Source organism: Nuphar pumila, chromosome 14, assembly GCF_984573655.1.
Source record: "Nuphar pumila chromosome 14, dmNupPumi1.hap1.1, whole genome shotgun sequence".
In the NCBI taxonomy this organism is placed as follows: Eukaryota; Viridiplantae; Streptophyta; class Magnoliopsida; order Nymphaeales; family Nymphaeaceae; genus Nuphar; species Nuphar pumila.
The window spans coordinates 87,647,894-87,719,982 of record NC_143262.1 but is presented as its reverse complement, the minus strand read 5'-3'; the positions used below and the strand labels follow the sequence as shown (position 1 = coordinate 87,719,982).

General features: G+C 40.6%; 4 protein-coding genes across 4 annotated transcripts in view; all 4 read right to left on the bottom strand.

Moving 5' to 3' along the window:
* The window catches only part of LOC149817274 (putative UDP-glucuronate:xylan alpha-glucuronosyltransferase 3), a 6,236-nt gene extending 4,517 nt beyond the window's left edge, over positions 1 to 1,719 (bottom strand). The window contains exons 1-2 of the mRNA XM_089987615.1: positions 1,412 to 1,719; positions 949 to 1,050 (exon numbers count right to left, since the gene is read on the bottom strand). Coding sequence (XP_089843741.1) covers positions 949 to 1,013 — 65 coding nt within the window. The 5' untranslated portion in view covers positions 1,014 to 1,050; positions 1,412 to 1,719. The remainder of the gene's footprint in view (positions 1 to 948; positions 1,051 to 1,411) is intronic.
* Positions 1,720 to 32,638: 30,919 nt separating this feature from the next.
* Positions 32,639 to 39,800, bottom strand: TRM11 (tRNA modification 11 protein). Its single transcript, XM_089986776.1, has 6 exons — positions 39,542 to 39,800; positions 36,759 to 36,970; positions 34,904 to 35,221; positions 34,686 to 34,760; positions 34,167 to 34,241; positions 32,639 to 33,318 (listed from the first exon to the last, which is right to left on the bottom strand). Exons 1-6 carry the CDS (start codon positions 39,744 to 39,746, stop codon positions 32,767 to 32,769), a joined length of 1,437 nt encoding a protein of 478 aa, XP_089842902.1. The 5' UTR covers positions 39,747 to 39,800; the 3' UTR covers positions 32,639 to 32,766.
* A 2,163-nt stretch (positions 39,801 to 41,963) lies between these two features.
* On the bottom strand, positions 41,964 to 46,604 carry LOC149817272 (uncharacterized protein C57A10.07-like). The gene is made up of 3 exons (XM_089986777.1): positions 45,356 to 46,604; positions 42,766 to 42,890; positions 41,964 to 42,336 (listed from the first exon to the last, which is right to left on the bottom strand). Exons 1-3 carry the CDS (start codon positions 45,942 to 45,944, stop codon positions 42,019 to 42,021), a joined length of 1,032 nt encoding a protein of 343 aa, XP_089842903.1. The 5' UTR covers positions 45,945 to 46,604; the 3' UTR covers positions 41,964 to 42,018.
* Positions 46,605 to 58,565: 11,961 nt separating this feature from the next.
* On the bottom strand, positions 58,566 to 62,415 carry LOC149817271 (alcohol dehydrogenase 1-like). The gene is made up of 10 exons (XM_089987637.1): positions 62,057 to 62,415; positions 61,445 to 61,581; positions 61,221 to 61,267; positions 60,434 to 60,759; positions 60,223 to 60,305; positions 60,032 to 60,107; positions 59,884 to 59,945; positions 59,594 to 59,689; positions 59,073 to 59,234; positions 58,566 to 58,960 (listed from the first exon to the last, which is right to left on the bottom strand). Exons 1-10 carry the CDS (start codon positions 62,088 to 62,090, stop codon positions 58,844 to 58,846), a joined length of 1,140 nt encoding a protein of 379 aa, XP_089843763.1. The 5' UTR covers positions 62,091 to 62,415; the 3' UTR covers positions 58,566 to 58,843.
* Between the last annotated feature and the right edge of the window lie 9,674 nt (positions 62,416 to 72,089).

Here is a 72,089-nt window from a genome sequence, read left to right as displayed (position 1 = left end):
TTAAGACACCCCAGTGTCCAACACTTCTTCCTGTGTTTGACACTGACACCCATGTCAATGTCCAAGTAACATAGCCCCACCCCACTATTTTTTTTTCTCAATTAGGAAATCTGGGGAATAACACCCGTGAGATTCGAACCCAAGACCCCTAAGTTATGAGAGTGCGACTTAACTGTCCAGCTATCTTATTCAACCCCCAGAATATTAAAATTCCTTTGTTAATACTGAAACTGGCAATGATGCGGCATCATCTACATGTGTGGCAACTGGTGTCTGTCAAAGCCATATAGCCAGAATCAGACCTATTGATTAGCACAAGATTTTGGTTGGGTGTTGCTTGCAGCACAGAACAGCCTCTATCACCACCTCCAAATTATTCTCAATTGATACTTTTCTCATACCTCATTTCCTTCAAAATATTGTCATTCTATGCCCTTAAGCCCTGAGTCAAGTTGCAATCAAGAAATTTACATGCTCACCCAACACTAACACCATTATGATCCCACATAATGCCCTCCAAACAGCCAACCAGGCTGAGAAGTCCCATTCATATTGAGCTGAACTCATCTTCTGCTCAGTCCTTTTCCCACTGATGTCAGACGCCCCACAAGCATTAGTGTTTTACATCAGACCCGGTGAGCTCTTCAGCCATGGATTTGTTTTGGGTATTTCAACTTCTAGTTCAATATACAAACATATTCCAACTAGAATTCCCTTCATGACGAATACTAATCAACACCTAAATGGAAATATATCCAACTAATGCGATCATGTAAACAGACAATGATTAATAAAGTCCATCTTGATTTAATACCGAAATCACCCAAAAACCCAACTTTATACATGCACCATGGTAATTGATAAATCATTATATCCAAAGATCTTTAAACATAACAATCTGATGAAATTGATGTGGATCAAGACAGCAGTGAGAGAGAGAGAGCTCACAGTGGTCCTGATTGTCGATGTCTGTGCTCGTTAGAGTTGAGCAGTGCACCAAAGGGCCCTCTCATTCTGATGCAGTTTCAGCAGGTGAAGGCATCAACCGATCTGATTTTCATTATAACAGTGAGTACTCAAGGAACAAAGTCCAGCAGAACAAAGGCACTACATAAAAAGATTCATGAAACAACAAAAACAACAGAACCCAAATGTAAAACCCCCTTCGGCAAAGTCGCCGGAGGGGATAAGTTTAAAAAAAAAAAAAAAAAATTGTAACTGCGGTTTCCCCGCGTAACGGAGGGGGGAGGATAAGCCTCACCCCCCGAAATCCGCGGGAGGGTGAGGGTTATCCTCACCCTGCGTGAGGGTTATAAAAACCCTCACGCAGCCTCCCTCCACCGCACCAAACGAGCGGCAGAGGGAGAGAGACAGAGAGTGAAGGGGGAACGAGAGAAAGAGGAAGACTTACCTGAGGTGGCGGCGGCGGCGACAGCAGCAAGGTAGGCCTCCACCTTCCCCGTCTTCTTCTTCGTTTTTCTGTTGGGAGCTCAGAGGGCCGGCAGCCATGGCTGCCGGCAAGTTGCAGTTAAAGAAAAAAAAAATTTCAGAGACAGAGAGAAAAAGGGGGTGGTCGGCCGGCCCCTGTGGCGGCCGACTCCGACGGCCGGCCCCGGCGACCGACCGACACGGATGGCCGGTCCCGAAGACCGGCCCAGGCGTGTGGGTGCAGAGGGAGGGTCGGCAGGGGCCGACCCCCCTGCGCCTGAGATCGGAAGGGGTTCAGCCCCTTCCGCTGTTTTAATTTGGGGGACCGGTTCGGTCCAGGGCGGACCGAACCGGGTCGGTCTGGGTGCGACCCAGACCGAGCCCACCGGTCTGGGTTGCGCCCAGACCGAGTCCCTTTTAAAAAAAAAAATGTTTGGGGTGAACCGGTTCGGGTCGAACCGGTTCAAACCCAAACCGGTTTGGGGTGAATCGGTTCGGGTCGAACCAGTTCAGACCCGAACCAGTTGGGTGAGCCGGTTCAGGTCGAACCGGTTCAGACCCAAACCGGTTTGATGGACCGGTTCGGGTCGAACCGGTTTAGACCCGAACCAGTTGGGTGAACCGGTTCGGGTCGAACCGGTTCAGACCCAAACCGATTGGGTGGACCGGTTCAGACCCAATCCAGTTTGGGTGAACCGGTTCAGACCCAAATTTGTTGGGTGGACCGGTTCGGGTCGAACCGATTCAGACCCAAATCAGACTTTCTGGATCCAACTAGCAGTTTTGGATCCAGTTATGAGGAGGATCGGAATCCAAACAGACAGGGTTTGGATCCAAATCAGGATTGGATCAGAAAATAGTCTCGATATGGCCCAAAAATCCGAAATGTGCCAAGAGATCCATTTGGATCCGTGAGATCCATTTCAGTAAAATAGACATATCTTCGCACTCCGAACTCGGAATTGAGCGAGGTTTGGTGCGTTGGATTCGGATTAAAGAGAGGAATCCATTGGTCTATGAACTTCAGTCAAAATAGTAATACAGAAACTGTGGTTTATTTAATAAGATTCGGGAAGGGTATTTTGGTAATTTTAGTAAGAGGTTTTGTGATTAATTCAAATATATTGCTTTAATTACCAGATCCTACTGTTAGAGCATCTTGAGACTCACTCTTGGTGAAAGTACAGATCCGCACTTGAGGTAAGGGATGTTATAAGTAATTTTAGATGTGAATAAACCCTTTACACGTTGCTTGTTATCGTAGTGCTATAGAGGTTATGTGATTAGCATGATAGCTTTGAGTTAGACTATGACATGCATAAATTCCATACTTGACAATTATGAGTTATTTTAAACAAATGTTTATTTTGAGATGCATGTTAGTGTTAATATGTCATGCATGATAGAAAGAGATTGTGTTTATGATTGCATGTTAATTGAGCATTTATATCATGCATTGTGATGAGATTGAGTTAGATTAGAGTCTCATTTAATTCATTCATATGGTGTGAATGGATATTTAGAGTTCAGCATGCAGTACCCCTTAAATCCCGGAAGTGGCGACCTGTGGCAAGGGCTACCTGGTTCGCGGCCAGAGTGCAGCCACCATGGAGAGTGGGCCGCCGGTGATTTAATGATGTAGAGACACTACATCATTGCGTGCTAAGTGAGAGCTGTGTGAGTCCTAACGTCATCATTAGATTGAGAATGAGATTGTTGTGATTAGTCATGACATCACTCGTGAGGGAACGAGTGAACTTTGAATTTGAGAATATTGTTCAATGTGTGAACTTGGCTATGACTTAGGATTTCACTCACACTGGTTTGAGACTCTAGAGGACCATGGATGGTTAATAACCATCATGTTTAGGATGTAGCATGAACCATGCCGAGATTGAGAGCTTGATCCCCCGGCTAGCTACCGGTGGGGTCCCCGTGGTGGTTCACTGCAGTGCCTGGTGGTCTGGGGACCACTGGGAGTGTATGGTTCATTGTCTGGCCAACATGTAGAATTGGGGTGTTCTACAGGGTTGCTACGCCCATAGATGGCTATTACCGGTATAGCCAGCCTAGTGATAGTTGTGTGAAAGAGAGTAATTGAGAATGATAATGGGGGAAATTAAAATATACAAACATGTGTGGTGTATCGAGAATTAAAATAAGACTAGGGGCTTAGCGCCCACTACAGTTGTAAATTATTGTTTATTTACTTATAATTATTCTTTACTGGGTTGTAGACTCACCCCCATTTTTGTTTAATTACAACTGTAGGTTCCAGGCATTAAATCATTCACTGGTGAGCAACTCTTTCGTCTTCAGCAGAGCATTGGTATCTTTTACTTTCCTTGTCATTGAATAAAATGTAATTGCTTTATTTTATTATGAATGATGAACAATTGTAAGGAAAAGTTGATTTATGAGAATGAAATAAAAAGTTTTTTTCAGCCATGTTTTCTCTGTGTAAGCTTTGCACTCTTCCCTCTGGGAAGTAATACCAACCGAACTCGGACTCCTGAGGTCCCAGATCGGGGTGTTACAAAGTGGTATCAAAGCCAGGTTTACACAGAAAAACTGTTCATCATTCATAATAAGACTCAATGACAAGATGTAAGTCTCTGCTCAAATTAGGCACGTTAATGATTAGATTGTTGCGTGATTAGGAATAGCTAGCGAATGAGGAAACCACGAAGACCCAAGGGCTCAAGACCATGCTGAGCCTTCCGTCAGAGAGAGAAAAGTGTTCATCACTGCAATGGTGATGACTACCGAAGTCATGGCAAGCATGTCTCAAATTGTTATAGATCTTACACCACGACGTCACCAATTTACATCATATTTAGGAGAAGAGATATGTATGGACATGACTACATCGACACTACTTTCGGGCAATAGTCATAGCCCTATGGGCGTGGGACTCACCAATCCCACCGTCAGAGATCTCGGTCAGTATGTGGTCAGATGATGAGAGATTAGATGATGGCTTGATGAGAAGTTACAAGGAGATCATCCCTTAGCGCAAACTTTGCGTTTCAGGGAGGGTTTTGTATGGCTAGTGCAAGGACACAACATATGTTTCGAGCCATTTAGGTGACTGTCATGAGTGCAACCAATTGAGGAATTGTAAATCTGATCGAGGAGTTTATTGCTGAAGAAAATAGAAGATGAATAATTCAGACCATAGACACAATATGACTTGAATACTTCTCCTCCGACCCACCTTCAATCAATGCAAAAGAGTTCAAGAAGAGAACCAAGCTTCAGATAGATCGAAGAGGAACATGATGATGAATTTAGGGATACTTAGCTTTATTTAGTCTAGTTCGATTATCTATTACTTTGCTTTGTGTTCTTCTTGTTTGCTTAGTAATATTTTATTTATGTGTACTTGGATGAGCAATGAAATAAGACATTTTAAGCAACTGAGTGGCGTAATCGTTAATATGTGATAGAATTTTTATACGAGTATAAATGAATCAAATAAGAAGCCTATTACGCGATTAATTTAATATAGCTACACATAGTTTTACCATTTCAACTTTTAGAAAGTGGTTGCCAGTGATACCTTCTCGATTGAGTGTTTCTTACTTAATAGAGACACCTATAGGAGCAACCACCATTGTGGATACTGTGTATCTAAATATTGCAAGTTGCCTGTGAACTTGTTGCAACTCGACTTCAAGATATAAACGTTGTTCTGGGCATAGATTGGTTGTCAAACCATCATGCCATAATCGATTGTAGAAGAAAGTGTGTTGATTTCAAATACCTCAGACTCCAACTTTCATATACTAGGGTGTTAGAAAGTTACATAAGCCAATTATCATATCGTGCTTAAAGGCCAATATATATTGAAAAGGGATGCATGGGATTCTTGGCATACATGAAAACCGAAGAGAAAGAAGATCTCTCAATATCAGATGTAGACATAGTCTGTGAATATGATGATGTCTTTCCAGAAGATCTTCCAGGTCTCCCTCCTGATCGGGAGACTGAGTTCCAAATCGATCTAGTTCCGGGAATAACACCCATTTCGAAGGCTCCCTATCGGATGGGCCCTGCAGAACTCAAGGAGCAAATACAGGAGTTATTGGAGAAAGGATTTATTCGACCTTCAGTATCTCCTTGGAGTGCTCCAATTTTATTTGTGAAGAAGGACGGATCACTGCGTATGTGTATAGACTATCGTCAATTGAATGCAGTAACCATAAAGAATAAGTACCCTTGCCGAGAATTGACGATTTGTTCGATCAACTGCAAGGAGCGGCATGCTTCTCAAAGTTGGATTTGAGATCAGGTTATCATCAATTGAGGATTAAGAAAGAAGATGTGGCCAAGACAGCATTCAGATCAAGATATGGCCATTATGAATTTATGGTCATGCCTTTTGGTCTGACCAACGCACCAGCTGCCTTCATGGACATGATGAATAGAGTGTTTAGACCTTAATTGGATAAGTTCGTCGTGGTATTTGTCGATGACATCCTCATATACTCTACCTTAAAGGAGCAACATGAAGAGCATCTGAGGATAGTTCTACAGACACTTAGAGAACATAAGCTCTATGCCAAATTCTCTAAGTGTGCTTTTTGGTTAGAACAAGTGTCGTTTCTTGGACACATTGTTTCTAAAGACGGGATTATGGTAGACCCTGCAAAGATTGAAGCAATCACCAATTGGTCAAGACCCAAGAATCCTACTGAGATTCGCAGCTTTTTGGGTTTAGCTAGGTACTATCGGAGATTCGTTGAAGGATTCTCGTTGTTGGCGGCTCCTATGACGAAACTCACAAAGAAAGATGTAAAGTTCGAGTGGAATGAGAAATGCGAGCAAAGTTTTCAAGAGATAAAGAAGCGTTTGACCACTGCTCCAGTGTTTGGTCTTACCTTCTAGATCTGGAGGTTTCACTATTTATAGTGATGTCTCTCACAAAGGTTTGGGTTGTGTTTTGATGCAACACGGAAAAGTGATAGCTTATGCATCTCGTCAGCTCAAAACGCATGAAGTCAACTACCCGACGCATGATCTGGAGTTAGCAGCAGTAGTTTTTGCCCTTAAGATATGGAGGCACTACCTCTATGGCGAGCAATTTGAGGTCTTTACCGACCATCAAAGCCTTAAGTATTTATTTTCTCAGAAAGATTTGAATTTGAGACAAAGGAGATGGTTGGAATTTCTGAAAGACTACGATTTCGAGTTAAAGTATCATCCGGGTAAGGCGAATGTTGTCGCTGATGCTCTTAGCAGAAAGGCAGGAGCTCTAGCTAGACTTGCAGACTGGGAGTTATTTTCTTCGGTGGCTCATCAGAAGGCAGAAGCTCAATGTTTACCAAGTCGATTACTATTCGTGCAAACCACATTAAAGTCAGAATTGTGGGATCAGATTAAGGAAAAACAACTCTTAGACCCAGAATTTATGCAAGTAAGAAAGAAGATTTCAGAAAGTGAGGAGTCAGAATTCAAAATTGATGATCAAGGACTTCTTAGATTTCGTCAGAGAGTGTGCATTCCTAAGGATGATCAACTTAGAAATATGTTGATGGAAGAGGCACATCATTCTAGATATGCCATCCATCCTGGTAGCACTAAAATGTATCGAGATCTGAAAGATACGTTTTGGTGGAGTGGTATGAAGAGAGACATTGTTGAGTTTGTTAGCAAATGTTTGGTATGTCAGCAGGTGAAGATTGAGCACCAAAGACCAGGTGGTCTTTTACAACCACTCCCCATACCCGAATGGAAGTGGGCGGATATATCAATGGACTTCGTCTCGGGGCTTCCTAAGACGAAGAATGGGATGGATTCTGTGTGGGTGATTGTCGACAGGCTAACTAAGTCAGCTCACTTTTTAGTTTGTAAGACAACTCACTTGTGTGACCAATTGGCTCAATTGTTTATTAGAAAAATTGTGAGACTTCATGGAGTACCCGATTCAATTGTCTCAGATAGAGACTCGAAGTTCACATCACGATTTTGGCAAAGTTTTTAAGAAGCTATGGGGACACAATTGAAAATGAGTACAGCTTTTCACCCTCAGTCAAATGGTCAGTCAGAGCGAACCATCCAGACCCTTGAGGACATGCTCTGGGCATGTAGTTTGGAGTATAGCGACTCATGGAATGATATTTTGCCATTAATGGAGTTTGCCTACAACAACAGCTTTCAAGCAAGTATAGGCATGGCTCCATTTGAGGCATTGTATGGCCGACGATGTCGAACTCCCTTGTGTTGGGATGAAGTCGGAGAAAGAAGTTTGTTAGGGCCAGAGATGGTTCAACGAATGACAGATCAAGTGAGATTCATTCGAGAGCGTCTCCTCACAGCACAAAGTCGTCAGAAGAGTTATGCGGATAAAAGACGTCGTGAGTTAGAATTTGAGCAAGGTGATCACGTGTTTTTAAAGATATCTCCGTTTAAGAGAGTAATGCGTTTTGGTCGAAGAGGAAAATTGAACCCCAGATATATTGGACCTTTTGAGATACTTGCGAAGGTTGGTCAGGCAGCATACCGGTTAGCTCTACCTCCTTCCTTATCTCGAATTCACAATGTGTTCCATGTTTCCATGTTGCAGAAGTACGTGCCAGATCCCTCTCATATATTGGATATAGTTGAGACTGTATTAGATTTGCAAGATGATTTGAGTATGAGAGAAAAACCCATCGAAATCCTAGACACGAAAGTGCAAAAGCTCAGAAACAAGGAGTTATCTTTGGTTTTGGTCAAGTGGAGCCATCACAGCAATAAGGAGGCTACTTGGGAGCGTGAATCCGATATCCGCGATCATTTTCCACAATTGTTTCCAGGTAAGATTCGGGACGAATCTTCTTTTAAGGGGGGTAGAATTGTAAAACCCCCTTCGGCAAAGTCGCCGGAGGGGATAAGTTTAAAAAAAAAAAAAAAAAATTGTAACTGCGGTTTCCCCGCGTAACGGAGGGGGGAGGATAAGCCTCACCCCCCGAAATCCGCGGGAGGGTGAGGGTTATCCTCACCCTGCGTGAGGGTTATAAAAACCCTCACGCAGCCTCCCTCCACCGCACCAAACGAGCGGCAGAGGGAGAGAGACAGAGAGTGAAGGGGGAACGAGAGAAAGAGGAAGACTTACCTGAGGTGGCGGCGGCGGCGACAGCAGCAAGGTAGGCCTCCACCTTCCCCGTCTTCTTCTTCGTTTTTCTGTTGGGAGCTCAGAGGGCCGGCAGCCATGGCTGCCGGCAAGTTGCAGTTAAAGAAAAAAAAAATTTCAGAGACAGAGAGAAAAAGGGGGTGGTCGGCCGGCCCCTGTGGCGGCCGACTCCGACGGCCGGCCCCGGCGACCGACCGACACGGATGGCCGGTCCCGAAGACCGGCCCAGGCGTGTGGGTGCAGAGGGAGGGTCGGCAGGGGCCGACCCCCCTGCGCCTGAGATCGGAAGGGGTTCAGCCCCTTCCGCTGTTTTAATTTGGGGGACCGGTTCGGTCCAGGGCGGACCGAACCGGGTCGGTCTGGGTGCGACCCAGACCGAGCCCACCGGTCTGGGTTGCGCCCAGACCGAGTCCCTTTTAAAAAAAAAAAAATGTTTGGGGTGAACCGGTTCGGGTCGAACCGGTTCAAACCCAAACCGGTTTGGGGTGAATCGGTTCGGGTCGAACCAGTTCAGACCCGAACCAGTTGGGTGAGCCGGTTCAGGTCGAACCGGTTCAGACCCAAACCGGTTTGATGGACCGGTTCGGGTCGAACCGGTTTAGACCCGAACCAGTTGGGTGAACCGGTTCGGGTCGAACCGGTTCAGACCCAAACCGATTGGGTGGACCGGTTCAGACCCAATCCAGTTTGGGTGAACCGGTTCAGACCCAAATTTGTTGGGTGGACCGGTTCGGGTCGAACCGATTCAGACCCAAATCAGACTTTCTGGATCCAACTAGCAGTTTTGGATCCAGTTATGAGGAGGATCGGAATCCAAACAGACAGGGTTTGGATCCAAATCAGGATTGGATCAGAAAATAGTCTCGATATGGCCCAAAAATCCGAAATGTGCCAAGAGATCCATTTGGATCCGTGAGATCCATTTCAGTAAAATAGACATATCTTCGCACTCCGAACTCGGAATTGAGCGAGGTTTGGTGCGTTGGATTCGGATTAAAGAGAGGAATCCATTGGTCTATGAACTTCAGTCAAAATAGTAATACAGAAACTGTGGTTTATTTAATAAGATTCGGGAAGGGTATTTTGGTAATTTTAGTAAGAGGTTTTGTGATTAATTCAAATATATTGCTTTAATTACCAGATCCTACTGTTAGAGCATCTTGAGACTCACTCTTGGTGAAAGTACAGATCCGCACTTGAGGTAAGGGATGTTATAAGTAATTTTAGATGTGAATAAACCCTTTACACGTTGCTTGTTATCGTAGTGCTATAGAGGTTATGTGATTAGCATGATAGCTTTGAGTTAGACTATGACATGCATAAATTCCATACTTGACAATTATGAGTTATTTTAAACAAATGTTTATTTTGAGATGCATGTTAGTGTTAATATGTCATGCATGATAGAAAGAGATTGTGTTTATGATTGCATGTTAATTGAGCATTTATATCATGCATTGTGATGAGATTGAGTTAGATTAGAGTCTCATTTAATTCATTCATATGGTGTGAATGGATATTTAGAGTTCAGCATGCAGTACCCCTTAAATCCCGGAAGTGGCGACCTGTGGCAAGGGCTACCTGGTTCGCGGCCAGAGTGCAGCCACCATGGAGAGTGGGCCGCCGGTGATTTAATGATGTAGAGACACTACATCATTGCGTGCTAAGTGAGAGCTGTGTGAGTCCTAACGTCATCATTAGATTGAGAATGAGATTGTTGTGATTAGTCATGACATCACTCGTGAGGGAACGAGTGAACTTTGAATTTGAGAATATTGTTCAATGTGTGAACTTGGCTATGACTTAGGATTTCACTCACACTGGTTTGAGACTCTAGAGGACCATGGATGGTTAATAACCATCATGTTTAGGATGTAGCATGAACCATGCCGAGATTGAGAGCTTGATCCCCCGGCTAGCTACCGGTGGGGTCCCCGTGGTGGTTCACTGCAGTGCCTGGTGGTCTGGGGACCACTGGGAGTGTATGGTTCATTGTCTGGCCAACATGTAGAATTGGGGTGTTCTACAGGGTTGCTACGCCCATAGATGGCTATTACCGGTATAGCCAGCCTAGTGATAGTTGTGTGAAAGAGAGTAATTGAGAATGATAATGGGGGAAATTAAAATATACAAACATGTGTGGTGTATCGAGAATTAAAATAAGACTAGGGGCTTAGCGCCCACTACAGTTGTAAATTATTGTTTATTTACTTATAATTATTCTTTACTGGGTTGTAGACTCACCCCCATTTTTGTTTAATTACAACTGTAGGTTCCAGGCATTAAATCATTCACTGGTGAGCAACTCTTTCGTCTTCAGCAGAGCATTGGTATCTTTTACTTTCCTTGTCATTGAATAAAATGTAATTGCTTTATTTTATTATGAATGATGAACAATTGTAAGGAAAAGTTGATTTATGAGAATGAAATAAAAAGTTTTTTTCAGCCATGTTTTCTCTGTGTAAGCTTTGCACTCTTCCCTCTGGGAAGTAATACCAACCGAACTCGGACTCCTGAGGTCCCAGATCGGGGTGTTACAAAGTGGTATCAAAGCCAGGTTTACACAGAAAAACTGTTCATCATTCATAATAAGACTCAATGACAAGATGTAAGTCTCTGCTCAAATTAGGCACGTTAATGATTAGATTGTTGCGTGATTAGGAATAGCTAGCGAATGAGGAAACCACGAAGACCCAAGGGCTCAAGACCATGCTGAGCCTTCCGTCAGAGAGAGAAAAGTGTTCATCACTGCAATGGTGATGACTACCGAAGTCATGGCAAGCATGTCTCAAATTGTTATAGATCTTACACCACGACGTCACCAATTTACATCATATTTAGGAGAAGAGATATGTATGGACATGACTACATCGACACTACTTTCGGGCAATAGTCATAGCCCTATGGGCGTGGGACTCACCAATCCCACCGTCAGAGATCTCGGTCAGTATGTGGTCAGATGATGAGAGATTAGATGATGGCTTGATGAGAAGTTACAAGGAGATCATCCCTTAGCGCAAACTTTGCGTTTCAGGGAGGGTTTTGTATGGCTAGTGCAAGGACACAACATATGTTTCGAGCCATTTAGGTGACTGTCATGAGTGCAACCAATTGAGGAATTGTAAATCTGATCGAGGAGTTTATTGCTGAAGAAAATAGAAGATGAATAATTCAGACCATAGACACAATATGACTTGAATACTTCTCCTCCGACCCACCTTCAATCAATGCAAAAGAGTTCAAGAAGAGAACCAAGCTTCAGATAGATCGAAGAGGAACATGATGATGAATTTAGGGATACTTAGCTTTATTTAGTCTAGTTCGATTATCTATTACTTTGCTTTGTGTTCTTCTTGTTTGCTTAGTAATATTTTATTTATGTGTACTTGGATGAGCAATGAAATAAGACATTTTAAGCAACTGAGTGGCGTAATCGTTAATATGTGATAGAATTTTTATACGAGTATAAATGAATCAAATAAGAAGCCTATTACGCGATTAATTTAATATAGCTACACATAGTTTTACCATTTCAACTTTTAGAAAGTGGTTGCCAGTGATACCTTCTCGATTGAGTGTTTCTTACTTAATAGAGACACCTATAGGAGCAACCACCATTGTGGATACTGTGTATCTAAATATTGCAAGTTGCCTGTGAACTTGTTGCAACTCGACTTCAAGATATAAACGTTGTTCTGGGCATAGATTGGTTGTCAAACCATCATGCCATAATCGATTGTAGAAGAAAGTGTGTTGATTTCAAATACCTCAGACTCCAACTTTCATATACTAGGGTGTTAGAAAGTTACATAAGCCAATTATCATATCGTGCTTAAAGGCCAATATATATTGAAAAGGGATGCATGGGATTCTTGGCATACATGAAAACCGAAGAGAAAGAAGATCTCTCAATATCAGATGTAGACATAGTCTGTGAATATGATGATGTCTTTCCAGAAGATCTTCCAGGTCTCCCTCCTGATCGGGAGACTGAGTTCCAAATCGATCTAGTTCCGGGAATAACACCCATTTCGAAGGCTCCCTATCGGATGGGCCCTGCAGAACTCAAGGAACTCAAGGAGCAAATACAGGAGTTATTGGAGAAAGGATTTATTCGACCTTCAGTATCTCCTTGGAGTGCTCCAATTTTATTTGTGAAGAAGGACGGATCACTGCGTATGTGTATAGACTATCGTCAATTGAATGCAGTAACCATAAAGAATAAGTACCCTTGCCGAGAATTGACGATTTGTTCGATCAACTGCAAGGAGCGGCATGCTTCTCAAAGTTGGATTTGAGATCAGGTTATCATCAATTGAGGATTAAGAAAGAAGATGTGGCCAAGACAGCATTCAGATCAAGATATGGCCATTATGAATTTATGGTCATGCCTTTTGGTCTGACCAACGCACCAGCTGCCTTCATGGACATGATGAATAGAGTGTTTAGACCTTAATTGGATAAGTTCGTCGTGGTATTTGTCGATGACATCCTCATATACTCTACCTTAAAGGAGCAACATGAAGAGCATCTGAGGATAGTTCTACAGACACTTAGAGAACATAAGCTCTATGCCAAATTCTCTAAGTGTGCTTTTTGGTTAGAACAAGTGTCGTTTCTTGGACACATTGTTTCTAAAGACGGGATTATGGTAGACCCTGCAAAGATTGAAGCAATCACCAATTGGTCAAGACCCAAGAATCCTACTGAGATTCGCAGCTTTTTGGGTTTAGCTAGGTACTATCGGAGATTCGTTGAAGGATTCTCGTTGTTGGCGGCTCCTATGACGAAACTCACAAAGAAAGATGTAAAGTTCGAGTGGAATGAGAAATGCGAGCAAAGTTTTCAAGAGATAAAGAAGCGTTTGACCACTGCTCCAGTGTTTGGTCTTACCTTCTAGATCTGGAGGTTTCACTATTTATAGTGATGTCTCTCACAAAGGTTTGGGTTGTGTTTTGATGCAACACGGAAAAGTGATAGCTTATGCATCTCGTCAGCTCAAAACGCATGAAGTCAACTACCCGACGCATGATCTGGAGTTAGCAGCAGTAGTTTTTGCCCTTAAGATATGGAGGCACTACCTCTATGGCGAGCAATTTGAGGTCTTTACCGACCATCAAAGCCTTAAGTATTTATTTTCTCAGAAAGATTTGAATTTGAGACAAAGGAGATGGTTGGAATTTCTGAAAGACTACGATTTCGAGTTAAAGTATCATCCGGGTAAGGCGAATGTTGTCGCTGATGCTCTTAGCAGAAAGGCAGGAGCTCTAGCTAGACTTGCAGACTGGGAGTTATTTTCTTCGGTGGCTCATCAGAAGGCAGAAGCTCAATGTTTACCAAGTCGATTACTATTCGTGCAAACCACATTAAAGTCAGAATTGTGGGATCAGATTAAGGAAAAACAACTCTTAGACCCAGAATTTATGCAAGTAAGAAAGAAGATTTCAGAAAGTGAGGAGTCAGAATTCAAAATTGATGATCAAGGACTTCTTAGATTTCGTCAGAGAGTGTGCATTCCTAAGGATGATCAACTTAGAAATATGTTGATGGAAGAGGCACATCATTCTAGATATGCCATCCATCCTGGTAGCACTAAAATGTATCGAGATCTGAAAGATACGTTTTGGTGGAGTGGTATGAAGAGAGACATTGTTGAGTTTGTTAGCAAATGTTTGGTATGTCAGCAGGTGAAGATTGAGCACCAAAGACCAGGTGGTCTTTTACAACCACTCCCCATACCCGAATGGAAGTGGGCGGATATATCAATGGACTTCGTCTCGGGGCTTCCTAAGACGAAGAATGGGATGGATTCTGTGTGGGTGATTGTCGACAGGCTAACTAAGTCAGCTCACTTTTTAGTTTGTAAGACAACTCACTCGTGTGACCAATTGGCTCAATTGTTTATTAGAAAAATTGTGAGACTTCATGGAGTACCCGATTCAATTGTCTCAGATAGAGACTCGAAGTTCACATCACGATTTTGGCAAAGTTTTTAAGAAGCTATGGGGACACAATTGAAAATGAGTACAGCTTTTCACCCTCAGTCAAATGGTCAGTCAGAGCGAACCATCCAGACCCTTGAGGACATGCTCTGGGCATGTAGTTTGGAGTATAGCGACTCATGGAATGATATTTTGCCATTAATGGAGTTTGCCTACAACAACAGCTTTCAAGCAAGTATAGGCATGGCTCCATTTGAGGCATTGTATGGTCGACGATGTCGAACTCCCTTGTGTTGGGATGAAGTCGGAGAAAGAAGTTTGTTAGGGCCAGAGATGGTTCAACGAATGACAGATCAAGTGAGATTCATTCGAGAGCGTCTCCTCACAGCACAAAGTCGTCAGAAGAGTTATGCGGATAAAAGACGTCGTGAGTTAGAATTTGAGCAAGGTGATCACGTGTTTTTAAAGATATCTCCGTTTAAGAGAGTAATGCGTTTTGGTCGAAGAGGAAAATTGAACCCCAGATATATTGGACCTTTTGAGATACTTGCGAAGGTTGGTCAGGCAGCATACCGGTTAGCTCTACCTCCTTCCTTATCTCGAATTCACAATGTGTTCCATGTTTCCATGTTGCAGAAGTACGTGCCAGATCCCTCTCATATATTGGATATAGTTGAGACTGTATTAGATTTGCAAGATGATTTGAGTATGAGAGAAAAACCCATCGAAATCCTAGACACGAAAGTGCAAAAGCTCAGAAACAAGGAGTTATCTTTGGTTTTGGTCAAGTGGAGCCATCACAGCAATAAGGAGGCTACTTGGGAGCGTGAATCCGATATCCGCGATCATTTTCCACAATTGTTTCCAGGTAAGATTCGGGACGAATCTTCTTTTAAGGGGGGTAGAATTGTAAAACCCCCTTCGGCAAAGTCGCCGGAGGGGATAAGTTTAAAAAAAAAAAAAAAAAATTGTAACTGCGGTTTCCCCGCGTAACGGAGGGGGGAGGATAAGCCTCACCCCCCGAAATCCGCGGGAGGGTGAGGGTTATCCTCACCCTGCGTGAGGGTTATAAAAACCCTCACGCAGCCTCCCTCCACCGCACCAAACGAGCGGCAGAGGGAGAGAGACAGAGAGTGAAGGGGGAACGAGAGAAAGAGGAAGACTTACCTGAGGTGGCGGCGGCGGCGACAGCAGCAAGGTAGGCCTCCACCTTCCCCGTCTTCTTCTTCGTTTTTCTGTTGGGAGCTCAGAGGGCCGGCAGCCATGGCTGCCGGCAAGTTGCAGTTAAAGAAAAAAAAAATTTCAGAGACAGAGAGAAAAAGGGGGTGGTCGGCCGGCCCCTGTGGCGGCCGACTCCGACGGCCGGCCCCGGCGACCGACCGACACGGATGGCCGGTCCCGAAGACCGGCCCAGGCGTGTGGGTGCAGAGGGAGGGTCGGCAGGGGCCGACCCCCCTGCGCCTGAGATCGGAAGGGGTTCAGCCCCTTCCGCTGTTTTAATTTGGGGGACCGGTTCGGTCCAGGGCGGACCGAACCGGGTCGGTCTGGGTGCGACCCAGACCGAGCCCACCGGTCTGGGTTGCGCCCAGACCGAGTCCCTTTTAAAAAAAAAAAAATGTTTGGGGTGAACCGGTTCGGGTCGAACCGGTTCAAACCCAAACCGGTTTGGGGTGAATCGGTTCGGGTCGAACCAGTTCAGACCCGAACCAGTTGGGTGAGCCGGTTCAGGTCGAACCGGTTCAGACCCAAACCGGTTTGATGGACCGGTTCGGGTCGAACCGGTTTAGACCCGAACCAGTTGGGTGAACCGGTTCGGGTCGAACCGGTTCAGACCCAAACCGATTGGGTGGACCGGTTCAGACCCAATCCAGTTTGGGTGAACCGGTTCAGACCCAAATTTGTTGGGTGGACCGGTTCGGGTCGAACCGATTCAGACCCAAATCAGACTTTCTGGATCCAACTAGCAGTTTTGGATCCAGTTATGAGGAGGATCGGAATCCAAACAGACAGGGTTTGGATCCAAATCAGGATTGGATCAGAAAATAGTCTCGATATGGCCCAAAAATCCGAAATGTGCCAAGAGATCCATTTGGATCCGTGAGATCCATTTCAGTAAAATAGACATATCTTCGCACTCCGAACTCGGAATTGAGCGAGGTTTGGTGCGTTGGATTCGGATTAAAGAGAGGAATCCATTGGTCTATGAACTTCAGTCAAAATAGTAATACAGAAACTGTGGTTTATTTAATAAGATTCGGGAAGGGTATTTTGGTAATTTTAGTAAGAGGTTTTGTGATTAATTCAAATATATTGCTTTAATTACCAGATCCTACTGTTAGAGCATCTTGAGACTCACTCTTGGTGAAAGTACAGATCCGCACTTGAGGTAAGGGATGTTATAAGTAATTTTAGATGTGAATAAACCCTTTACACGTTGCTTGTTATCGTAGTGCTATAGAGGTTATGTGATTAGCATGATAGCTTTGAGTTAGACTATGACATGCATAAATTCCATACTTGACAATTATGAGTTACTTTAAACAAATGTTTATTTTGAGATGCATGTTAGTGTTAATATGTCATGCATGATAGAAAGAGATTGTGTTTATGATTGCATGTTAATTGAGCATTTATATCATGCATTGTGATGAGATTGAGTTAGATTAGAGTCTCATTTAATTCATTCATATGGTGTGAATGGATATTTAGAGTTCAGCATGCAGTACCCCTTAAATCCCGGAAGTGGCGACCTGTGGCAAGGGCTACCTGGTTCGCGGCCAGAGTGCAGCCACCATGGAGAGTGGGCCGCCGGTGATTTAATGATGTAGAGACACTACATCATTGCGTGCTAAGTGAGAGCTGTGTGAGTCCTAACGTCATCATTAGATTGAGAATGAGATTGTTGTGATTAGTCATGACATCACTCGTGAGGGAACGAGTGAACTTTGAATTTGAGAATATTGTTCAATGTGTGAACTTGGCTATGACTTAGGATTTCACTCACACTGGTTTGAGACTCTAGAGGACCATGGATGGTTAATAACCATCATGTTTAGGATGTAGCATGAACCATGCCGAGATTGAGAGCTTGATCCCCCGGCTAGCTACCGGTGGGGTCCCCGTGGTGGTTCACTGCAGTGCCTGGTGGTCTGGGGACCACTGGGAGTGTATGGTTCATTGTCTGGCCAACATGTAGAATTGGGGTGTTCTACAGGGTTGCTACGCCCATAGATGGCTATTACCGGTATAGCCAGCCTAGTGATAGTTGTGTGAAAGAGAGTAATTGAGAATGATAATGGGGGAAATTAAAATATACAAACATGTGTGGTGTATCGAGAATTAAAATAAGACTAGGGGCTTAGCGCCCACTACAGTTGTAAATTATTGTTTATTTACTTATAATTATTCTTTACTGGGTTGTAGACTCACCCCCATTTTTGTTTAATTACAACTGTAGGTTCCAGGCATTAAATCATTCACTGGTGAGCAACTCTTTCGTCTTCAGCAGAGCATTGGTATCTTTTACTTTCCTTGTCATTGAATAAAATGTAATTGCTTTATTTTATTATGAATGATGAACAATTGTAAGGAAAAGTTGATTTATGAGAATGAAATAAAAAGTTTTTTTCAGCCATGTTTTCTCTGTGTAAGCTTTGCACTCTTCCCTCTGGGAAGTAATACCAACCGAACTCGGACTCCTGAGGTCCCAGATCGGGGTGTTACAAAGTGGTATCAAAGCCAGGTTTACACAGAAAAACTGTTCATCATTCATAATAAGACTCAATGACAAGATGTAAGTCTCTGCTCAAATTAGGCACGTTAATGATTAGATTGTTGCGTGATTAGGAATAGCTAGCGAATGAGGAAACCACGAAGACCCAAGGGCTCAAGACCATGCTGAGCCTTCCGTCAGAGAGAGAAAAGTGTTCATCACTGCAATGGTGATGACTACCGAAGTCATGGCAAGCATGTCTCAAATTGTTATAGATCTTACACCACGACGTCACCAATTTACATCATATTTAGGAGAAGAGATATGTATGGACATGACTACATCGACACTACTTTCGGGCAATAGTCATAGCCCTATGGGCGTGGGACTCACCAATCCCACCGTCAGAGATCTCGGTCAGTATGTGGTCAGATGATGAGAGATTAGATGATGGCTTGATGAGAAGTTACAAGGAGATCATCCCTTAGCGCAAACTTTGCGTTTCAGGGAGGGTTTTGTATGGCTAGTGCAAGGACACAACATATGTTTCGAGCCATTTAGGTGACTGTCATGAGTGCAACCAATTGAGGAATTGTAAATCTGATCGAGGAGTTTATTGCTGAAGAAAATAGAAGATGAATAATTCAGACCATAGACACAATATGACTTGAATACTTCTCCTCCGACCCACCTTCAATCAATGCAAAAGAGTTCAAGAAGAGAACCAAGCTTCAGATAGATCGAAGAGGAACATGATGATGAATTTAGGGATACTTAGCTTTATTTAGTCTAGTTCGATTATCTATTACTTTGCTTTGTGTTCTTCTTGTTTGCTTAGTAATATTTTATTTATGTGTACTTGGATGAGCAATGAAATAAGACATTTTAAGCAACTGAGTGGCGTAATCGTTAATATGTGATAGAATTTTTATACGAGTATAAATGAATCAAATAAGAAGCCTATTACGCGATTAATTTAATATAGCTACACATAGTTTTACCATTTCAACTTTTAGAAAGTGGTTGCCAGTGATACCTTCTCGATTGAGTGTTTCTTACTTAATAGAGACACCTATAGGAGCAACCACCATTGTGGATACTGTGTATCTAAATATTGCAAGTTGCCTGTGAACTTGTTGCAACTCGACTTCAAGATATAAACGTTGTTCTGGGCATAGATTGGTTGTCAAACCATCATGCCATAATCGATTGTAGAAGAAAGTGTGTTGATTTCAAATACCTCAGACTCCAACTTTCATATACTAGGGTGTTAGAAAGTTACATAAGCCAATTATCATATCGTGCTTAAAGGCCAATATATATTGAAAAGGGATGCATGGGATTCTTGGCATACATGAAAACCGAAGAGAAAGAAGATCTCTCAATATCAGATGTAGACATAGTCTGTGAATATGATGATGTCTTTCCAGAAGATCTTCCAGGTCTCCCTCCTGATCGGGAGACTGAGTTCCAAATCGATCTAGTTCCGGGAATAACACCCATTTCGAAGGCTCCCTATCGGATGGGCCCTGCAGAACTCAAGGAACTCAAGGAGCAAATACAGGAGTTATTGGAGAAAGGATTTATTCGACCTTCAGTATCTCCTTGGAGTGCTCCAATTTTATTTGTGAAGAAGGACGGATCACTGCGTATGTGTATAGACTATCGTCAATTGAATGCAGTAACCATAAAGAATAAGTACCCTTGCCGAGAATTGACGATTTGTTCGATCAACTGCAAGGAGCGGCATGCTTCTCAAAGTTGGATTTGAGATCAGGTTATCATCAATTGAGGATTAAGAAAGAAGATGTGGCCAAGACAGCATTCAGATCAAGATATGGCCATTATGAATTTATGGTCATGCCTTTTGGTCTGACCAACGCACCAGCTGCCTTCATGGACATGATGAATAGAGTGTTTAGACCTTAATTGGATAAGTTCGTCGTGGTATTTGTCGATGACATCCTCATATACTCTACCTTAAAGGAGCAACATGAAGAGCATCTGAGGATAGTTCTACAGACACTTAGAGAACATAAGCTCTATGCCAAATTCTCTAAGTGTGCTTTTTGGTTAGAACAAGTGTCGTTTCTTGGACACATTGTTTCTAAAGACGGGATTATGGTAGACCCTGCAAAGATTGAAGCAATCACCAATTGGTCAAGACCCAAGAATCCTACTGAGATTCGCAGCTTTTTGGGTTTAGCTAGGTACTATCGGAGATTCGTTGAAGGATTCTCGTTGTTGGCGGCTCCTATGACGAAACTCACAAAGAAAGATGTAAAGTTCGAGTGGAATGAGAAATGCGAGCAAAGTTTTCAAGAGATAAAGAAGCGTTTGACCACTGCTCCAGTGTTTGGTCTTACCTTCTAGATCTGGAGGTTTCACTATTTATAGTGATGTCTCTCACAAAGGTTTGGGTTGTGTTTTGATGCAACACGGAAAAGTGATAGCTTATGCATCTCGTCAGCTCAAAACGCATGAAGTCAACTACCCGACGCATGATCTGGAGTTAGCAGCAGTAGTTTTTGCCCTTAAGATATGGAGGCACTACCTCTATGGCGAGCAATTTGAGGTCTTTACCGACCATCAAAGCCTTAAGTATTTATTTTCTCAGAAAGATTTGAATTTGAGACAAAGGAGATGGTTGGAATTTCTGAAAGACTACGATTTCGAGTTAAAGTATCATCCGGGTAAGGCGAATGTTGTCGCTGATGCTCTTAGCAGAAAGGCAGGAGCTCTAGCTAGACTTGCAGACTGGGAGTTATTTTCTTCGGTGGCTCATCAGAAGGCAGAAGCTCAATGTTTACCAAGTCGATTACTATTCGTGCAAACCACATTAAAGTCAGAATTGTGGGATCAGATTAAGGAAAAACAACTCTTAGACCCAGAATTTATGCAAGTAAGAAAGAAGATTTCAGAAAGTGAGGAGTCAGAATTCAAAATTGATGATCAAGGACTTCTTAGATTTCGTCAGAGAGTGTGCATTCCTAAGGATGATCAACTTAGAAATATGTTGATGGAAGAGGCACATCATTCTAGATATGCCATCCATCCTGGTAGCACTAAAATGTATCGAGATCTGAAAGATACGTTTTGGTGGAGTGGTATGAAGAGAGACATTGTTGAGTTTGTTAGCAAATGTTTGGTATGTCAGCAGGTGAAGATTGAGCACCAAAGACCAGGTGGTCTTTTACAACCACTCCCCATACCCGAATGGAAGTGGGCGGATATATCAATGGACTTCGTCTCGGGGCTTCCTAAGACGAAGAATGGGATGGATTCTGTGTGGGTGATTGTCGACAGGCTAACTAAGTCAGCTCACTTTTTAGTTTGTAAGACAACTCACTCGTGTGACCAATTGGCTCAATTGTTTATTAGAAAAATTGTGAGACTTCATGGAGTACCCGATTCAATTGTCTCAGATAGAGACTCGAAGTTCACATCACGATTTTGGCAAAGTTTTTAAGAAGCTATGGGGACACAATTGAAAATGAGTACAGCTTTTCACCCTCAGTCAAATGGTCAGTCAGAGCGAACCATCCAGACCCTTGAGGACATGCTCTGGGCATGTAGTTTGGAGTATAGCGACTCATGGAATGATATTTTGCCATTAATGGAGTTTGCCTACAACAACAGCTTTCAAGCAAGTATAGGCATGGCTCCATTTGAGGCATTGTATGGTCGACGATGTCGAACTCCCTTGTGTTGGGATGAAGTCGGAGAAAGAAGTTTGTTAGGGCCAGAGATGGTTCAACGAATGACAGATCAAGTGAGATTCATTCGAGAGCGTCTCCTCACAGCACAAAGTCGTCAGAAGAGTTATGCGGATAAAAGACGTCGTGAGTTAGAATTTGAGCAAGGTGATCACGTGTTTTTAAAGATATCTCCGTTTAAGAGAGTAATGCGTTTTGGTCGAAGAGGAAAATTGAACCCCAGATATATTGGACCTTTTGAGATACTTGCGAAGGTTGGTCAGGCAGCATACCGGTTAGCTCTACCTCCTTCCTTATCTCGAATTCACAATGTGTTCCATGTTTCCATGTTGCAGAAGTACGTGCCAGATCCCTCTCATATATTGGATATAGTTGAGACTGTATTAGATTTGCAAGATGATTTGAGTATGAGAGAAAAACCCATCGAAATCCTAGACACGAAAGTGCAAAAGCTCAGAAACAAGGAGTTATCTTTGGTTTTGGTCAAGTGGAGCCATCACAGCAATAAGGAGGCTACTTGGGAGCGTGAATCCGATATCCGCGATCATTTTCCACAATTGTTTCCAGGTAAGATTCGGGACGAATCTTCTTTTAAGGGGGGTAGAATTGTAAAACCCCCTTCGGCAAAGTCGCCGGAGGGGATAAGTTTAAAAAAAAAAAAAAAAATTTGTAACTGCGGTTTCCCCGCGTAACGGAGGGGGGAGGATAAGCCTCACCCCCCGAAATCCGCGGGAGGGTGAGGGTTATCCTCACCCTGCGTGAGGGTTATAAAAACCCTCACGCAGCCTCCCTCCACCGCACCAAACGAGCGGCAGAGGGAGAGAGACAGAGAGTGAAGGGGGAACGAGAGAAAGAGGAAGACTTACCTGAGGTGGCGGCGGCGGCGACAGCAGCAAGGTAGGCCTCCACCTTCCCCGTCTTCTTCTTCGTTTTTCTGTTGGGAGCTCAGAGGGCCGGCAGCCATGGCTGCCGGCAAGTTGCAGTTAAAGAAAAAAAAAATTTCAGAGACAGAGAGAAAAAGGGGGTGGTCGGCCGGCCCCTGTGGCGGCCGACTCCGACGGCCGGCCCCGGCGACCGACCGACACGGATGGCCGGTCCCGAAGACCGGCCCAGGCGTGTGGGTGCAGAGGGAGGGTCGGCAGGGGCCGACCCCCCTGCGCCTGAGATCGGAAGGGGTTCAGCCCCTTCCGCTGTTTTAATTTGGGGGACCGGTTCGGTCCAGGGCGGACCGAACCGGGTCGGTCTGGGTGCGACCCAGACCGAGCCCACCGGTCTGGGTTGCGCCCAGACCGAGTCCCTTTTAAAAAAAAAAAAATGTTTGGGGTGAACCGGTTCGGGTCGAACCGGTTCAAACCCAAACCGGTTTGGGGTGAATCGGTTCGGGTCGAACCAGTTCAGACCCGAACCAGTTGGGTGAGCCGGTTCAGGTCGAACCGGTTCAGACCCAAACCGGTTTGATGGACCGGTTCGGGTCGAACCGGTTTAGACCCGAACCAGTTGGGTGAACCGGTTCGGGTCGAACCGGTTCAGACCCAAACCGATTGGGTGGACCGGTTCAGACCCAATCCAGTTTGGGTGAACCGGTTCAGACCCAAATTTGTTGGGTGGACCGGTTCGGGTCGAACCGATTCAGACCCAAATCAGACTTTCTGGATCCAACTAGCAGTTTTGGATCCAGTTATGAGGAGGATCGGAATCCAAACAGACAGGGTTTGGATCCAAATCAGGATTGGATCAGAAAATAGTCTCGATATGGCCCAAAAATCCGAAATGTGCCAAGAGATCCATTTGGATCCGTGAGATCCATTTCAGTAAAATAGACATATCTTCGCACTCCGAACTCGGAATTGAGCGAGGTTTGGTGCGTTGGATTCGGATTAAAGAGAGGAATCCATTGGTCTATGAACTTCAGTCAAAATAGTAATACAGAAACTGTGGTTTATTTAATAAGATTCGGGAAGGGTATTTTGGTAATTTTAGTAAGAGGTTTTGTGATTAATTCAAATATATTGCTTTAATTACCAGATCCTACTGTTAGAGCATCTTGAGACTCACTCTTGGTGAAAGTACAGATCCGCACTTGAGGTAAGGGATGTTATAAGTAATTTTAGATGTGAATAAACCCTTTACACGTTGCTTGTTATCGTAGTGCTATAGAGGTTATGTGATTAGCATGATAGCTTTGAGTTAGACTATGACATGCATAAATTCCATACTTGACAATTATGAGTTACTTTAAACAAATGTTTATTTTGAGATGCATGTTAGTGTTAATATGTCATGCATGATAGAAAGAGATTGTGTTTATGATTGCATGTTAATTGAGCATTTATATCATGCATTGTGATGAGATTGAGTTAGATTAGAGTCTCATTTAATTCATTCATATGGTGTGAATGGATATTTAGAGTTCAGCATGCAGTACCCCTTAAATCCCGGAAGTGGCGACCTGTGGCAAGGGCTACCTGGTTCGCGGCCAGAGTGCAGCCACCATGGAGAGTGGGCCGCCGGTGATTTAATGATGTAGAGACACTACATCATTGCGTGCTAAGTGAGAGCTGTGTGAGTCCTAACGTCATCATTAGATTGAGAATGAGATTGTTGTGATTAGTCATGACATCACTCGTGAGGGAACGAGTGAACTTTGAATTTGAGAATATTGTTCAATGTGTGAACTTGGCTATGACTTAGGATTTCACTCACACTGGTTTGAGACTCTAGAGGACCATGGATGGTTAATAACCATCATGTTTAGGATGTAGCATGAACCATGCCGAGATTGAGAGCTTGATCCCCCGGCTAGCTACCGGTGGGGTCCCCGTGGTGGTTCACTGCAGTGCCTGGTGGTCTGGGGACCACTGGGAGTGTATGGTTCATTGTCTGGCCAACATGTAGAATTGGGGTGTTCTACAGGGTTGCTACGCCCATAGATGGCTATTACCGGTATAGCCAGCCTAGTGATAGTTGTGTGAAAGAGAGTAATTGAGAATGATAATGGGGGAAATTAAAATATACAAACATGTGTGGTGTATCGAGAATTAAAATAAGACTAGGGGCTTAGCGCCCACTACAGTTGTAAATTATTGTTTATTTACTTATAATTATTCTTTACTCGGTTGTAGACTCACCCCCATTTTTGTTTAATTACAACTGTAGGTTCCAGGCATTAAATCATTCACTGGTGAGCAACTCTTTCGTCTTCAGCAGAGCATTGGTATCTTTTACTTTCCTTGTCATTGAATAAAATGTAATTGCTTTATTTTATTATGAATGATGAACAATTGTAAGGAAAAGTTGATTTATGAGAATGAAATAAAAAGTTTTTTTCAGCCATGTTTTCTCTGTGTAAGCTTTGCACTCTTCCCTCTGGGAAGTAATACCAACCGAACTCGGACTCCTGAGGTCCCAGATCGGGGTGTTACACCAAAGCTCAGAAAGAACCAATCAAGCACAAATTAAACAAAATCAGACCAATCTCTAACATTAAGAAATCCACCAGCAGGAACCTTCAACCAGGAGAACCAAAACCCACTTTCAGAAAACGATCAAGCATTGGATCACGCTATTACATTAAAAACAAACCCCAAACATCTTTTTCTAAAGCACCAAAGAAACAAAACAATCGAACCATACACACATTACCCTCCCAACCACATAATCCCAAGAGAAAACAGAAAAAACCAAACTCATAGAAGAAAAAAGAGGAAAAAAACATAAAGTTGTACCTCAGAAACAACAAGATGAAGGGGAATACATGCATGGGCACACAATTCTTTAAGAAGCAAGATTACACTTCAAATCAAATCAGAGTAAGACACCCGCATCCCAAAAACTGCTAAAGAACAAGATTTTTGTGCAGAGTTTGCTAAAAACAAAAGAACTCAGATCCTAAAGAAAGATTCCAATAAATAGGCACCTCATGCAAAGATGAAATCACAGACACAAAAGGGGAAGGAGATCCGAAGAACTAATAGCATCTCTCAATAGACACAATGGCAAACTGAAGTTGGTTAGAGAGAGAGAGGTGGACCAACCTGAGGGTTTAGTAGTGGTTGAGGCGATCCATTCAAAATAAGCAGACAAACTTCTTCAGAGAAGAAATATTGGAGGAGAAAATGAGAGAGACGGAAATGAAGCAGTTGGGGGAGTTAGCATTGATTAAAAATTCTTTTTTTGGGAGACAATTAAAAATAATTTACTGCTTGTTCAAAAGTATCCTTTGGGAGCAAGAATCTAGGAAGATTTCCTATATTTTAATCACTATTAATTTACAATAATACCCTTAAGATTGGTAAAGCTTTCTAAAATAATTTTTTTGGTTGGATCATGGGATTTAATGAGTTGCCCATGCTGACCTTCCTTGTGAGCCTAGCCAAGATGGCACTGGGCTAGGGACTCAGTTCTGTCTTGAATGGTTATACACTGGCTAAGACAAGGCTTTGAAATGTGTTGGTTTATTGGGGTAAAACAAAGAAGATTAGTATTGTTATATGGGTCGGTCCAAGTCAAATTGAGTCGTAGTATGAAATTTTCTTATGAACATTAGCTCAGTCAGACTAGTTTGCTCAAGCCAAGATCTGAGCTAGTTGATTAATTCATGATTGAGTTGCAAAGTTGCGGAATGAACCTAGCTGACAAAGTAGTGACTAGTTCAATGAAGCATCGAGCCCGAGTTTATGAGCTGAAACTGAGTCTAGTGCTTTAGTCAATTAGTGCCTTGGCCTAGTCAAACGAGTCCGACACCCAGTTTGAGATGCCAACCAAGGTCTTGGCGGTAAAGAAATGGTAGTTTGGTAATTTTTAGAAAAATCATGTGCCATAGCGTATTTGGACACTCGTCGAGCGATGGTCGTTGCGATGCACAGTAATTTGATGACGAAAATACCCTCGTTTTGAATAAAATATTACGCATCTTTTTTTACTGTGCTAACCCCAAAGACAATAAGAGCTTCTACAGTTTTACTCATGCTTATGGATGTTTTCAATGTCCAAACTACCCCTTGACAAGATCGGAAAAGGCGATCCTCAGATCTGGTCGGGTTAGATACCCAACATGGATCCAACCCATTGGCAACTTTAGTCAGATAGGGATTAAAAAGTATCAAACATGCTCATTGTAGAACTGGGCCCCACGCCGTCAGTTCCCATCCAATTGTGTTTTGGATTCAAAAGTATTGATCCAAACACAAAACGAGTTCTTCATAAAAAAGTCACAACCCAAGTTTGCCATTCCTTTTTACAACTCACATGTAGGTGTCTCACCCGGTCGGGTTTGGTTTGGACCCAAATGGAACAAGACTTGAAACAAATTTTTTAGGTATGATATCAGGTCCAGACCCAGGTTTAATCAGGTCTACTATAAGAAAAAACATACCTAGACCCGATAAGAATTACATGAATCAGACTCGGACCATACTTGATAAAATAATAATTTTATCATTTTTACATTGAAAAATCGCGGGTCTTGATCAGAACTTGGGTCGGGCCTGGGTCTGGTATAAAATTTCACAAACTATACTCGGATCCATGTATTAATCAAACTTTCGGGTCAGAACTCAGGTTTTAATCAGGTTTTCTTATTTGTCACGATAGGGTTTGGTCCAGGTCATGTCTGGGTAAACGTCCATTGACACCCCTACTCACATGTAAGTATATAACACATAACTACCAGTTTATTCGGCCAAGAAAATATAAAATAATTTAAAAATTAATAAGTATTAATATAAATATATTTATTAAAGTCCAAAGTCGAACTTGATGATCTTCCAATGTATTTTATTATATCACATAACTAATATGAATATAATACTTAAGGGATTGCTTGCTTTAATGGTGCAATTATAAACAATCAATGATAATTATCACTGCCATTATTAAAAAGTAAGACTAAGGAAGGGAGTGGAGAATCTTATATAGCTAACAAGTTCAACTAACATGAAAGCTCCAACTATACAAATATAATAAATGGTGTGGTATAAAATAAAAGTGTAAAAAACCTATGATTCATTCATAAAGTTGTTATAATTAGGGGTGACAATGGGGTCGGGTTGGCGGGTCGGGTCGGCGGGTTAGCATACCTCAACACGAACCTGACCCGTTTATTAAACGACACGACATGGTTAACCCGTTTAATAAATGGGTTGGGTTGGGTAAACTGGTTGGCGGGCGGGTTGACGGGTCGAGTTTGGGTAAACGGGTTGGCGGGCGGGTTGGCGGGTCGGGTACGAGTAAACGGGTTGGCAGGCAGGTTCGGGTAAACGGGTTGACCCGCCCGCCTAACGAGTTTATTAAACGGGTCAGTCGGGCTGGCGGGTTGGCATACCCCTAACATGAACCTGACCCGTTTAATAAATGGGTTAGGCGGGTTAACCCATTTATGATACAAACCCGTTTAAGCCAAACTTGAACCGGGCTAATAAGCGGGTTGGCGGGTCGTGTCAGATTTTGCCACCCCTAGTTATAATTACCTCATGAATTATTATGGCATTGACATTACTGCATATTATTAAAAGTACCACCATATTCTAACAAATTTTTTATAAAAAGAATTTATTTTAACACATGTTTTTTTCTAGATAATCCAAGCACCCCCTCCCTTACCCAAATCTGGTTGGTAAAATCCTTGAGGTTCCTCATGCCCACCTCATGCCCACCAGAGAGTAAACCCCAATGTTGTCTGTATCGATATCGGCCCTGAATCATTTGGCCACCAATTCAGTTCGGATATTCAAGTGAATCGTTATATATCAGCCAAAAAAAAAATATTACATGTCAATCATAAAGTGACACATGTTAAAATCATTAAAATAATATAAAAATTTTAATTTTTCATATTTTTTATTTATTTAAAAATAACCCAATAATGATAACATTGGTACACCCAGCTTTCACCTTAAGACAAGGGACACCACCCATGGGTTTCGAACTTGTGCCGTCCTATGAACTTGGTGACATTCATAAATCACCCCTACCAGATAAGCAGAACCCTTGTCTAACACATTCTTATGAATGTTTAAGGAGAATCCCATGACCAGGGCAATTGGACAATGACTCATGATCTTAGGCATTTTGAACATGAGCTAGACTCTTGGCCCATATTTCTATTGGCCAAACCCCAATGTTGTATTCAGGTCCCTTGAAAAAAAGGCCAAGTCAAGAAAAAGAACAAAAAAAAAGTTATATATTTCATTTATTGTTAACACCATTAGCATGATTTACTAAACAATTGTTGACCTAGTGTGTGTTTGGGTGCCACTCAAGTTTAGACAACTCATAAAATCCATAATTTCTAAGCCCGCCTGAGTTTTCCAAGTGATAAAGTGCCTAGTAGGGATGGCAGTGGGGCGGGGGACAAGGTCTCCACCCCCGCCCAGCCTCAAGATTTTATCCTCCACCCCCGCCTCCATCCCCGGTGGGGAATGGATTTTATCCTCCATCCCCACCTTCATCCCCATTTCATGTCCTCCATCCCCGGTTCAAACGGGGATGAGGCAGGGCGGGGTGGGGATATTGCGGGGAAAAGTGGTCGGGGCGGGGATGGGGCGGGGATGGGGCGGGGCGGGGAAAAGTGCACGTCCATCCCCGCCTCCACCCCCGGACGGGGATGGATTTTAACCTTCGTCCCCGCCTCCATCCCCGTTTCATACCCTTCATCCCCGGTCCAAACGGGGCGAGGCGGGGCGGGGCGGGGCCCCCTTTCCCCCGGTCCACTGCCATCCCTAGGGCCTAAGGGAAGCTGCTAAATCCTTAACCCCAGGTTCAACTCTCACAGGGTGTTGGTTCCTTTAACCGATGGACTCCATAAGGGCTTTCAAGTTGGTTACCCCCACCCTCACAAGGAGGACAGGCTCATTAAGTGCCCCAGTTCTCGGTGAGGTCCTCCTAAAAAATAATTAAAATTTTCCTAAACTTGCAAGGAAATCAATATAAGATTTAGTGAGGTAAATGGGATAAAAAATTTAAATCATCAGAAATTCAAGAACTCATCCAAATCCTCATGGTTCAAGGAGTTGTAAATACCTCTTTATTAAAGCAGTTGAATTTTAAAATTTTTAGTATTTGGAGTTGGCTGATTCCTAACTGACATTCACACTTTCCTCTCCCAAACACAGTCCAAATCTGTTTGGATCCTGCCACGTCATGTAACTTTCTTCAATACCCTCCTAGCTTCTCTGATAATCTTCTCCCAAACAGAAACTCATAAGAAAGAGGAATCTTTTTCCCAAGAGCAGTGAAACAAACATCTCTATGAGAAATATGTAGTGAGCCCAAATAATAAATACAAAAAAAAAAATAGTTTTTTTTTTTGTCAAAATGAGTTCATACCTCCCTCCCCAAGGAAAATCATTTTCCCTTATTAATGTCCCTTTCAAGAGGACGAAATCACTTTCCTTAATTTAAAGTGTAACAAACACCCTTAAATGAACTTAAACTCTTATAGAACTCATATAACTTAAGCACAACAAACATCACAGTTGGATTTTGCACATTAAAACAACACCAAAATCCTACTTATGATCAATGATCGAAATTAAGAATTTGGATTTGCTCGTGATGGATAACATCTTGTCCTTGACCAAGAAATACATGGACACCTCACTCACAAGCTCATTGGTGTTAAAACCCAGGTCTGCCTTACCCACCAGAGAGTGCACCCATCTTCAAGGTACCCATATCCATGGGTTTTTAACTCATGGTGTTCCATCAACTTGGTGATAAGCACAAGTTGCTCCTACCTTATTAGTGGACCCCTTGTAAGTTTGAGCCAATCATTGTTTTTTTTTTTTCGACAGCGAAAGCTGAGGTTAGGCAGAACCCTACTAGTTGTACAACCATATACCATTGGGATTCGAACTTGCAACGTCCCAACACAATTGAGCCAATCATTTTTTTTTCGAAAGCGAAAGCTGGGGTTAGGCAGACCCCTACCAGTTATATACAACCATATACCATTGGGATTCAAACTTGCAATGTTCCAACACAATTGAGCCAATCATTGTTGAGAGGATGAAAACAAACAACTCATTGGATCCTATTGGAGAATGAAGCTGAGCTTGAGGAGAGGCATGACTATCCTAATTTGATGGCTCACATTGATATATCCATTTTACCATTTATGATGCTTCGCGGTCCAATTAATTAGAACATGTTTAGGGTTGGAAGTTAGAACCTTCGAAAGTTTTCAGGTGGGAGTGTCACTTTGTCAGGTCTGATCTTGATTTGACGCCTGTTTCTAGCTTTTACAAATGATTTCAGATCAGTTGGATTCAGTGTCAAGATCCAATCAAAATGAGATCAAGTTCTAACCAAGCCTGACCTCTCTTACATGTAAACATAAACAACAGCAGGGGTTTAACCTTTTGGATCTGACCTGTCTTCTCCAGTAAGATCTGGACAAAGATCCGCAACATAGAGTGTGTTGAAGCCCGTTAGTTGTTGTGCATGGGCCTGGAACACTTGGATCTTAGTTAGAGCACTAATTATAGGTCTTATGGACTTTTGAGATCCATGGTTAAGAAGGAAGCTGGACCATGGTCCACCAAGGAGCATGCTCCATATGGATTATGGACTATGCAAATGTTTGTAAAGTTTCATATTAGTTGAATATGATTGTCCAACATCCACAGATGTGACATTTTAGCATAAGGGATCTTGGCTTTCAATACAAGCTCCAAGATTTAAGACAGGTTACTACCATAACATACAATCAATTGTTTAAACAGTGGACGATTGCAATCTTTTCGAAGGGATACTTATTACCATTTGCATGACTAAACTTTGAATATTCAGAAAAGTTAGCATGAGGTCCACAAATGCCAACTCTCTATTTTCCAAGAACTCTTGTAACTACCACAAATCTCAATACTTCAATGTTTGACATAATTGGAATCTGACTATGCAAGTTATTTTGACTCTATGATGTCATAGATGTATTTAGCATGCATAAATTAGTGAAATCAAGCTTTGGAGTTTTAAGCATAAGTAGGACAAGCAAAGCCAGCATGACTAGGTCTCTCGTCTAGGCGGCGGTTACTGTGTAAATATAAGAAAACCCTTTGGATTGTATTTTAGTTAAATTTTTGATGCATTTTACTGTATTGATTTGTCAAATAACTGGACTGAACATCATTATCTTCTCATTCATACTTTCACACCCACATCATTATAATTTCCTATTTTTAGAAGTATTTTTGACTTTTTACCCCCACCATCTCGTCTTTATCTTTTTGTTGCGCCATATACCAATCAGGTTTCTTAATTTTAAGGATACTTTTATCTTTTTACTGCACCATTGTATAGTCTTTCTAAGTTGTTTGTACATGCAAATGATTGTATGAAAACTTTACCCCAAATCCCAACTCTATTTTTTTAACAATGCTCATATACGAGGACTTTTTTTTTTTTTTGGAAGGCAAGCAGGGGTTAGGTAGACCCCTACCAGTTATACAACTATACCATTGGGTTTTGAACCTCAACGTCCCAACACAAGATGACCTCCTACCAAACATGCAGAGCCCCCCAGTTGGTTCGAGGATTCTTACTTACTTTCACCAAAACCAACAAGCTTTCCAAACACAACATAAAAGCTAACACAATTTGTTACCAATCACAAGATCACTAGATGCTTAAGATACGAGGGTGGAAAACAAGGAGTCATTAGGCTAAATGTGAAAATGCAGTTACAGCTGCACCTCGTCACTCAAGAGTGTAATCAACCTTGTAGTGGCACACTTTAATGCCTTAGTAATGTCATTTCTCAGCTATAAAGCCAATTGAATTCCACCTGAAGGAGAAACTTCAGAAACAGCACACGTAATTGACATTGAAACACTTGAAAACGAGTTTATCACACTACACATACTTTCCTCTATATTTTGGTTTCAAGTCTCTGTCTATTTTAGCCTTCCCATTCACTCCTGTTGTACTCTCTGGACTGAAAACAGCTGAGTGAATATTACCATCTTCCAACCACTTAGCATGGTTCTCCTTGAATTCTAAGTGCTTCTTTCTGGCCGATTCTGCGAGTTCAGAGGTATATCTTGCAGTTTTCACCATAGTTAGCAAAAACCTACTGTACCTATAGCTAAGTATTTGCTCACAACAAGCAACCATGGTGAAACACTCATGAGTGGGGAGGTGGGCTTCGGTCAAGCCTTCTTCCCTTGCTACTGGAAAGAAAAACACAAGTCTGCCCCCCATGACCAACTTCTGAGCAGCTAGGTCAAGCAAATCATGCACGCACTCAGCCAAACTGTACGGTGCTGTTGATGGTATATGATCGTTTCTCTTATCATCGGGTACTGTGTAAGGATCCACAGCTCCCTTTAGCAGTTTCCGGCCACCAGATTTTCGGCCCCCAGCACGAACGCCATAAGGAGGGTCACATATTATTGCATCAAATATCTGCTTAAAGATGATGAATAGATATCAGTGATATTCAACAGTCAGCCTGAAAGTGAACTTTGCAACAAATAGGCATTATGCTGCAAATCATGCCTTAATTTTAAGATGAACATGCTCCATATCAAATCATTTACGTTCACTTCAAAACAAATACGACGGACTAGGGAAGCTTCTTTGTGGCCCATTGTCCAGACATATGAACATTTACCGTACAATGATACTTCAAAATACATGTATTCTATTTCTAAATCCAGTGTACTTAATGTCCTGATTTTAAGTTTCAAGTTTCCTTCATCAATGTTAAGTCTTTCCTATTTGGGACATGACATTGTTTAGAGTCCTAATCATCAGGAGTCACCTCCTCTGAATATTAATTTGTCAAATGTTCATTAAATGGAACTTCAGACTTATTTTTGGCATTCCTTTTGCATCTGAAATTTGTAGCATTCCAAGCTTCTTTGTTTCATATTTTGATAGTTTTCATATAGGACACATATTGTTAACGGTAATCTGAATTCTGATCAGATTACAAGGACTGATCCAGATAAGGCTTTATAACTTATTACATAATTTTCATATTTTGATCAAGACCCAATCAGGTCAACAGAATATGCTATATTCCATACTATTGCTCGAGTAAAAATCTTCTCACCACCTTTACACACACACACACACACAAGCGATGTGACATTAATTGGTTGAAGTAGGCATCTAAAAATGTAAAGACTACAGAAAGTCAGGAAGCATGTAGAAAGACCCAAAAGAAATGCAAGACTTCAAGGCATTGTGATGTGACATCTTACAAAAAAGGCCTATACTTTTGAGCATAGAATGATGAGATGTCCTACCTCTTCAAGTCCTGAACGCCAAGGAGGAAGGTTATTATCTGCCCTTAGAAGGGAGATGGGCATGGGTAAGCCATACTGCAACACATCAACAAACAAATTATACCAGACCCCAAAGAAACGAATTCCCTAGGCTAAAGATCATACCAATGTAATGAACAAACACTGACCATTTTCTTACAACTTGTGCGATGCATTACAGTGTAATTAATTCCATGCAGTAATCAGCTGTTTGGAGTTACAAAGAACCATAGAACAACATTTACTTGGAAGGAGGAAGAACAAAAAGACAACATAATGAGATATCAATATCTTCTTTCTGCTAAAGCCTTGAGGTTACTGTGCTTTTGGGAAAAGATGAAATGAAGAAATTTCCTGTTTTGGATTTAAAAATAGCTAGAAGTTAACTGTTGGTAATATGAAAGATTTATAATTCGTATCAAGTGGTCAGCAAATTTAATAACCCCTTAACCTACATCAAGAGGAAAGGGCAGATCCCGAAACTTGCTGTGAGATATATACCTGCTTAAAATTGCTCCAAACATTGCAATCAGGACCACGGCCATCACGAACTACTCTTATATCGATGTCTGCACCCTGAACACATGAAACTATAACTCAAAGGGAAGGAAAACTTGACAACAAACCACTAATTTTAAATTTTCTCAAGCTTTCATTATATAGTTTTAAACTGTTAATAAATAACCTATATAGCAAAATAGCATCAAAATGGTAATCACCATGGTCATGGCTCCAAAATGTGCTGCTGCAATTAGGATGCTTCCTGTACCAACAAAAGGGTCATACACAAGCTTTCCTGGACTCGCCAATGCCTGGTTGGCCATAAGAAAAGCGATTTCTGCATCCATTGCTGTTGGTCCTAGATAAGTACGGCTTTTCAGCTCATAGATTGGCAGAAGCTTCCTATCTGCTGCTCCAACTTCACGACCAAAGAATATTGTCTTTCGGACCACCGGGGGGAGACCATTGTTGAAACCATAGTCATCAGTTTCCATAAGCCAGAACTTGTGATCAGGTTTTCGTAGATTAACACGGCCCTGTCCAAAATTATGGTTGTTAAAATGATTATTTGATAAACAAAGTAAAAAATTGGCAAACAAAGACAGAATCAGAAACTATGACTTCAACATGGCAATAGACCCCATAAGTGCCTATGAAACCCATGGCGGTTGCCTAGATGCCCAAATAAATGCAGCTTTGAAAAAAAAAACTGAAAAAATGAAAAAACAGAAACTTGTAGAAATTTACTAAACTATGATAGTTAAGGAATATATTTTCAATCTTTTGCCCTCTGTCCAGGCACTTCCCTGGCACCAGTGCCGAAGTGTGTTTTTTAGTCTAAATGATAAAAAAGGCAAGATAGTACAAATTCTAATAAATGAGCCGTCAACCATAAGCTTTGAATTGAGCATGGTGGTTATGGCATGTTTTCAACAAGACTAATGTATCTGTCCAAAACTCTGTTTTGCTCTCCAAAAAGCTCCCATACCACTCAAGTCCAGGGATGCAAACGGATCGGATTCGGATCAGCTAAATACAAAGGAAAGTTGGATCTGGATCGAGTCGGAACAGCCAAAATTCATAAAAGTTCCATACTGGATCTGGTCCGTTTGCATCCCTACTCAAGTCGTTGATCCAAAATTCCAAACATACTTGGCACTGTATCATGACAAAAGTACATTATGAGCCCAGTCTACTATGTAAGAGTTTGATTGAGGTTGCGGAAAGGACTCATCTCAGGAGAATTTAAAAGTAACCAGCTTTCTCAAGAAAATCTTATATTTTCAATAATAAAAAATGAAATTTCTTGAAAAATAAAAAAATTGCAACATGATAATTTCATTTTAGAGTTTTTTTTTCAAATTTATGATAATATTTAGAAGTCTTTATATTTGAACAAAAAAATTATATGTGATAACTACAAAATGCTGTTATTATCATTGACTATTAATCTATGATTTATTTCAATTCAGCAATGATCTTAAATTTAGGTGTGTTTACACGCACACACGTACAAGTAAAATATGAGACAAAAAAGGGTCATCAATTCACCATAAATGATCTCATCCTCTCAAATCATGAGTAACTCGTTGATGATGAAATATCTCAAACCATGAAAATTAAGTACAGGAATGAACAATAAATAACGGCCACAGTTGTATAAGGCAGACAATCACCAAAGTGAAAGATAAGTAAAGACAGTCACTCCCGCACATTGATAAATCTTCATGGATTTCAGCACCCAAAAAAAGGGAACAGAGATTCCAACAAAGATATTATGTAAACCAATACAAAATGCAACAACCTGAAAACATTAAAAAGAAAAGGAAAGCATTTAACTCACACCAATTTCCTGCTTAGCAGTGCAGAATGGCTCCACTTACCAAACACAGGACTCATATCAGACTATACCCAAACAAGAATTGAGATTGCAGCTAAATGTTCCATCAACTGAACTGAATCATTGGGCAAAATGGGATCAACCAAGGAAGGCCCTACATTGGTCCAAGCCAATTCCACGCTTAAATTTTGCTAAATTGGATTACTGGAAAAACACTTGACAGGTTCACAAACCTTGAAAGGTATGTACTCAAGAATGTGTATTCGCTCATTTTGTTCTTTTAGGCTGAGAACCTTGCCAAAGCTATCCACAAGTATCCGGAATGTGCTATCCGCCGTCAAGAATGGTGACTTCCTTTCATCTGGAAAATCTTTTATCTTTGCTTCCAATTCTTCATAGCTAGTAGCCTGTCCCCAAAGTTCATATATACCCTTTACAAGAAGACCTACAAATCCCAATTCATGAAAAAGGATATATGAGTAAAACTGCCAGAAAAGTGGAAAGCAAACATCAAAGCCCTATGTCACCTGGGTACAGGTGCGTACGGGTACGACACGGCAATTCCAAAAAATGTGGTTACGGAGATACAACTATATATATATATATATTAAATATCACATAAATACAAAATAAACTGAATATAATCTAAATATATATGCTATATCTAAAATATATATTATATACTGAAAATATAAATTGAAAATTGAAAATATAATTATAAATTATAAATTGAATACAAACTTGCATGTACGGAGGGTAAAATGGCATGTCCAGGTGTTGACACCTATGTAGTTAAAAGTGCTAGGTGGTGCCTACTGCCTAGTTGGTAGACCACTAAAAAGACTAGCCGAGGACTACGCGGGACTAGTCGGTACCCCAATTAAAATATAAAAAAGTATGCAAAATATACATAAAAATATGTATAATTCTTTTACTAATAAGATGTTTTCATTACACAAGTACAAAATTACACATGCTTTCACAAAATATATTAATATATTTCAATTATTCATAACATATTCAATATAATCAACAAAATATGCTTTACACCTTTCACAGAAGCACAATAACACATAAATATATAAATAACATATTACATAATTCATAATACTAAACATGCTTTAAGGATTTTTATAGAAAAAATCATCAGAAACAAAGCAACACACACATAAAAAAAAATAATCAATTAAAATTAATTGTGCATGCTATCAATGTTTCACAGAAAAAATCCCAAAAGCAAGTAGCACACACATATATAAATATAATAACTAAGCATGTTTTCATGATTTTACATAACAAATCACACAAACACACACACACATATATAATTTTATATATATATATATATAAATAACAATATATATAAGAATAATAATTTACTAAACTGTCCTCGTGCCTAGGCAGAGACAGCTTAGTCACCGACTAAGGGCCTTCGTCGGTGCCTAGTCGGAAAAATTGATACCTTTTAAGGTACCCAGCTAGGAATTGCAAAGCCTAGGCGTTTTACTTATGCCTAGACCAACTAGGCGGACTAGTCGGTGCTTAGTAGGGACTTTTGACTACATAGGTCGACACTTGTCAACACGGGTACGGAGGGCAAAATGGAGTGCCCGTGTGACATAGTCTATGCCCAATATGAAGAAGATAGAAGTTTATAAGACCAGCAAAAGATTTCAGAATGAAACAAAATAAAACATAAAGTAGAAAATACAGAAAAAAACAATAGTGCCATCCAACACAACAATATGAAGAATGTGTTTTTTGTACTAAATGCTATATAGGTTATAGAAAACATTTAACTGGAATTTAAAAGTCCGAAGTTCTATTTCTTTTCTTTTATAATTAAGATTAGGCAAACACCAGAAACAGCAATATTTAACCTTAGAAATGTAATGTCCAAATTCAACCATGTACGCTTGGAAGCGTGATATGGAACTGCATTTATATCAAAACATTTTCCCTAACAAACGGACTAGTTTTTTGTGTGAATGGATGCCACAGGAACATTATCCCTTGGTAAGAACAAGCTCAACCCCCATATAGTTATCGACATGAGTTGCAATTTCCAGCTCAAGGGTGTGAACTCATAGAACAGTCTCGAACTTTTACCATCTAGGGATACCAACAAGAGTGTATCTATAACAAAAAAATAGCTAAGTTCCCAAAGAAAAAAAAGGAAAAGAAGCACCACCTTACAATGGCATGCAACTTGAGCAAACAAGCATATGCCTTATGACTGAAAATAAAAAGGGTATCTATAAACTAAATCCGACATACTAAGCAAAGAAAGATGGTACATGATGAGTGACCATGCCAAGCAAGAAAGCCCATCAAGGGCTTCTACTTGGGCTATTTTCAAATCCATCACTGCAGTTAAAAATAATCTCATTATCCAAATGTTAAGAACAACACATGAACCGGAAACAAGATAGTCGCTGTCCCTAAACGTTTCCCTTCTACATTACCTTCGGAACTATAACAGATGTCCCACAAAACTCTGAGAGAGAGAGAGAGAGAAAATCATAGAACTAGACGAACCGAATCACACTAACTCAGTAAGAGTACCAATGGAATGATTAAAGTCCACAACATAAACACGCAAGAGAGAGACAGAGAACAAATCATAGGACTAGTAGAACCGAATCACACAAACTCAGTAAGAGTACCAATGGAATGATTAGAGTCCACAATATAAACACGACACACACACACACACACACACACACACACAGAGAGAGAGAGAGAGAGACCGAACAATACAAACTCAATAAAGGGTACCAATAGAATGCAATGATTAAAGCCCACAACATAAACACGCTACAAAAAATACATCCGCTCAAATAATCCACGGAAAAATTGAATCACCCATCAATCGGGCAAGAACCAAAACGTTACCCCAACCAGAAAACCAAACGAAAAAGGTAGGAACCACCCCATTCCAAAACATTGGTATGCTTCAAAAACACGAAAACAGACACCCAACAAATTATTTTCTGCAGGAAGGCGGTTGGCTCACTTCTCTTGGCAATATTGGAGGCTATCTCCTCAGAGGGAAGAGATACGAAGTGGAAAGGAGAGTCCAGGTGGTGGTTCTCCGGGAGCTCCCACTGCAGCGATCTGTTGGAGGGAGGTTGGGAGGCGCCCAAGAGCTCAGCGAGAGATTCCACCTCCGGCCTCCTGTAGTCCAGCAGCCTGTGGTAGAACACACAGAGGAACCACATCTGTCTCTCTCTCTCTCTCTCTCTCTCTCTTGCACAGAAGGGACCAATGGACTTCTTCACAAAAGTTGGCTTCTTTCTTTGACGGGTTTTACCCAACAACAGAACCCACAAAACCAACAAAAACCCTTCTCCGGTTTTCAAAATTACGTCACACGGATACTCCAACATACCACCGTGTCGTCTCCCTTTATACTGAAAGCTAGGCAAAAATAACGTACCTCGTGTCTCTACGCTGTATCCCTGTGATTTGTCAGCAAGGCCAGCCAAACGCAGAATAAATCTCAAGGCCAGCACAGTTCTCATCTTTTCAAAAGATACTCATTTGCCTTCTTCTCAAAAGATACTCAATGGACCAACAAAACCTGCCTTTAGGTAGGGCTGTCAGCGGGTCTAGTTTGTATTGGGTACCTTATCCGACCCGAACCTGAATTCCCAGAAGTGGGCATGGAAATTATCAATCTAATAAATTCTGGTTTGCCCAAACCCAACTGAAGCAATGTGCGAGCCGGGTTTAGGTCATGATTTTACCGAGTACCCAACTCGACCTGGCTTTTTTTGCCTAGTGCCTGACCTGGCCTGAGAATTCTTATATATATATATATATATTTTAATAAAAAAATCTAATATTATGCAGGTTCGGGTTTGGGATTCTATTTTCATGAACCGACAAAACCCAAACCCGGTTATTCGTTATATGGGTGAGTCCGGGTCAACCCTAACCCGACCCGTTAACAGCCCTACCTTTAAGGAGTGCTGTTAATGAGTTGAATCTGGTCCATATCCAACAGGTTCGGGTTGCAATTCGATATGAGTTGGCTGGTACTGGGCCTTGCCTGGGTTGGATTAGGCAAAACGTGATCCAGGTCCTGGTCCGTGTGGTAATAACCAGGCTCACTCCAGTAAAGCCCTTAATATTTAAAAAATATGCAGGCAAAAGTCTTTGAATTCTATAAGGTCTTGGTTCATTGCTTAAAAAAAAGGCCTTGGTTCAGACTGTCTGGTTTACCAACATCTAGTTCAGACCCGTATCCATCTATATCTCGTGCCTGTGGATCTGAACCAATTAATTATTTGGATCCAATTTAGTGAGCCCCAAACCCTAGTATTATCGGGTTGAGTTCATTCCGACATGATCTATTGACAGCCATCAACATAACAAAGAGTATGATAAATGCTCTCAAGTTATGGTGATATGCATATCTCAGTGTTCTGGTTATGGAATAAAATTACAAAATAAATTTCTATTTAAGAATACTAGTTTTTTTTATATAGAAGACAGAGAAGCCACCCCCACAAAAAGAGAGTTGATTGCGCTGGACTATGTCTGCCATGCCTATGGTCTCTTCTTCGGCAGCGTAATAACTTAGGACTCAACAATTAATCCCAAACACAGCTCAGTCGATTAGATTGAATCTGACTCAAGTATGTGTTATAATTCCAATACTAGTATGTGACAAATCAAGACAACCATTCTAATTATTTCACAGTAGGACAATACCATGTGGAAATTATAGCCCAAGGAAAAGCTTGAAATGAATGTAGGAATACGCTGCGATGCTTTGAACCCAAGTAACATGGACACGGTTAAAATGATACGACACACACTATTCACATTATTCTTGTATAATTTCATGCAAAGAATAATATATGAGAAGACATGAGAAGGGAGTAAATTGGAGTTAAAGCTTTGAACATGATCTTATATTGGAATGAGATTATCCAAAATCCCTGCAATCATTTACACTAAAATAAAAGTAATCGTCATAGATTTCGTTTCAAAAAATTGTCCTCTCCTTACCTCCATTTTGTGGGTTTTCCCTCTGAGGGACCGTTTGTTTCCAGCTATGGAAAAGGGTTTTCACGAGAAAAGCAGCGGGTGCTGTGGGAAAAATGTGGGGCCCACCATGGTGCCATGTAAGCTCACTAACTTGGTTTTGTTCTACATCCCGGGGAAGAGGCTGTTTTCCTGTGAAACAAACAGCCCCTTGGTTCTTTAAATCACCTGCTCAGATTCATGTTCATAAAATTTGGCAAGGTTCATCAGAAATCAACCACCAATAAGCCAAATCCCCTCCTAGAATCCATCAATCTAAAGCTTAACTGTTTACTTTTAGTCCTTGTTCATTAGATTTGTGTGCGCGCGCACACACACACACACACACACACACACACACACAGAGAGAGAGAGAGAGAGAGAGAGAGAGAGAGAGAGAGAGAGAGAGAGAGAGACTTTATCTCACTATTTTGTATAGAAGGAGATACACCACTTCTATTAAGACCAGGGCAGTGTGCCTGGGTATGGAAGTGGACCACAGTAAGTGAATAAACCTCGCAATTCAGGGCAACCATTAGGATAGGGAACGGATCGATGGAACGGATCACGCTTCAGTTTCTTTCTGTATAAATTGCCCATACAACCATATGGGTCTTCTTGAAACTGAGCCCTTGCCAATGCTTCACCTCTCTTGGCTGCATCCTTGGATGTAGCTGAAGCCGGAGTACCTACATAGAAGAACCTTGCCTCAGGGAAGCCAATTGCAGCGCGGTGCAGACCCGCAAACCTTTCCTCCTTGAAATCATAGCTCACAACCTAATGCCATCAACATTTGCATCAAAACAGTAACTAAAAAAGCATAATATTATCACTAAATATGATACAGAAACCAAAAGCCTCTATTGCCCTGAAGCATACCAGCTTACATATCGAAGTATGAGCCTGAGGAACATTTAACTGAACTAACAGCAGATAAACCAACTGCAATCATTCCATATTGCTCATTGTTTGAACAAACTGCCCTTGGAAGAAGTTTATGCAGAAAAAAGAGAGAGAGAGAGAGTAAATTTATTAAACCTTAATTCTAAGGGTTTAAGCAATTATCCTACAGATAACATCTGGTTATTCCAACTAAACGGCTGTGCATGAGCATGGTAGCCTAACTGAAACAAGCCTGGAACTCGCTTCAGAAAAAAGGTGAGGTGTGTCCAATATTCTCTAAATAATTTAATAGATGAAACTTACTGTTATATTTTGCGGATATACACCAGTAAGTTCACGAAATCGACAAACGCTAAAAAGAATGTTCTCAAAGCTATCTCTTGCATGCTCTTCTGTAAGTGCTCTTCCCCTGACAGTTGCTTGATTATCTGAAAAATATGAAACGAAGCATATCATTGCAATTCCAGGAAATTAAGTTGGACTCAGTTGACATGAAAACTATGAAACTCTATACCAGAATTATACCAACGGTTTGCATGCATTACTACGTATGACTGGTAACAGACAATCGGAGACATAACAACAAGTTCTGTTGAAAAAATCCATGTACGAGATGCTAACATGCAACACATTCTCATAAATATCACAAGAAACATTAGGGAATAGCAAAGTTGCGAATAGTGCCAAAATTATGGGAACATAATATTAAACATTAATAAGATTTTAAAGCTAAAACTCATAAATTCAACTAAAAATTCCCTGGCAATCCAGGGAATATGACAGAAATTGACCTATTACAGACCCTAGCCACTAGCAAAATTCACAGCTTAGTGATTTGGATTAAAAAATGTAGACATTAAGAACAGGAGTTAGTATCCATGATGTGCTGAATCTGCTGATTAAGTGATTATGTACAGCAGGAAGGTTCGTATGCATAGAAATCATTATGAATGAGGTAACTTTGATCAGACAAATGCAAGGCCAAATCAAACATTCCTCTTAAACATTTTATCAGGAAAAGTTTTTGCATGACTGCAATGCCGTGGTAAAGAGTTGAGGTGTCACAATTTTCCACTGCCATTTGGACGATTTTTCCAGAAGTCATCCTCGGCCTTTTTGCTGATTCCACAAATATCCTGAATGCTAGGAGCAATTGCTGGAACAGGAGTGGGAGCATGGCAACACAATTGAGAGAGAGAGAGAGAGAGAGAGAGACTATTGCTAGATGTGAAGTATGACTAGTACTAAATTGAACCTATACATATGGTCCAATGTTGGTGGGTACCCGATTCTGTTGAGGGATGAAATGAATGTGAAGAGTGACTAGTTATGCTTCCAAGTTATGAAGATCAAGTTCATGACAATGACGACTGAAGGATGATGTCAATGATAATGAGGGAATTAGTTTCTTTCAAAAAAAAAAAAAAAAGACAATGAGGGAATTAGTTAACTTACTAGGCAGCGAAGGAGTGGCAAGGGGATAGACACATACAGCTTATCTAGAAGAAGAGGAAGAGATTGAAAGAGGAGGAAAAGTTTCATAAACAAAAACATGAAGAAGCCTAAAAGAATTATAATGGAGGAGAAGAGATAAAGCTCCTAATGAGTTTTCTCTTTTTTTTTTGCTTAGTCTTTTCATTACTCTTCTTCACATATGATAGATGGTAAATAGTAAATCATATTTATGGTATGGTTTTAAGATGTCATCATGGACTACATTCCAAACCATTTGTGCTTTTAAGTTATGTATATGTCACATTTTTTCAATGTTTTTAGAGTGGAATGTCATTGCAGGTAGTAAATGGTTTTAGACATTTCATACATTGATTATTACAGATGAATATTTTGAACATTTAAATTCTTTTATTTTTAAATGAAAAAATCATTTACAAATGAGGCATTATATACATCCATTGAGGTGCCTGCCTCATCTCACCGAAGGTAATGATGGCACCCAGCCTCATGTTGTTGCCTATGCAGGGCTCTACAGAACTTGACAAGTTATTAGAAATTGATCTAACACCATTGGCCAATTTATAGCTTTGATTGCTAGATATCAAGCCACCTTAGCATTGATGAGTGTTGTCAAGCCACCCCAAACTCAAAAAATCACAACCCTCAACATTGAAGATGTGGTGGTACGTAGAAGGTTGAATCAACCTTGGGTGGACTTAATATGAAGGATATTAGCAGATATAGGCCAAATAGAATATTTATTGAGCTCAGACCATATTTGACTAGCTCAAGAACTATACGAGAGTCAAGTACAGTGCCTCCAATAACGAGATAAAAAGAAAATAAACTTTTGGACTATATACTTATTAAGAAAATTTTTTGCACTATATATTACCTCCTTGAATTTTTGGAGCAAAGGTACTTTATCATGGATAAAAGATAATAATTCAAAAAAAGTGAGTACCACACATCCTAAATTGCTTCACTAGAATCATAGCGCTCCCAGTCACAGATTTCAGCAGCCAGCTAGGTTTTCAATAAATAATACTACTGTCAGTTTTCCACTTAGAAGTCATCAACATGAGCATTTCTACAAGTCACAAGGAGCAGTGTATACAGAACATAATTTTGGCTCAAACTACTTCCTAACCAAACACATGACCATCTGTACTTTAAAGAGAACAAATTTCATGAATCCAAGAGAAAATACACACAAAGGTAATAAAAACTCTAAACTTATAATATTGTGAATATTCTTTTCCCATGAATATTTATTAAAATTTGACAGAAAATTCACTGTGAACAAGTGATTCTCTTTAAAACTATAACCTGAAGGAACCATTATATATACAAACGCTGAATATTTACCATCTTAGAACAGGAAAGTATTCAAAAATAAAATTTAAACAAAACTACAATGAAGAACAGGTTAACTCACCAAACCAGCCCTTCGACTCTGCAACACTCCAGTAACTCTGTGCTTCACTACGAGGCCCAGCGTCCTTACGAGTTTCGCCACCACTGAATAACAGCAAAGCATCCTTATCTTTTGCAGCAATCTCAACCCCCTCCTTGATGTGCTGCAAGAACGTAGCAGCCTGCCCTGGATGCTTTTGATAAGACTCCAAAAACCATGAGTTCTCCCCATCAATCCTCTCGCAACTGGTACTCGTATACACCGAATGCCCCGCAACCATCACAAGATTGCGAAGATTCGCATAAGGATACACGACTGAATCTATTTCAATTTTCTTTTGAAAACCCATACCCCTGAACCGGTTCTCATACCCTGCTAGAACAATGAGAATTACGAGCCCAACCACCAGAGAGGTGAGAAACAGGATAAGTGGGTGGAGTTTATAGTGATAGTGAAGCCGATGGCTGATCGATTTGATCATTTTGAACACCTCCGGTTGAGAATTCTTGGCCCTCCTTGATTTCTTGCTAATCCCAGACTCCAAATCCAACTCGCCTCTTGGGTAAGCGTGGAAGGATTTAGGGCTTCCTTGCCCAAATGATTGACTCATACTAGAATTGAAACTGGCTTAAAATGGCATCAAAACCGAAACTCAAGACCCAGATCGAACTATATTCGAATTCAACAAACAATACAAATAAATCAAAATTTGCTAAAAGATCTATCTTGAGTGACCAACAAAACTTCTGATGCTTATACGATTCAGACATGCACAGGCACCACAATTCAAACAACACTAATTGCAAGCCAATTCCTAAATGGTGCACAAATTGGAGAGTCCAAACAATCTAAGAATGACCCAAGATCAGAAATCCTTCCTATTCCAAATGGGTGTACAAATTTTCCAATCTAATAATAACTCGAACAATAATCAAGCTAATGTAAACACTACCCACAAGAAAATTCAAGAGGAAGCAACATCAGAAATGATTTTTCAGGGGAAAGAAACACAATAAACTTCTTTAAAAAAAAAAAAAACAATACCCAACAAGTGGGAGGCTGAAATCTTCAATGGGAGATCCATGATTCTTGCAATTTTCATGAGAAATATGATACCTTTCTCATTTGGGAAAAGTTGGGGATCTCTTGAAGGTGATGGCATAGAAGGTGGGGATTGAGGGATTCAAAGGAATTGGAATACTGATTCAAAAACCAACCAGGTGAGGATCTTCCAAAGGGTACCAAAGAATGGCTTTCTCCTTGCTCCTATGAGAAATTTGGGTTTCAGGGGGTGACAAATACAAGATTAGGGTGGAGGCGGTGGGTATGGATCGGACCATTCTTGATCCGGACCGGAATTAAAAATTCTTGCAATAGATCTAAATCCGAGTCATGAATCAGGATCCCAATGAGATCCGACAATTTAGGATTGAATCCGGGTCGGATATGATTACAGTAGTACTGAACCCGAGAAAACTTTTTTTTTCTTTTGGTGACAATAAACCCTCACCGAGAACAAGGTCACTTAATGGGCCCACCCCCTGCGAGGTAGGCCCACCGACAACCAAGCCCTTCTGAGCCCACTAGTTAAAGGCACCCGCTCACCAGGTTGTAGGGGTGTCAATGGGTCAGACCTCACTAAAATGGGTGGGTCAAAACCCGGATCTGACAAAGTAATGTGGGTATTGAATCTGGATTTAGGTCCGATCTATTTTTTCATAAAAAATCCATACCCAAATCTGATAAGAATCACATAAATCAGACCCGGTCTATACCCAGTAAAATAATATTTTTTAACTTTTTAAATTTAAAAATTATGGATCTTAAGTATAAAATTTTATAAACCATACCCTACCCATTTAATAATGGGATAGTTAATCAGACCCCTTCTTTGTAACCAAACCCTACCCCTATAAGATCTGATATAAGTCAGGGTTGGATACCCAATCCATTGACACCCCCTACCTGGGTGAATGAAACCTGTAATCAAAGGGTCAGCACCTTCTCCCCAGGCCCGCTGCCACTTGGGTGACCCGGGCAGGTGTAGGATTTCTAAACCTAAAAAAAGAAGACAAATCAGATTTCAACACCATCTGAATCCGGACCTAACATCAAATAATAATAATAATATGTATACGAATCTAAAATAGATCTGATTAAGTTAATCTGAATTGGAGCCGGTTGCACTTTCAAGTGTTATTTAAGGATCCTTATTTAAACATCTGATTAAGCTAATCTGAATTTAAACTGAATTTTAAAGATCCATAGAGCCATATCCGAAATTGGCAATTTGACTCATCTAAACACGTGTTGTAGTTGGTCAGATTGGATGCAGACAGCACTATTGTTGATTTGGGTCTGATTTTAAAGTCGTAGATGATTCAGAACTGAATCTGTTACTGAAACCACTGCATATGATGAAGTAGAGTTCAATTCAGATATGGGTTTTGCGTGATGATGTTAGATCCGGTAAACAAGCGTTGGACCCCATGGTCTTGCATGCAAAAGTAATAGATTCGGGCCCAGTCAGTCCTGACACAGATCCGATTCTTAGACTCTCTCTCTCTCTCTCTCTCTCTCTCTCTCTATATATATATATATATATATATATCGGATGTTTGTCAAGGTTTTGGTGAATAGGCCGAAATCGGTGGTTAATCAGATTTTTTCAGACTCTTTGTTCGTCTTCATCCGTAATAAAAGGGTTCAACACTCGTTCATCATGTCGTCTGAGGTTGTTCATTCCTTATAGCATAGCGGTCAGCCTTACTTTGTTCTTAAATTAGACTTTCATAAAGCTTTTGATTTCGTGTATTGGCCATTCTTATTTCAAATGTTAGCAAATTTCAGTATTGGTCGTCGTTTTTCTGGTTGGGTGGAGGAGCTGGTCTTAAATGCCCAGGCCATGTTAAATATTAATGATATTAGAGGAGACTGGTTCAAGCTGGGGCGGGGTTTGCGGCAAGGATGCCCCCTCTCGCCTTTATTGTTCAATGCAGTTGTTGAGGGTCTTGTGGTCTTGCTTAAGTGGGTTGCAGTTGTTGGATCGATTTTCGGATCACACAGTTTCACAATCATAATCATGATACAAAACATGATATAAATCATAATATGCAGCATAATACAAATCATGATTTTCAGCAGATCGAAACATAAACAGGGAGCAGGCATGTCGGGTTCCACCATATACCAAAATCCAGAAGGCAGCATATGAACAAGCAGATGCACAAAACACAATAAAAACAACAAAAGCATGTTAATATTGTGTAAATGGCTAAGGCATACGAAAGTACTCCCCTTAGAGAAGATTCACCCTCACATACAGTGCAAACAGGGTCCAGCGTCCTTCCCCCAGGATACAATAGCCACGACGATCAGACCGGTGCACTCCGACGGATCATCCTTTGAAAACAACCTCCACGAACCGAAGTTGCAGAAAACCCCTTTCGGGATAACTCAGGAAATAGATAGAGAGAGCAACGGGAAAAGAGAAAACCGCAGAGCCTCTCTTCGAAAATCAGAGTGTCTCAGATGTCTTGTAACCCCAGCCCTAACCACGCTTTTATAACCCACGAACGGTTACAAAGCGTGGAAGGAACCCGTTATAGAATCCGAGGAGACGTGACCCTTTAACGGAAATCGAAGAGTCGAGATCCGTTAAAGGAATCCGAAGAGTCATAACTGGCATGGACTACGAGGAGTCGTAACCCGTTATCATTTCTCATAACCCGTTAAAGAATCCAAATATTCATAGAAACTTTGGGCAAAAAGGTACTTTGGTCTTGATTGGATATGACCATAAAGGGCCAATTACCCGAGCCCGGCCCGGCCCGGCTCAGCACGGCACGACACGGCACGACGGGCGCACGCGCACGTGTATGGTAGTCATCCCACCCTCTTGTTCTCAGGAACAAGTGTAAGAGTTTACATGTGGCTTATAAAGCCCACAACAAACTCAAACATAATCAATATGGGACTATTCCACGTCATCAAAACCACTTTTTCCAAAACAACCCAGTTTCATATTTGAATTCTCTCTCCCCTCACTTCTTACACCTAACAGCAGTATCACATTTCATTGATCCTTTGCAGGTTCTAGACTTCTCGGGTCATATTCTTACTTATACTGATGATATGATCATTTTTAGTTATGCAAATGTTCAGCAGATGCTTAGGTTCAAGCTTATCATTTAGTTCTTCCTCTCCCTATCTGGGCTTTCTCAAAATGAGACCAAATGCTCTATTACCATGTTCAATGTTCATGCCAATATGCTTGCAGCTGGGAAAATAATTTTTAATTGCACTATTTCTGACATGCCTATTATGTACCTGGGCTTGTCGTTACAAGTGAAACACCTCTCTTCTGCTGCATGGGCTCCTACGCTTCAAAAAGTGAAGCACAAATTGCTTTTGTGACAGTCATCTTATCTCTCCATCGCTAGCCGTCTAACCTTAGCCAGACATGTTCTTTCAACTATTCCAGATTTTTTCATGTCTATGTTTGTGATGTCTGTGGGAGTAGAGAAGCAACTGACGTGCTTGCTAGCAGGTTTTCTATGGTCTGGGTGTCAACTTAAGGGTAAGTGTCACTTGATTGGTTGGCGTTCGATGGTCTTACCTCGACGTATGGCTGGTTTAGGCATTCCTGCGCCCAAACTGTGAAGCATTGTTCTTGTCGCCAAGCAATGTTGGTTGGCCCACCAATCGGATAACCCTTGTGCTCGTTTGCTTCTTGCTAAATATAGGGCTTTTGCTCTTATCCCGGTTTGTCTGGGAACCCGGAGTTTGGTGCTCTTGCACTTGCATAAATCATGGTTGAGGGCTTTAGCCTGCTTTAGAGACCATTTTGAGGACTCCAAAAATTTTGGTCAGTGGTTGCAGTGGGCGCTGGGCTGATTGGTCGCTCGAGAATGTGCTTTAGGCGAAGGGTCCTTCTCCCCATTCTCGAGTTCTAGTTTGGTTAATTTTGCACGATAGGATCCAAACCCACAATAAGTTAAAGAAGTGGGGCATTCAGCTCTCAGGTTGATGCGTACTTTGCCAAGCTGCAGAAGAATCTACGTTTCACTTGTTCTGGTCTTGCCCAATATTTGTGAAACTCTTTAGCAGGACCTGGAGGCATCCAGAAGTGTTTGTTAAGGAGGAGTCTTTTGCGCTAGATCTGATCTTGGGCCCGGTTTGTATTAGGCGTAGCATGAGGTGGATGTTCATCTGGCGAACGTGGTTGCTTACTTCTTGGTGGTTTGTTTGGATGGCGCGAAACGATACTCATTTTCGTCAAATTCCAGTTAACATTCAAAACCTTGTGCATAAAATCTTGGTAGATGAATATGCGATCTTGCATATACATCTTAGTGATCTTTTGCTCCCTCCTGCTGATGCTACCTCTCTTTTGCCGCAATCTAGACAAGCAGCTCCTGCATGAGCCCGTTTTATCTGTCTGATGTTCTTTTTCTCTTCTGCTTTCTTTATTTGTTTTGGCTTTTGCTCTTGTTTAGTTCATAGGTTCAACATTTTGTTGATCTTCATGAGTGGTAATGTTGAATTTCTTTGGGCTCTCTCTCTCTCTCTCTCTATATATATATATATATATATATATATATATATATATAGAGAGAGAGAGAGAGAGAGAGAGAGATGTTTTTTTTAATATTTACATAAGCTTCAGGATCAGAGACCTAACTGATCTGGCTTTGCTTGATGTCCTTACCATCAATGTCTAAGTAGCGTAAAAACTTTGTGGGCTTACCCCTGCCCTCAAGGAGTCGTCACTCTTTGGCTTATGCAAGGGGTGATGTCCATGGGATTTGAAAGTAGACTGCGTGAATAGTGGCCTAAATTCCATCCTACTAAGCCATACCAGTGTGACAAATATCATGAGATTTACGAAAATCTTGCGATAATATCATGAGAAATTACTTGAAAGTTTAAAACAGCAATTTCTTGCGAGATTTTCAAAACATCATGAGATTTATGAAAAAAACATAAATACCGCGATTTAAACGTGATATTTACATTTTAAACGGCTATTTATCACAAAAAATCATGTATTTTTATTTTTAAATAATTTTTATTAATAGTTTCTTATAAAAATAAATTTTCTATTTTTAAATTTATTTTTTTATTGCAGAGATTTTGCTGAAAAAAATGCGAGATTTATGGAATTTTTTCAATTTCTCATGAGTTTTTGAAAAATGAGAAATTGCCGATAAAAACATTTGTCACTATGAGCCAAACCCCTTTGGGGGCATATAGAGAAAAATGTTTGTATGTACAAAAGCCTTTAGATTTTTATGGTGCAAGTTGTTTTGATTCATTGGGGACTTGTAGATGCATTCAACATATTCAAAAGGGCAGGGATTGGATTTCCCATCCATTTGAAAGTACTGGACATTGTAGTCAGACGAATTTTGAAGCCTTCTAAAACCCTACATAGTAGCAATTTAAAAAATTAAGAGATGTCCCTGTTAAGTAAAAAACATGTAGATGTTTGATGAAAAAAGAGCATACTTGTTTTAAAGTCATTCATGCTTAAAAAAAAAAAAAAGAGGTACTTGTACCTAGAGAGAGAGAGAGAGAGAGAGAGAGAGAGAGAGAGAGTAATGAATAGGCCCTAAACAATTGATCTTCTAAAACTGTCTTAAACAGCTAAGAAGGACAAAGTTTTGAGTGTTTGCATAATTTGAACTCAGTAAATGTATCATTTATACAAGTCACTAGAATATGTTAAATAGAAATATGTGAACTGGAGTATGATCTAAGATCTTCATGAGTTTTTACTTTATAATGAGAAAAAATGGCTCAATGCTCATTTGGATTACAATATGACTAACATCTGTTAGCTGCAATCTAGAATTCTTTAAAAAAAACACACAAATCAAGATAACTAATGATCTAATAAACCCAACACAAGAAAGATAACAATAGCCAAGAAAACACTGTAACAAACCAATTAGTACTAGCAGAAATGCAGGAAAAAGTTCAAACACATTCATACAGTAAAATTAAAGTCCAAATGCAAAAAAAAACAGTCATATTAAGTCAGGTAGTTGTGGGGAGCCACCTAGGGTTTTCCTCGCTTTGGCGAGGGTCCTTCGTCATAAAAAAAAATTAGCTGGATCCAGACCTAGTTATGATGATGTTGTCATAAACCCTTTTATAAACATGAGCTCCACATGATTATAAGTTAATGTAGAAGGCTTGATTGCTGTCTCAATTCATGATCTAACACAAGCTCCAGGTAATCAAGCCCCAAAATAATGACTTATCCAATCATATTTATGAAATTAAATTATACATGAAAACCAAAAATAATAATAATAATTAAGTTTGTAAACCAAATGTCAATGAGCAGATAAGCTTCGAAAAAGAAAATATTTCATCAAAGCCGAATCTTTGGCAGATTTAAAAGAGTAATCTTATAAACAATATAAACTAAACATTAAATATTCTATGGTAAGTCCTTCTAAGTGCTCGGATTGACAACCCTATCTTTCACCTCCAAAGCAGAGATAAAACAGCTCTTTCTTCTTTTTACCAAATTAGAAAGATCTTAAACCCCAATGCAGAACAATATCTTTCAATGACAAAGCATGTAAAAAATATATGGATAATAAAAAAATTTTAAAATATAAAAAAATAACTTTTATAAGAAAATATAAATAAAATACATTTAAAATAAACATCTTGGGGGTTTTCATGATAAATATCTGCTAAAAACATAAATAGCGCGGTATTTATCATGGTTTGAAAATCCTGCAAGAAATTACCATTTAAAAATTTCAAGCAATTTACCGTGAGGTGAGATTTTTTTAAATTTCGCAATATTTGTCATAGAGCTGACATGAAAGCCACATCAAATTCCAGTGTTTTTCGATCCGATGAGCGATTCGGTAGAGAGAGAGAGAGTGTGAGAGATGATGAGAAAACTGAAAGTTAACGGAAGCGTTAGGAAGCAGATCAGGTCATGCTGAACATGAGCGTTTTTTCTCATGCCGACATCGTGGCCGTCTGTTTGCATTTTGGATGAATGTCACATGGTTTTGTTGACTTTTTAGCTTTTTAAAATACAAATCGGATGGCCACGATGTCGGCATGAGAAAAAACGCTCATGTTCAGCATGACCTGATATGCTTCCGAAGCGTTATGGGCCACGTGACATTCATCCAAAACTCGTAACCGGCCACGATATTCAGATGAGCAGAAAACTCATTTTCAAAATTACCTGATCTGCTTCCTTAGGAAAGTGACTTTCTTATGGAAGAGAGATTCTTTCCTAGGAAAGAGCATCAAACAAATGCCCAGCCCTTTCAAGATTGTTTGGTATGTGCTGAAAAGGTCCAAATTTAGAGTCCATAAGGATGACTTGCTTGGGCCCATAGAGTGCTAATTAAGTACTGTGCTGATTTTCACTAACCGATCCAACTATTATGAGCCGAGCTTAGCCTATGTAGGCGGTCAGCTGGGTTGGGCATTGACTTGGGTGCCTGCTGGGTTATCGGGTGTCAACCTGAGATGGCAGGGTTTGTACAGCCTATGCGGTTTGAAACTCTGACTTGGGCCTGACCCATCTGAGCATTAAACTGGACCGGACTTGAGTCAAAACCGACCAAAAGAGCCCTCGACCCGATCTGACCCAAACTTTACAAGATCTGGGCTCAGACTGAACCAGATAATATGCCCGAGCTTAATTCAACCCATTTGGATCATTAACCACCAACTATATACTTGTTCTGTTGGTTTTCAGCAAACTGTAAAAAAAAAAAAATCCCCCAAATTTAGTACTTTTTTATTTTTTGTGATTTTTATTCTGTTGTTAAATTTGTATCTTATTCATTTATTTTTGTGCGTTATCTTATTTGATAATTTATGTTTCTGATTTTACTTTTTTTTTCTTAAAAAGATAAAGCTAATTTCTTTCCATAACATATAGCAAGCATTTGTGGTTATGGAGATCGGGTCCTGTCCCACTTTTAGGACCATTCCAATCAAGGTCCATCCCAATTTTCTGGTGACATCATATGAGTGTCTGAACCCCGAGAATGGGTGGGTAACAGGTAGGGCAGCCCGGTGGGCCAAGCCGACCTGAACAATCATGGGCCGAGTTTGGGTCAAGGTTTTAGGCCCTGACCAGTTAGCTACTGGGCCAAAATCTGACCCGTTATGTACATGGGCTGGGCTCGGATCAGCCCACAGGCTACGGGACTGGTCCGATTGGCCTGAGCTACCTTATTAATTTTTTTAATAGTTATTGGCATAGTAACTTTATAACTATTATTATTTAATTAATTAGTTGTAGTGGTTTATTATTATTTAATTAGATAATTAGATATGTGCATTAATGTTTATTTAATTTATTATTTTTGTATTATAAAAATTAATTTATGAACTTTATACAAAAATACCTACAAATGAGTTTGGGTCCAGTTAGACAAAACCGTTAAATATTGTTCATTGGGCCAATATTGGGCTGGGTCATGGGCTGATCTTCAAACTCGAGCTCATTAAAAACCGGGCCAAAATCTGACCTATTAATAAATGAGCCGGGCCATCTCCAGTCAGGCCACACTTAAAACCTGATAGGCCGAACTCTAAACGGGCCTGGGCCGGGCTGATGATGGCATCGGCCTCATGCCTGGCCCATTGACAGCCCTAGTTTTCAGGTGCCTAGCCCAGGATGGACCTTCTTGCTTGGGCTGTATGTCCAGCTTGAAACCTGACAAGTTCTGCACTTGACCTGGCCCATAGAGTGAACTAGAGTGGTCTATGGTTTGGGTAGACAAACTTATAATTTGGGGTCCGAGCCCAACTGCATTATCGATGTCAATGTCAAATCTTAGTTATTGGGATTTCCTCAGCAAGAAAAAAAAATCTAGTGATATATTAAAAAAACAAATTTTGCAGATAAAATCTCAGGAAAATAATGGCATACATAAATTTTTTAAAAAGTTAGAAAATAAAGAAGCTTAAAAAATTGATCCTGAAAGTTCACTTAGGACCTCTGCGAGAAATTGCTTGAAAATTTAAAAAAGCAATTTCTCATGAGATTTTTCAAAGCATGACAAATATTGCAAAATTTATATTTTTAATAGATTTTATCATAAAAACCCTCAAAAATTGTATTTTTAAATGTATTTTATTTATATTTTTTAATTTAAATTTTTTATTGTCAAGATTTTGCCAAAAAAATGTGAGATTTCTAAAAAAATTCAAAATCTCCCGAGTAATAGGTCGATGCTAAACCGTGAAATAAATAAGTTTCTTAGGCTTTTTTTAATTTTATTTTTAAGTTCTGACCGTATAAATGTGATCTATGTACTTGATTTTATAGGGATCACGATTTCAACACATGGGTAGGTTTTTATAAAGTTCCAAAAAACAACCTTGTGAAATCTTTGTAAATTTTTGAAGCTCCAAATATCATTTTTTTTATAAAAAACACATAAAAAAAGGTGTGGATTCATAGTAAATCGACCATGACCAACACATTTATAGGGTCAAAACCGCATAAAAAGTACTGAAAAACCCATTTAACTCGTGGGTAAGGGTGGCAAAACCTGACCCGACCCGCCAACCTGCCTCTTAGGCGGGTTCGGGTTCGGCTTAAGCCAACCCGTTTAATAAACGGGTTGACCGACCTAACCCGTTTATTAAACGGGTCGGCTTGGGTTGGGGGTATGCCAACCGGCCAACCCGACCCGCCAACCTGAGAACCCGTTTACCCGACCCAACCCATTTATTAAATGGGTTGGCGGGTCGTGTCGGGTTACCCATTTATTAAACGGGTCGGGTTCGTGTTTGCCACAGCCGACCCGTTTAATAAATGGGTCAGGTTCGGGTTGAGGTATGCTGACCCGCCAACCCGTCGGGTCGACCCACCAACCCCACACGATTGTCACCCCTACTCGCGGGTTAGCACAGTTAAGCATGAATCCATTACTATATATATATATATATATATATATATATATATATATATATATAGAGAGAGAGAGAGAGAGAGAGAGAGAACTGCCAACGACAACTACATGCCAACTCCCGTGCAACATCCATCAAACACGCAATGGACGTAAGGTATTAATTTTTTTTCCGCTGAATACACTTTCGCGGCGGTCACGATCATCATCAGTGGCAAGCGTGGGGTGTACCAGCGTCGTCCATCACCTGCAATGGATGACACTGGTGCGTTGGCCATCGTTGGCAGGGAGTAGCATGGGCCCTCCCTTCTCTCTCTCTAATGATAGGGTGCTTCGAAAGTACCTAATCTCATCTAATAGAAATTTTAGATTGTCAAATTTCTTAAAACTTTTTTAGTTGATCAAACCCTATAGATATGATCTATAAGCATTATCTAATAGAAAACAAAATTTGGATCATGTTATTATAGCATATATGTATAATTTTTTAAGACCTTTAAAAACCAACTGTTCCTATCATCTAATTTTATGTCCAAGAATATCATCTAATTTTACGTCCAAGAAAACATGATCCAATTGTTTCTTATCATTTTAGTACATTCATAAGGTTTAATTGAAAAGATATAACCTACCACCATGTTTTATAGGATGTGAGAGAATGTACTCCCTCCCTATATAGCTTGGATAGGGGTTTTCAGGTTATTTTTTAAACATATGGCCCTACAAATGTGTCTTGATTTACTAAAAAAAATCACTTGGACCATGTTTTTTGAAAAAAAAAAATGAATTTTTAAACATTGGTTATTTTTTGAAATTATAGCCCGTTGATTTTTTAATCTTATGGTAAGATATAAAAAAAATATATAATCTTTTCAAAGTTCGGTAGGCAGACCACTAAAAAAGTCAGGTACCTACCCCTTACTATATATATAGTGTTGGCCTTCGGACCCCCTTGTGGTCATCAAGATTTAGGATATACTAATGACTTTTCAAGGCCCACTAGTCACTGCGTTTTCGTGATAAGATCGACTGGATGACCAATTGGATACTAAAACAATCTTGTTTGAAAGGAATCATGCCTGTGTTACGTAATGACAAAGATGCACTAGAAAATTGAAGACAGTTTTGAGAAAAGTGAACATCTTCTTGGGGGTGTTGGTGTTACAGAGCAGCTCTTGATTTTCAATACCTTGTGTGACCCATTTTCAGGCCTTAAGATATAAATCATCTGTTATTTTATTGCTAGGGCCAATGGAGCACATCCATGTAACTCAAGTGACCACAGAATACCGCCCCCCCCCCTCTCTCTCTCTCTCTCTCTCTCATGGCCACTGGAGCACATCCATGTAACTCAAAGTGACCACGTGTTCATGTCTAAGAGTGGGATCTCTCTCTCTCTCTCTCTCTCTCAGGGCCACTGGAGCACATCCATGTAACTCAAGTGACCACATGTTCATCTCGTTGAAGGAGACGATCGTTCTCCCGAGACAGCGAGGCGGCTTGGAGATTCCAGCTCTGAAAAAAAAGGGCATTAGTCTTGAAGTAGGCTTAGGTCGCTTCCACATCTCCATCTCCTTGAGCTATGTTTGTTAGGCAAAAATATAAAAGTCTACCTGACTCCTTTCTTTCAACGCCCAGTTCAATGTATCATTCATCTCTCTGGTTGAAATGGCGTAAGACACTTCGCTCATTCAATGACAGGGATCTTAAGTCTGGTCATGACCGCCCGTAGCTTCACTGGACCATAACGAGCGCAGATAGGTTTTTCATTAAGCAAGTTTACCATTCCTTGTTGCCATTCAGGATGAGCTGGTTTTCCATTGATTGTATATGAGATAAACAGCCCGATCCGAGGGCAAAAGCTTTGACGTCGCTAGTGATTTTGGATCGTGTTCAAACCCAAATTAAGCTTAGCTTCAATTTCCCAGCATGTGTGTTCTTTATGAGAAGGCAATAGAGGACACAACTTACCTATTTTGGTTTTGCCCGATAGTTCTAGACCTATTTTTTCAAACTTGGGGTGCACTGTCTGTTCAAACTCGTTCAAGTTCTGTTATTCGGGACCGGCTTTGTCTCATGATTTTACAAAAAAAAATGAAGATTATTATGGCAGGTACGATTGTTTTCAACATGGTGGGTGATCTGGACGGAAAAAAGCGATATCTTTTTCAGGGGCATCAAATTCGATTTTAGAAGGTTATATCTGATGTGTATTTGGCTCTTAAATTACATAGTAGAGCCTGGGTTGGATCCACTTGTACTCTGAACTGTGCAGAGTCACCATCCAATCTCTCTCTCTCTCTCTCTCTCATATATGGAAAGCCAAAAAATTGGGGAATGCATAATATGAACAAAACGTTACAACTACAAGTTCACAGCAATGTCCTGTTCTGGCCACACAGAATAAAGGACAAATAGAACTTAAGAAAACAGCCCAAACAAATACAAAACTCGACTCCTTTAAAAAAAAGACACAAAACGCGAACCAGTAGTCAAGCGAAAAAAGGCCACCTATTCGGGTGCATCACAGCAACACAAATGCATTCCCTACTTTTATTTATATCTTCAATTGCAATACTCCAGTCATGCATGCTTAATTCTCCATGCTGATGATGCAGCGAATGCCTTGACCACTAAGCATCAAATCAAAGGACTTGTTGATATCCGCAAACGAGACATGGTGAGTGATGAACTTCTCCAACTCAAGCCCCTGCAGCCATGATTTTGGATACAAACCAGTGTAAGGAATTCGCATGTCTGCGTGTGAAGAAATGAATAGCCACCCATACTGTTTCTTATAGTGGAACAGGGAAGGAGCTTACCTTCTTCATGTATAGTTCCACAACCTTGGGGAGATCGGTGCGCGGCTTGTAGTTGCCATAGAATGTTCCCTTTAGAGTTTTCTCGTTCAAAAAGTTCATTGGGTGCGTCTTGAACACTGCATCTTTGCGAGGAACACCAACCAGGACGGCCACACCCCACCCCTGTGACAAGAGTTTTGTTGTAGAAGATCAAGCCACTAATGGAGCAAAAACACAGGCAACTTATAGTTTCCAGATCACCCAATCAGAACATGTCAAACAAAGGCAGGAAATAAGCTTTTCGTAAGTACAGATGTTACAGATTATGTTTTAAATGGAGGTGGAGATAGACATTCTAGAATTTTATTTTTTTTTGTATAGATCCCTTGCCCATGAAGATCTTGGCATAGCAGGATTTTCCAAGAAGTCTAATTATCAAATAGTAACTTTTAAGAAATTACAACTTTACTGAAGACAAAGCATCATAATTCCTTTTTGAATTGAGGATCAGGTAGGCAACAATTAATATGACAGTTACTTACATCATGAACACATTCAAAGGCAGAGATCATGGCATCAATGTGTCCGGTGCACTCAACCGCCCTATCAACACCACCGTTTGTCATCTCAGCTAGTACCTAACAAGGGACCAGTAATTCAATTAGTCAGCATTCACAGTTACTCTGCCAAGCTTAAAAAAGTGCATCCATGAGCTAAAACAAGTACACATATGGGCTAGTTATAGATTTGTTAAAACAAGTACATTCACACCAGAGAGAGGAAGAATAATGGAAAAGAGCATGTAAAAGAACTGGAGTTTCTAGAAAGAAACCTCTTGAACAGGTCTGTCATAGTCTTTTGGGTTCACAAACTCTGTGCAACCAAACTTCTTTGCTGAAATAAAAGAAAAACAGAAAAGGGTCAGTAAGCTACATGTGAAATCACAGAAACTGAACCATCACAATGCCATTGTTGCTTACCTTCTTCAAATCTGTCAGGATTCAAATCAACTCCAATAATCCTTGAAGCACCAGAAACTCTTGCACCCTCAGCGGCCTAGCAAGATGCATCACAAGGACATTCCATCAGAATAAACTAAACAAATACATATTTCACAGCAGAACAATGAAACGGCCAAAAGCTATCAAAGTAGAAAAGGGAAAAAACTTACAGCAAGGCCTACAGCACCCAATCCAAAAACAGCTACAGTTTGACCCTTCTTTGGTTTAGCAACATTCACAGTAGCACCGAATCCTGAAAACATGGTTCAATTAATTATTAATCACGATAGAAATTACTTTAAGAAAACCACTATGTTTAAACAAAATAAAGAAAAAAAAATCAGAGGATGTCCGGAAAAAGCAGCGAAGCGATTTTGTTACCTGTCGAAATTCCACAGCTGAGGACACAAATTTTGTCAAGAGGAGCTTCTGGGTTAACCTTGGCAAGACAACCCACATGCACAACTGTGTATTCACTAAAAGTGGAGGTACCCACAAAGTGGTATATGGGTTGACCTTTAATGGAGAACCTTGATTTTCCATCAGCAAGCATCACTCCCCTGTCTGTGTTGATCCTGAGAAGATCACACATGTTGCTCTCTTCTGATTTGCAATGAGGGCATTCGCCGCATTCCCCAGTGAAGACAGGGAGCACATGATCACCAGGCTTAAGTTCTGTCACACCTTCACCAACACTCTCAACAATCCTGCCAAATTACAAATCAAGTTTTAAGGGTAATAAAAGAAGGAAAAAAAAAGAATGACGAAGGAAGAGAGAATGATAACGGTAAACGTGCAATTAAAACAAATTACTCTATGAAGCTCCTTCAATCAATAAACAGTTTAAACAGAAACTAAGAACTTTAAGGGAAAGTCTGGATCAGGAGAATCGCTTATGGCGAAATGAAACGAATTGGGGGAGAGATTTATATGACAGATCAATTTGAATTATGAACACATTCATCAAGAAAGGAGCCACAAAATGCAGGGAAGAAGAAAAGGATCATACGCATATCCAAAAGAGCATTTTAGAAAATTTTGATTTCTCCTAGAAAATTACAGTAATAATATACAAAAAATAAAAAACAACCATGATATCATGCACAGTACATCATGGCGTCAACAAATAAAAAATATCAAATATAAAAAAAACAAGAAAACAACTCACCCTCCAGCTTCATGACCAAATATTCTAGGGAACAAGGGTGTCTGCCCCTGCATTGCAGAAATAAAAAAGTACATAAGTCAAAGGAACCAGTATTGAAGAATACTATTAGTTACCACCGATCTTCATAAAACAAGAACAATGCATCCATCATTTACTTTTAAATCTAATACTAAAAAAGAAGATAAAGACTTAGACATAAAGAAGAAGATGATGATGAAAACTACCTTTGCTTCCCAGAAAAAGACATCAGTATGGCAGAGAGCGGTGTAGAGGATCTTGACCCTGACTTCCAAAGCCTGAGGTGGAGCTACCTCAACCTCTTCAATCACCAAAGGCTTGCCTGCCTCCCATGCAACAGCAGCTACCCACCAACACCCGCAAACACAAACAAGAGATTAGATAAATTCGAAAAAGTTAAAAACAGAAGGTAGGTGCAGAAACTACAAAGATCTCTTCATTTCCTCCTCCAAAAACCTCATTTACGTGATCTCCCCCCTCAAAAACCTCATTTAATAAAACCCAAATTGTTTTTCAGCTTCCACGTCACACCCACTATAAAAAAAAAATCCATGTTTTTTTCCTTTTAATCTCAAATCCCACAGAAAGATGAGAACCCAAAACACCAAACCAACAAAAACTACATCATTTTCCTCAACACCCACCCAAAGAATACGCAAAAAATTCCTTTGTTTCTTCGCTTCTCTCCGATCTCTCAAAAGCACAAAAAGTGGGAAACCAGACAGAGCGCAGACCCCAACAAAGATTACATCACGTCCCACAAAACCCACCAAGTGGAAAAAGACGGATCATTCAAATTTCAGAGAAGCACTCCCTACCTTTGCATTTGATGACCTGACCAGCGGTAGCCATTTCTCTTCAACACCCAAATGAAAAACACCCAACAGAGAGATCGAATGAGAAAGAAAACAAAGAAAACACCGCCTTTACCGAAACAGCCGAATTGATTCGATAGACAAAGCTTTGGTGCTTATGGGTATTTATAGTTCAACACAAGTGGGTCTCTTTCTCTCTCTGATAGACACTAGAAAGAGAAAAATATCGGCTTCTTTCTTGGGGAGTAGGCAATAGGAAATACCGCTTGGATTTGTTTTCATTGGTTTGGGCATTTGGGGAGATTGCTTTACGTGAATGGATTCAATCATTCAACGGCGCCTCTGATTTGGGCTACCCAATCAGCTCGTGGTTTTGCCGTTTTTGAATTCCTCCATTCAAATCTTCTCCAGTCAAAAGAGAACTCAACGAAAAAAATTTGCTTGTATGTCACAGGGACACTTCAACATGTTCCGTGTCGCGTCCCCTTAAATATTGTTTTTAATAAAAAATTGCACAAAAATCACGTGTCTTCTGTCCCTTGGTTAGTTTCAGGGTGCCCATGGACCCATTTGGCTTGTGCTTGACATGGCTGGGGGAGGTCATGGTTCATGGACCCAATGTCTTTTTTTTTATGATCAAGGAAAAGCTTCATCGAGAATTGAGTAATTTAATGGGTCCGTGGAGTGTCAACGGATCGGATTTACCTGAACATAATTTGGACCAAACCCTAAAGGGTTTGGGTATGCTTAGGGATGGCAGTGGACCAGGGGACAACGGGGTCTCACCCCGCCTTGCCCTATTTGGACCGGGGATGAAGGGCATGAAATGGAGATGGAGGTAGGGATGAAGGTTAAAATCTATCCCCGTGCGCTAGTGTAATCAAGCAGGATTTTATCTCTGTGCTAGCAGGCACATTGCATGGGTATACTGCTCAGGTATTATCTAAGCTCAGACTGTGTGCTTATTTTTCTGCAACATGTATGTGATTGTTCCTAGTTGCGAGTTACATTATGTCAAGTGCATACAAGGGTTATGATTATGCCATAGTTCATACTTATTATGTTTAACCTTGGTTAGTGACCAACATGTAAATAAATATCGGTGAAGACATGTCCAGTTCAGGGTTGGAATAAGTAAATGTCTGGAGTTGTTGGGAACCCTGCTTAATGTGCAATATGGGTTGAATACCCGATACGGGCACTTGAACTATTAGCTTGTGTGCTATGGAAATAAAATTATTGAAAACTTAATATTAAAGGTTGAGTGCCTGATCAGTTTAAAGGCATCAGAGCACTTTGGGTGAGTTATGTAATCAATATGACAAAGGATTGGGACGGTTCTATACCCTGGGTAAATTGACTAAGGTTGAGAATTCTACTGTTGTGGTAGTAGAAGGAAGTTGGGAAAAATGCTCTGTACTTCGGGAAATAAATTAAATGAAAAAATTAACCCACTCAGTTTCGGGCTTACCTTGGAGAGGGTAGGTGGTACAAAACTTCGGGGACATGTGTTTTTGTTCGAACGTAAAGCGACTCGTTGGTCCCAGTCCTCGGAGTTGGGGGACCCGGACTACCAATATGTCCTAGGTGGTAGCTCTTTGTTCTTCTGCAGAAGTTAGGGATGCATCCTGTTTTGGTTTTGGCCTTTAGGAGTTTCTCTCGGTCACTAGCTGCTCCCTTGGGATTTCAGTCACAGTTAGAATGTTTGGGTTAATAAAACAACTTTGAATAATATACCCCCGAACGTCCTCTTCTGTGATGGTTGCCTCGGCCCGTGTGTACCCGCGGGATAAGAAAAGATAAACATCAATTAGAACATTTTAGGTATCACAGTGAATGGAGTTCTAAGGTGACGTGTTATATTTTTCCAACATGTTCTGAGCTTGTGATGAAATGAAATCCTGAAATGTGTAGATATGAGGAAATCAAATCCATATTGTGATTGCTACATGAATGTTGTGCATGACTGTTATTATTGTGGCAGAATATGCTTTAATTGCATAATTATAACTATTGCATTATCTGTTTGTCTGCTTAGATATATGTTTGTTACTGCGATTACATAGTCTTCTTTGTGCGATTCTTAATAGGATAAAAATTTACACACAATCACTACATCACCTACTAGATTCATGATATACCTGCATTAAGAGTACAGTTTCTTCTACTTAGACGTGGTAGTCCAATTCCTATCATTTTTATCATTTTCAGGCAAAGAGTAGTTCTATAAGCGACGCAGGATGAGGTGCTGACCAAGACTTGATCTACTTGTTCCCTGGCGGTCCTACTTTTTGTCAGATTGGAATCTTTGTTTTGAGACTCATAATGTGAAAAACTCTGATGTTGGATTCTATTATTGTTGAAATAAAAATAAATGGTGTGGTTTGCTTTTACCTTCCTGTATCGTTTTGAAATGTTTAACCTTAGAATTATTAGTTCCGTTTTAAAAAAAAAATCCTCAAAAATCTGGGTTAAATTTTCGGGGCGTTACAGTTATGGTATCAGAGCCTGAGAACAATAAATCAAGGAACATGGTCATGCCACACCCTGCAAGCGCTCTGTAAGTATAAATTTTAAATTTTTATTTCGTTACTCATGATAATTACTTTGCTCTCATGTATAAGCATAGATATATACATGTAATAATTTTAGGAACGCTACAATTCAAAGATAGTAAAACTGGGTGTATTGAAATGATCATTAGATGTATCGCCGATCCCAAGCTAGTTCGAGCAACGCAAACGAATGACAGGAACAAAGGGGTTTCATGATGGAAACACTCGGTAATCTGGCTAAGACAATGGACACCCAAATGCGCCACCAGGCGGAGTTAGCTGTAACCATAAGTGAAAGACATAACACCAGCACAATCACCTATGAGAAATTCTTGAAGTTGAACCCGCCCACTTTCTCAGGCAAGGCTGATCCTGAACTAGCCGAGAGTTGGATTGCAGAGACAGAATGAGCTTTTCGGGTTTTGTCTGTTCCCGATAATAAGCAAACAGACTTCGGCACCTACCGCTTGACGGAAGATGCACAGAAGTGGTGGGACACAACCCGAACCATCCACTTTGCCGGAGTGGATACTATTCCATGGGAAGATTTCAAGCGGGCATTTTTAGAGACGTATTTTCCCCAACATGCTGGTGATCAGAAGCAACGAGAGTTCCTAGAGCTTCTTCAGGGAAATATGAGTCTCGTAGAATACACTACCAAATTTCGGACCTTAGAGCGGTACTATCCGAACTTATTTGACAATGATAAGGCCAGAGCGACTAAGTATGTTCGGGGACTTAAGGACAGGTTACGAACTCGTGTGATGACCAATTCACCATCCACTTTCGCACAAGCCATTGAAGTGGCTACTATGCTGAACGAAGATTGGGAGCGATCGAGGAAGGGTCAGGATAGCACATCGTGGAAGCGGGGAGCTGGTCCGCAACAGTACCAAGGTGGCAAGAAACACCAACCACCTCACAAGAAGCAGAGGTACAATGGTGGAAAGCATCCTCCAGAACAACAAAGGCAAAATCGAGTGTGCCAGAAGTGCAATCGGTTCCACTACGGACAACCTTGCCCTAGAGACATCGATGCATGTCTCCACTGTGGAAAGATGGGTCATTATGCCCATCAGTGCCACAAGAAGATGGCGGATATGCAGAAACAGAATGCCGGAGGAGGCCAACAACAACAACCATCTCAATAGCAACAAGCACCGCAGGAAAATGCACAGAAGAGGGTGCCTGAACGAGTATATGCTACCACTGCAGAAGAGCTGAAAAAGGGAAATCTGGTGCAAGATACAGTACTTGTTAATGGCCATGCTGCACTTGTCTTTTTTTATTGTGGCGCTACACATTCGTTCATATCCATAGAGTTTGTGAAACTATTAGGTGCACATACCGAATCTCTGAAACATGAATTAGATGTGTACAATCCTATAGGATATAATTCTATATGTGTAAACTACATTCCTGATGTAATAATTGTGTTGGAGGGGCAGGATTTACCTGCCGACCTGATCATACTCGATATGACAGAATATGATGTCATATTGGGGATGAATTAGTTATATGAACATTATGCAAATGTTCTCTGTTGCCAAGGGAAAGTGGTCTTGTCCCGACCAGGATTACCAAAGATTGAGTTTCGACTTTCAAGACCTATGGTAAAGGCCCGAATGGTATCGGTACTAAAGGTTCATAAGTTTATGCGGCAAGGGTGCCGAGCATTCCTAGTGAATGTAATTTCCTGCGAGTCGAAGGTCACACCAATAGAAGAACTTGAAGTTGTTCGTGAATTCCCGGAGGTGTTCCCAGATGAGTTGCTTGGATTACCACCACAGCGTGAGGTAGATTTTCATATCGAGTTGGTGTCAGGGACGACACCGATCTCGAAAGCGCCCTATTGTATGGCCCCAGTAGAGTTGGAGGAACTAAAGAAACAACTCCATGAGTTGATGGAGCAAGGCTTCATTAGGCCTAGTGTGTCACCGTGGGGAGCATCAGTTCTCTTTGTAAAGAAGAAAGATGATTCTATGAGGTTGTGTATAGACTATCGGATGCTGAATCAGGCGACCGTCAAAAATAAATATCCATTACCTCGTATTGAAAACTTGTTTGATCAACTGCAAAAAGCGAAAGTGTTTTCAAAAATCGATCTTAGATCTGGATACCACCAACTTCGAATCAAGGACAATGATATTCCCAAGACAACTTTCAGAACAAGGTACAACCACTACGAGTTCGTAGTTATGCCATTCGGACTGACAAATGATCCCGCCGCATTCATGGATTTGATGAATCGAGTATTCAGAGCGTACTTGGATACTTTTGTGATTGTCTTTATTGACGATATACTTATATACTCAGAAAGCATAGAGCAACATCGAGAACATTTGAGGATTGTATTGGGGACTATCAAGGAACACCAGTTGTTCATCAAATTCTCCAAGTGCGAATTCTGACTCGAGAAGGTCATGTTCTTGAGCCATGTCATATCGCGAGACGGAGTAGCTGTGGACCCGACTAAGGTTGAAGTTGTATTAAATTGGGATCAACCTAAGAATATCGGTGATATCAGGAGTTTTCTAGGATTAGCAGGCTATTATAGAAGATTCATTCAGGACTTTTCACAGATTGCCATGCCCATAACCAAGCTTCTGAGGAAAGGAATTAAGTTCGAATGGACGGATAAGTGCGATGAGAGTTTCCAAATCTTAAAGAAGAAGCTTACCACCCCACCAGTGTTGGCTTTACCTTCAGGTCATGGTGGTTTTGTGGTCTACTTAGATGCATCAGGTACTGGGTTGAGATGTGTTTTAATGCAAAATGGTAAGGTGATAGCATATGCCTCTCGCCAATTAAAGATTCATGAACGAAACTATCCAACTCATGATCTCAAATTGGCAGCCATAGTGTTCGCTTTGAAAATATGACGACATTACCTGTATGAGAAACAATTCGAAGTATTTACTGATCACAAAAGTCTCAAGTACTTGTTTTCCCAGAAAGAGTTGAATATGCGACAACGACGATGGTTGGAGTTTATAAAGGATTACGATTTTACCATTTCCTATCACCCAGGAAAGGCAAATGTGGTAGCTGACTCTCTCAGTCGCAAAGCTGGTTGCAGTTTGTCCAGTCTATTGACAAAAGGGTGGAATTTGGTAGAGGAATTCATTGATTGGAAACCGTTCGCAGATGTCGTGGGAAGTATCAAGTTATCTAATTTATCTGCTCATCCGAAGATCCTTATAAAAATTATTGAAGGTCAGAAAGAGGATCCCTATTATGAGAAACTGAAGTCACTAGCCCAACAAGAAAATTCACACTTCTCACTCAAAGAAGATGGTAGTATTTGGATGCAAAAGCGACTTTGGGTCCATAGTGATCCCAAGTTGAAAGAAGAACTATTGGGTGAAGCACATAAGTCCAAATACACCATACACTCGGGGAGTACAAAAATGTTTAAAGACTTACAACGAGGGTATTGGTGGAATGGAATGAAGCGTGAGGTCGCAAGTTTTGTCTCGAAGTGTTTGACTTATCAACAAGTCAAGGTGGAACATCAAAAGCCTGGCGGAATAATGCAGCAAATGGAGATTCCACAGTGGAAATGGGAAGAAATCACCATGGACTTTGTGGTGGGTTTGCCCAAAACACGGAAACAACATGACACTATATGAGTAATAGTAGATTGACTGACTAAATCAGCTCACTTTCTACCCATACGAATAAATCAATCCCTCGAGAGCTTAGCAGACTTATACATTAGAGAGATTGTTAGACTGCATAGAGTACCAGTCTCTATTATATCAGATCGAGATCCTCGATTTACTTCTTGTTTTTGGGGTCAGTTGCAACAGGCCTTGGGTACAAAACTGAAGCTGAGTACCGCTTTTCATCCCCAGACTGATGAACAATCAGAAAGGACTATCCAGACGCTAGAAGATATGATGCGAGCATGTATGCTGGATTGGAAAGGTGAGTGAGATAAGCATGTTGTTTTAGCCGAATATGCTTACAATAATAGTTACCATGCGAGTATCGGCATGGCTCCTTTCGAAGCTCTGTACGGAAGACCCTGTAGATCATCTGTGTATTGGGATGAAATTGGTGAACGGTCGGTAGAATCACCAATCATGTTACAACATTATACCCAACAGATCAAGATGATAAGAGATAGACTGCTCACAGCCCAGAGTCGACAAAAGAGTTATGCAGATCAGAGACATAGAGAGCTCACTTTTGATGTGAGGGATCATGTCTTTGTGAAGGTATCACCCACCAAAAGTGTTTTTCGTTTTGGTAAGAAAGGAAAATTGAGTCCCAGATATGTCGGACCTTTTGAGATTTTGGAACGGATTGGAGAAACAGCCTATCGTATAGCCCTACCTCCCCAGTATGCTCAGATACATAACGTATTTCATGTATCTATATTAAGAAAATATCTTCAAGATCTGTCACATATCATCCAGTATGAGGACGTAGATATAAGGGAAGACCTAACAATGAAAGAAAAACCAGTAGAGCTTTTGGAACGAAGCGAGCGAGTCTTGAGATCAAAGACCATTCCTCTCGTCAAGGTGAGATGGCAACACCATGGCATTGATGAAAGCACGTGGGAACCGAAGGCTAATATGTGGGAGAAGTACCCCAATCTTTTCGAGTAAGCACCTACAGATAAATTTCGAGGACGAAATTTCTTTTAGGAGGGAAGGATGTAATAACCGCAATTTTTCCATTAAAGAATTTAATATTTTAGGCGTAATATGGGCGAATTTGGGCACAGATCCAAGTTTCGGATCCAGATCCCATACCTAAGTGATACCTCTTATACACATAAACCTATTAAATATCAATATACATAAATAGGAAAATACATAATATATATATATATATATATATATATATATCATTAGGTAGAGTTTTGGATCCAACAATGGATCCACATTTTTTTAAACAAGACCCGGATCCAACACGTTGTTGGATTCCGGGTGCGGGTCGCGGTTCGGACCCGGACCCGACCCACTCCCTGCAAAAGGAAACGAGTGGGGGTTAAAAAGGGCAACCCGATATGGGTTGCCCGATAAAAAAATAAGGGGAGGGAAAACCCCTCCCCCGATAAGTCGCAGGTTAGGGTTCTTTTGAACCCTAACATATTGAGAGTGGGGGTGATGGAAGAGGGAAACCGCAACCGCTGGAGGGGAAGCTTCCTTCCTTTTCGGAGGGCCACCCTCCTACAAAGGGGGACCCCCGAACCTCTCTTCCTCCCTCTCTCGCTATCCCATTTTCTCTCTCACTCTCCTCTGCCCCTCATCTCGTCTCACCCTCTCTCGCTCTTCATCCTCTGGTTTGCGTGAGCGACAACGGTGCACCGACGTCGGCGACTTCCTTCCAACAACCATAGCTGCCCAAATGCCGATCAAGGTAGGGTTTTTGTAAAAAAAATTTCAGGTCGATCATGGGTTGGGTGGGGTGTGGGTTGTCCAAAACCCAAATCAGTCGAGTTGCGGGGGGGGGGGGGGGGGTCTCCAAATTGGGGTTGTCTGTCAACCCCAAACCGAAAACCCCAAATCTACAATTTTGGGGTTTTCAGATTCTTCTTTTTAGGGGATCAAGCGTGGTTTGTGTGGGGGTTTCAGATCATTGTGAAAAAAAAGGGGAGAATAAATCCGAGAACGATTGTAATTTGTTGAGCATGTTACATTCTTGCCTAAATATAACCTGTAACGAGTATGTAATTCTGTTGTTCTGAACATCAAATTTTCTTAGAATCTCAAACAAGATTAAGTCTATAAGTTAATATGTTTTATGGGTATAAGCAGGGTCGGCATGTGGAAAGAGAGACTTTTATGCAGTTTAGGGAAGTCATGATCTGATCCTGTCCTAAAATTTTTAATTTATGGGTTATACATGTGTATGTCTCTTTGGATTTCATGATTCAGTTTTGATCTACTTTATTGAAATTTATGATTTAAGTTGCATACACATTCCTCTGAAATTTCTTATATATGTATATATATATATATACATTCCTGTAAATTTTATGATTTAGCATCGTATATAACCTTTGAAACTGCATGACTTGGCTGGGAATATATTCTCTTAAATTTCAGGATTTATTTTGTGCAAATCTTTTGTGTTGAATATGAAATTTTCTGTACCAAAAACTTTCATTTTTTCACAGTTTATGGCTTAATCTAAGTAGTTCTTCTTGCATATAGTAATAGTTGCTTAAGCTCATCTTTGTTGTTGGTTGAAGGTAAGTGTGATAGATGGACTGTGTGCCAACTAAAGAACCAAAATGATGGATTGTGTAACTTGTATATTGAAGTGATATTTAGTCGCATATTAAGCTGCATGCAATTTGGTGTTTTATGTTTATGGAAAATTTCCTGTAACAGAATTGATGCTTCTGGTAATTTCATGCAAAAGAGTCGATGCTTGATTTGTTATCAGCAATGTATTTCATGTTTGTAGTGTGGCTGCTTATTGACCAGAGGCCATCCACAATGGAATGTTACCTACTTAATTATCAATTATATATCCGATCAAATCACCATACTTCATGGTGTATTTTCCTTGGTCGGGCAAATTGAATTACCAAGGGTTAGACTTATACTTTGGAATATGTCAACTAATTAGGACCTAATGGTAGCTAGTGGACTCGTGGGTCCAGTTTATGAAAAAAAAAACAACATTAAACCAATAGTGTAATCAAGCAGGATTTTATTTGTGTGCTAGCAGGCACATTACATGGGTATACTGCTTAGGTATTATCTAACCTCAGGTTGTGTGCTGAAAATTTATTTTTCTGCAACATGTATGTGATTGTTCCTAGTTGTGAGTTACATTATGTCAAGTGCATACAAGGGTTATGATTATGCCATAGTTCATACTTATTATGTTTAACCTTGTAAATAAATATCGGTGAAGACATGTCCAGTTCAGGGTTGGAATAAGTAAATGTCTGGAGTTGTTGGGAACCCTGCTTAATGTGCAATATGGGTTGAATACCCGATACGGGTACTTGAACTGTTAGCTTGTGTGCTATGGAAATAAAATTATTGAAAACTTAATATTAAAGGTTGAGTGCCTGATCGGTTTAAAGGCACCAGAGCAGTTTGGGTGGGTTATGTAATCAATATGACAAAGGATTGAGACAGTTCTATACCCTGGGTAAATTGACTAAGGTTGGGAATTCTACTGTTGTGGTAGTAGAAGGAAGTTGGGGAAAATGCCTTGTACTTCGGGAAATAAATTAAATGAAAAGATTAACCCACTCAGTTTCAGACTTACCTTGGAGAGGGTAGGTGGTACAAAACTTCGGGGACATGTGTTTTTGTTCGAGCGTAAAGCGACTCGTTGGTCCCAGTCCTCGGAGTTGGGGGACCCAGACTACCAATATGTCCTAGGTGGTAGCTCTTTGTTCTTCTGCAGAAGTTAGGGATGCATCCTGTTTTGGTTTTGGCCTTTGGGAGTTTCTCTCGGTCACTAGCCGCTCCCTTGGGATTTCAGTCACAGTTAGAATG

Bases quoted from the DNA above. Each gene is read 5' to 3' on its own strand.
- TRM11 (XM_089986776.1), bottom strand. From the start codon at position 39,746: ATGTGGTTCCTCTGTGTGTTCTACCACAGGCTGCTGGACTACAGGAGG. The intron at 36,971-39,541 runs GTGAGCCAACCG...TGGGATTTGTAG, and splicing joins CTCCAATATTGCCAAGAGAA to GTCTTCTTGTAAAGGGTATA. The intron at 33,319-34,166 runs GTAGGACATCTC...ATCTTTAAGCAG, and splicing joins GGCGTTCAGGACTTGAAGAG to ATATTTGATGCAATAATATG.
- LOC149817272 (XM_089986777.1), bottom strand. From the start codon at position 45,944: ATGAGTCAATCATTTGGGCAAGGAAGCCCTAAATCCTTCCACGCTTAC. The intron at 42,891-45,355 runs GTGAGTTAACCT...CATATTTTTCAG, and splicing joins AGAGTCGAAGGGCTGGTTTG to ATAATCAAGCAACTGTCAGG. The intron at 42,337-42,765 runs GTAAGTTTCATC...TGATGGCATTAG, and splicing joins TATATCCGCAAAATATAACA to GTTGTGAGCTATGATTTCAA.
- LOC149817271 (XM_089987637.1), bottom strand. From the start codon at position 62,090: ATGGCTACCGCTGGTCAGGTCATCAAATGCAAAG. The intron at 61,582-62,056 runs GTAGGGAGTGCT...GTTGGTGGGTAG, and splicing joins TCAGGTCATCAAATGCAAAG to CTGCTGTTGCATGGGAGGCA. The intron at 59,690-59,883 runs GTTTCTTTCTAG...GTCCCTTGTTAG, and splicing joins ATGACAGACCTGTTCAAGAG to GTACTAGCTGAGATGACAAA.